At 38.7% G+C, this 72,089-nt stretch overlaps 5 protein-coding genes and 1 non-coding gene across 8 annotated transcripts; 2 read left to right on the forward strand and 4 right to left on the reverse strand.

Moving 5' to 3' along the window:
* The first annotated feature begins 3,308 nt into the window (after window positions 1–3,308).
* Window positions 3,309–15,055, forward strand: LOC104241641 (uncharacterized). The gene is made up of 12 exons (XM_070160365.1): window positions 3,309–3,729; window positions 3,825–3,999; window positions 9,985–10,068; window positions 10,643–10,884; window positions 11,372–11,591; window positions 11,741–11,905; window positions 12,340–12,471; window positions 12,730–12,843; window positions 13,289–13,336; window positions 13,582–13,660; window positions 14,050–14,106; window positions 14,789–15,055. The coding sequence occupies exons 1-12, from the start codon at window positions 3,566–3,568 to the stop codon at window positions 14,842–14,844; spliced, it is 1,536 nt and encodes a 511-aa protein (XP_070016466.1). The 5' UTR covers window positions 3,309–3,565; the 3' UTR covers window positions 14,845–15,055.
* Window positions 15,056–15,429: 374 nt separating this feature from the next.
* Window positions 15,430–20,775, reverse strand: LOC104241642 (protein WEAK CHLOROPLAST MOVEMENT UNDER BLUE LIGHT 1-like). Of its 3 annotated transcripts, XM_009796588.2 has the most exons (5): window positions 20,590–20,775; window positions 20,406–20,487; window positions 18,628–19,457; window positions 16,001–17,848; window positions 15,430–15,837 (listed from the first exon to the last, which is right to left on the reverse strand). In XM_009796588.2, exons 3-5 carry the CDS (start codon window positions 19,420–19,422, stop codon window positions 15,742–15,744), a joined length of 2,739 nt encoding a protein of 912 aa, XP_009794890.1. In that variant the 5' UTR covers window positions 19,423–19,457; window positions 20,406–20,487; window positions 20,590–20,775; the 3' UTR covers window positions 15,430–15,741. The 3 variants fall into 3 exon arrangements, 2 of the variants coding, with proteins under 2 accessions (XP_009794890.1, XP_009794889.1); XR_714774.2 differs by lacking the exons at window positions 20,406–20,487; window positions 20,590–20,775 and adding an exon at window positions 19,573–20,197 and having other exon boundaries at window positions 15,921–17,848; XM_009796587.2 differs by lacking the exons at window positions 20,406–20,487; window positions 20,590–20,775 and adding an exon at window positions 19,573–20,200.
* A 10,300-nt stretch (window positions 20,776–31,075) lies between these two features.
* LOC104211330 (uncharacterized) lies at window positions 31,076–31,855 on the reverse strand. The gene is made up of 2 exons (XM_009760374.1): window positions 31,463–31,855; window positions 31,076–31,342 (listed from the first exon to the last, which is right to left on the reverse strand). Exons 1-2 carry the CDS (start codon window positions 31,853–31,855, stop codon window positions 31,076–31,078), a joined length of 660 nt encoding a protein of 219 aa, XP_009758676.1.
* A 456-nt stretch (window positions 31,856–32,311) lies between these two features.
* Window positions 32,312–33,331, reverse strand: LOC138879503 (uncharacterized). The gene has a single exon (XM_070159116.1). The coding sequence runs from the start codon at window positions 33,329–33,331 to the stop codon at window positions 32,312–32,314; it is 1,020 nt and encodes a 339-aa protein (XP_070015217.1).
* A 242-nt stretch (window positions 33,332–33,573) lies between these two features.
* Window positions 33,574–46,473, reverse strand: LOC104211331 (UDP-glucuronate:xylan alpha-glucuronosyltransferase 2-like). The gene is made up of 10 exons (XM_070159117.1): window positions 45,966–46,473; window positions 44,704–44,873; window positions 43,604–43,686; window positions 43,211–43,283; window positions 43,139–43,156; window positions 41,672–41,680; window positions 36,810–36,962; window positions 35,421–36,060; window positions 34,425–34,832; window positions 33,574–34,347 (listed from the first exon to the last, which is right to left on the reverse strand). The coding sequence occupies exons 1-10, from the start codon at window positions 46,471–46,473 to the stop codon at window positions 33,824–33,826; spliced, it is 2,586 nt and encodes an 861-aa protein (XP_070015218.1). The 3' UTR covers window positions 33,574–33,823.
* Window positions 35,168–35,240, forward strand: TRNAR-CCU (transfer RNA arginine (anticodon CCU)). The gene has a single exon. It is a non-coding gene; the product is annotated as a tRNA-Arg (tRNA).
* Window positions 46,474–72,089: the final 25,616 nt, after the last annotated feature.

Here is a 72,089-nt window from a genome sequence, read left to right on the forward strand (position 1 = left end):
CCAAAAAGATTTTTTTATTTCTTAGGTAGTGTAGTAACTTCCCCTTGTTTTTTCTTTGGGCCACGGTTCTTTTTCAAGGGTTTAGCTTGAACTGGGTATAGGTAGATTTTTTTGTTTTAGGTTAGGATTAATGGGCGAAGAGTTTAAAATTGAAGAAGAAAAACCCTTAGCGTTCTTACTCCTAAACACGATAGATGCTAGAGTGTAGCGCTTAGCTTCAAGGGTTGAATCTTGTTTAAGTGCCTTAAAAATTGTATGTTTGTACCTAACTTGAACACTCAAAAAAGAATGTTTTGATAAACTAATCCGGAGTGAGTCATGTGCCATGTGGGTGTGAGTATCATTGTATTCCATGTTGTACATTTGATGCCTAGAACTTGCCCTGTGTGTTTGCAAAGCGAAATAGTAGCTTCATTCGGTTTTAGAAGTGATATAGGCATTTCTTTGTTGAGCCAGACATATAAAGTGAACCCACCTGAATGCATTACATCTTAGTTAACCCCGTTGAGTCTATAAACCTATTTCTTCGGCAACCACAATGTGAACCTTAACCACTTGCTTGAATAGCCTGCTGTTTGAACCAATTTTCCTCCCTCTCATTAAGCACTAGATTGGTATTGAGATTATGTAAAAACAAAAGTGTGGGGTGGTGGTTTGGTTTTTGAAGTGGAACCATGGAAATAGAGAAAATGTGCAGAATTTGAAGCGTAAAAAGAAAAGCACCACGAAAAAAAGTTCATATATTTTGTAGTGATTAATAAGTGGTAGCTTGTACAAATTGCACCTAATGTATGAGGATGTTTAAATAAATGTGGTGGAGTGTTGGCTTACAAAATGATGATTTTTAAGTTCAACGTAATTGTATTAAAAGTGCTTAGGGAGGTTAGTCACTATATCTAAATGTATCTTACCCGTCCCTTAGCCTACATTACAACCAAATAAAGTCCTATTGATCTTAGACTGAGTGGGGCTCGATTAGTCGAGTACTACACTAGGGGCAAGCTTATGGTGCATCTTTGTGACATGCGAATGTTCTTTTTGGAGAGTGAGTGAATTCTGTCTATTTGAGTTCCTAATTGTTATCACTATCATTATATATATGGAACTACTCTCTTGTGTGATGTGAGGGCATGTGATTCACAAAGGAAAGGTGCATCTTGACTATTGTGTAGAGTGGTTTGAGTAAGTGCAAATGTTACAGGGTACGAAAAACTTGATTCTTGAGGTAAAAGCTGCTCACTACTAGGTGTAACTCTTGTGAAATGTTCATGGCGTGAGTCGTTGAGGGAAAAGCATAGGGAATGAATTTTTATGGAGTGTGGTGAATTGCTCGAGGACTAGCAATAATTTAAGTGTGGGGTGTTGATAATAGGCTATATAGTTGTTATTTACACCATAATTGCCCATGCTTTGTTGTTATTTTATAATGTAAGTTGCCAATAAAATGCTTTAATTAATGCTATTTGGTTTCGCAGGGAATATAAGATGTGAGGAAGCAACATGAAGTGTTTAGAGGCAATAACGTGAAGAAAAACACCCACTCAAGAAATACCCAAACACAAAAGAGCAAAAAGAGAAGGAACGCGGAGATAAAAAGGCCCAACATACTCACCGCGGTTGCCACCGCGGTCCACGCCGGGGTTGGAGTCAGTGTTCTCCACGGTCAGCGCCGCGGACGACGCCGCGGCCGCGACGACATGTTCACAGTCCAGAAATTTAAGGGGCCAAAGTGTCAATTCGGGAAAGCTTTTGTAAAACCCTTATAAGATGTAGGAAACTCGCCCAAGAAAAAGGGGGGCTTATTTTGGAGATTACTTTTGCAAGAAGAACAAGTGTGAGAGATCACCCAAAACATCATAGTTCTTATTCTCTTCTATTTTTCTTGCAATTTTCCATTATGAATATTTTCGTAGTTTATTCTTACGTTGTCATGAGTAGTTAAATACTTTAATCTAAGGTTTTGGTGAAACCCGTTGGGGATGACTTGGTTGTGATAGTAATATAGTTTGAATTGGTTGTTAATCTCTATTTGTTCATCTACGTTTTAATTGTGGTTAGTTGAAAGGGGCCTCAATTATCCGTTCCTATTTATTATGTATCTTCTTGAGAGAGAGTGCATATTTAGGTAGTTGCTTGAATAACATCACTCCCGGAGTATAGACGAGAGTCATAACCGAGGGTTTAGAGGTTGGATTAGAGATAACGATACCTCGGGTGCAATCTAAAAGAACGGTAATGTGAATCTAGCTAGCGTAGCTTGAGAGAGTGCGTCTAGTAAATTATCATAATTGTTTGAGAGAGATTTATGATAACTGGAGAGTTCTTGATTGATAGAGACAACTAAGGCATTGCTATAAGAAACATACAACCAAGGAAATCACCAATGGGGGAAACCATTGCCTTAGACCTTATTCCAACTGTTTACACATCAAGCATAGTTAATTTTCAGCTGTTAATTATTTTTAGTTTTTTAGTTGTTAGAAATATCACCAATTGTGAATTACAAAGTTTGGGGAAATTGATTCTGTGAATTTAGTAAATCCGACAAAAGTAATTGATAGGTTAATTCTCTGTGGTTCGAATCTGGGCAGAATTACTCAGATTATATTTACTACGTCCGTGTGTGTCCTTGTATAAGGCATAATTTGGCGTTATCAGATAGGTTTTCAATAATAAATGAATTAAGATAATACATAACAATAGAATAAAAGATGAGCACAAATACTCAGGGGCATATCTATGTATTAAAGCATGGGGCACGTGAACTCAAGCTCAAAGTGTTCTACACTGATTATTATCTTGCTGTTATTTTTTTTGTGGCTTCTATACTATTGTTTTTCTTTTTCAGCATAAGTGTGATAACCTTTTTATTTTTATAAGGTAGCGGTAAGGTCTGTATATACATTACCTTGCGGATCTCACTTGTGAAATTAGACCGAGTTTGTAGTTGTTGATGAACCCATTATTAGATCAAAATAAATGATATTGTGATAGGTGAAAGAGGTCCTCAAAATGCTTCCGAGGTTTGTTGTTCCTTGTCACATTCTTTTCACTTATAAAGTACAAGTTGATATTATTTCCGTCAATATCACTCCATTCCCAGCAAATTCCCATCACACACAGCTTACAGCTAATTCATATGCATATTGTCAGTTGACAGCCCACCAAAAACTGTAAAAATTTCCATCTCATCTCTCTAACACAGAACTACTTCTCCCGACAGTGTCTTAACTTTTATGCAGCAGAGTGCTGACACTGACAACAAACACCCACTTCTTTATTACTCTCTTCAATTTGCCTCGTACTTCCCCCCTTCACTTACTCTCAAGATTCTTTCTTCTTCTTTCCTTTTGCTTCTCTACCAATGTTACAGAAAGAGACAAATATAGTCTTTTCTTAACTTGAATTTACTCTCACTATAAACCACCTACTCTATATCTTGAATCCTTCTTTTGTTGTTGTAGAGCCTCCAAGAATTGATACAAAACACACCCTTTACATTTTTTTTTGCTTTCTTTCTAATATTTTCTTTCAATTTGAGATCTGGGAACTTTATTTTGGATCAATGGAGGGTGCTGACATGAATAAGCCTGATCAGGTGTTCAATTCTTTGGAGCCAGAATTCTCTGTTTCATCACCAGTGACTCGTCAAAAATCAGCTGCTGCTAAACAGATCATTGAGAATCATTACAAGAACTATCTTCAAGGCTTACAAGATCGCTTAGAAAGGTTCTTGTTTTTTTCTTTACTTACCTGCATTTACACAATATTGTAGTGTAGTGTATTTGTGTTGACATGGGGTTTGTTGTGTTTTTTTTTTTCAGGCGAAGAACGTTGCAGAGGAAGGCGCAAGAAGCACAGATACCGGATGATGAGCAAGAGAAGATGCTGAGGAATTTGGAGAGGAGGGAAACTGAGTACATGAGATTGCAGAGGCATAAAGTTGGTATTGATGACTTTGAACTGTTGACTGTCATTGGTAAAGGCGCATTTGGTGAGGTACATTGTCTTTCTTACAACTCTATTTCACAAAATTATTTTCTTATAATTCATGTTTTCATGATGTAAATTTACTTAAAAAGATGGCTGGATGGTAATTGTAGTAGATGCATAATAGAGCAGAATAGATATAGAGGATTCATACAGCCACCCTGGAAATTGGGGCGTATACAGCCGACCTTAATTAGTTGGAAATTGGGGCATAGCTCATTGGTTCATTGATTTAGTAATTTACTGCTGATTAGATGCATGGATCAAAAAATCAAATGAACCTGTTCGATCGGAGTAACTTAAAGTATGTCTTTGTTTTTCCTATTAAGTGATTATTCAGGCTAAAGTTTGTGCTGTTGCAAGTAATTAAACATCAAAAACAAAAATCATCTAGGCTGAGCAACTTATGATAGCCGAAACATGTTACTTTGCCGTAGTCGCGAGCAAAGAGGTGCATAAATTAGTCATATAGACAAATATAGAAGATCTTAATTTGCATATCGTCCCAAGCTTATCATCTCTACTAAGAAAGTTTAATTGATTAAACAAGATGAAAGATTAAGAAAGATCAGTTTACTGGTAAGCTGAGCATCTCTGGAGAAATATCTGCATATCATATTTCTCGTTATGCTATTTTAAGACTTTTGCTGATTCGCTCTGACATGGCAGTGGAGAAGCACACACGCATCTCCTGCTCGTACTGGTTGTTTCCACTGTTGCGGAAGTCAAATGTATATAGTGTGAATGAGTCACAACTACTATACCAAAAATTATGACAGCCACCAAATAATAAATAAGACAATAAAGCAACAATAAAAGGAACACCAGAATTTACGAGGTTCGGCCAATTTAGCCTACTTCCTCGGACACAACCAATATTTTATTCCACTCCAAAATACAAGTGAAATAATACTAAAGAAAGAAAATACAAATGCCTTAAGAAGATAAGAAGGCAAATGAGATGTGTATTTAAATCCTAAACATTAGGTTTTCTTTTATGGGGAAAATAATCCATTCAAAATTGTCACCCAACAATGTGGGACAAACATTTTGCCAATTTCAACAAATCTCCACCTTGGCAAAATTCCACATCTTCAATTTTCTCTCAATAACAAATTTTGGTTGTGTCTTCATCTTCAATCTTCAGTGTTCAACAATGTTGATCAAATCCAAACAATGTTGAAACTTGACCGCAGTCACCACCTTTGTCAGCATATCAGCAGGATTCTCCGTAGTATGAATTTTCTTCACCGTGACTCCACCTTCTTCTATGATTTCTCGTACGAAATGATACCGAACATCAATGTGCTTCGTCCTTGCATGATAAACTTGGTTCTTCGCTAATTGAATAGCACTTTGACTATCACAAAAAATTGTGATACCTTTTTGTTCAACACCAAGCTCCTTTAGCAATCCTTGAAGCCAAATTGCCTCTTTCACAGCCTCTGTAATAGCCATGTACTCTGCCTCTGTTGTAGACAAAGCAACTGTTGACTGCAAAGTAGACTTCCAACTAACTGGTGCCTTTGCAAAAGTAAACACATAACCAGTAGTTGATCTTCGTTTGTCCAGATCACCCGCAAAATCTGAGTCACAATATCCAACTACAGATTGATTGCCTTCCTGCTCAAAAACTAACCCAACATCTACAATATTATGAATATACCGTAAAATCCACTTCACAGCATGTCAATGCTCCTTTCCTGGATTATGCATATATCTGCTAATAACTCCAACAACTTGTGAAATGTCAGGTCTCTTACAGACCATTGCATACATCAAGCTACCAACAACATTTGCGTATGGTACCTTTGACATACACTCTCGTTCAACTTCATCTTTTGGCGACATAGTAGTACTTAGCTTAAAATGGGGAGCAAGTGGAGTACTAACTGGCTTAGTCTTTTCATCTATGCCAAAACGTTGTAGTACTCTTTTCAAATATTCTTTCTGAGATAAACAGAGTTTCTTTGAACGTCTATCTCTTATTATCTCCATGCCAAGAATTTTCTTTGCCTCACCCAGATCCTTCATCTCGAACTCCTTCTTCAGTTGAATCTTCAACTTATCAATTTCTTCCGAATTCTTGGAAGCTATCAACATATCATCAACATATATGAGAAAATATATAAAGGAACCATCTTTAAGCTTGCGCAAATACACACAATGATCGTACTTGCTTCTCTTGTACCCGTGCCGCAACATAAACTTGTTAAATCGTTTGTACCATTGTCTAGAAGATTGTTTCAATCCGTACAATGATTTTTCAAGTTTGCACACCATATTTTCCTTTCCAGCAACTTTGAATCCTTTTGGCTGAGTCATGTAGATTTCCTCCTCCAAGTTTCCATGTAAAAACGCAGTTTTTACATCCATCTGAACTAGTTCCAAATCCAACTGTGCTACCAAAGCCAACATAATTCTAATGAAGGAATGTTTTACAACTGGAGAAAACACTTCATTGTAATCAATTCCCTCCTTTTGAGCATATTCTTTGGCCACCAATCTTGCTTTGTAGGGAACATCTTTTTGGTTAGGAAATCCTTCTTTCTTTGCAAATACCCATTTGCACCCAATTGCTTTCTTTCCCTTCGAGAGATTGACCAATCTCCATGTATGATTCTGATGAAGGGATTGTATTTCATCATTCATGGCAATCCTCCACTTATCTTCTTTTGAACTTTGGACTGCGTCTTTATAAGTGGTAGGAACATCATCAACTACAATTGAGGCGGCACAAGCAACCGTCTCTATGAGACGAACAGGTTTCGTTATTGTTCTTTTTGGCCTGCTGGTTGCTATTGATTCAAGTTGTTGTTGAGGTTCCTGAGTTGGAATCTCCTCTACTGGCTCTCCTTCCAGAGGGTAATCTTCATTTGTTTCCTCCTCTGCTTCTTGTGTAGGAAAAATAAATTTTCCCTCAAACTCCACCTGCTTAGAAGCACCTTCATTTTGTTTGGTATCTTCTGTTACCTTATTTACCATAGCAAATTCATCAAAGGTAACATCTCTGCTGAATATTACTTTCTTTGTCATAGGACACCATAAGCGATATCCTTTGACTCCAGAAGTAATTCCCATAAAAATAGCCTTCTTTGCCCTTGGATCCAATTTTGACTCCGTCACATGATAATATGCAGTTGAGCCAAACACGTGCAAAGAGTTATAATCTACAGCAGGTTTTCCATACCATTTTTCAAATGGTGTCTTGCCATCAATAGCAGCAGATGGTAGACGATTAATGAGGTGGCATGCATATGTAATTGCCTCAGCCCAAAATTCTTTGCCCAAGCCAGCATTGGACAACATACACCGTACCTTCTCCAGCAAGGTCCGGTTCATACGTTCTGCCACTCCATTCTGTTGTGGTGTATGTCTAACAGTGAAGTGTCGGACGATGCCATCATTTTCACAGACCTTATTGAAATGATCATTTTTGTATTCACCTCCATTGTCTGTGCGAATACACTTGATCCTCCTGCCTGTTTGATTCTCCACCATCGTCTTCCATTTGAGAAAAATTCCCAACACTTCATCTTTGCTCTTCATTGTATACACCCACACTCTTCGGGAAAAATCATCAACAAAGGTTACAAAATAGTGCTTCCCACCCAATGAAGGTGTTTTGGAAGGACCCCAAACATCAGAGTGTACATAATCCAAAATGCCTTTAGTATTATGGATCATTGTACCAAATTTAACCCTTGTCTGTTTCCTTTTGATACAATGCTCGCAAAACTCCAAGTTGCAAGCCTTTACTCCTTTTAACAATCCTTGATCTGATAGAGTTTTCAAGGATTTTCCTCCAGCATGTCCCAAGCGCATATGCCATAGCCTGGTTGCTTCTGCCTCTTTGTCGTTACTGATGTCACGATCACTGTCCCAATAAATGTACTGCCACGATAGCGGTACATATTATTGTTCTTCATATTAGCCTTCATTACCACTAGTGCACCGGAGCATACTCTGCAATGATTTTGAACCCTTTTGATTCTAGGGCTCCCACAGAGATGAGATTCTTCTTCAAATCCGGTACATATCGAACATCTGTTAATGTTGTGATCATTCCATCATGGTTCCTTAATCGTATTGAACCAATGCTATATGAGGTAAGATGACTGTTATCCGTTGTGTGGATGACTCCATATTCTTGTTCTTGAAAATTCACGGTTGGGACACATATGATAGCTACAAGTCGAGTCCATCAGCCATATGTCTGATGATGTTGATGACTTTGTTGTAACTAATGAGAAGTCTGAATCATCACAATCAGCTACATTTGAATCCATAATGGTCTTTCCATTGTTATGTTTGGCCTTATTCTTCAACTTCGGATAGTCTTTCTTCCAGTGCCCCTTTTCTCGACAAAAGGCACATTCATCTTTGCTGGGTCTAGATTTTGACTTGGATCTTCCCTTCGTTGTCCTTGTTTGATTTTGAGGACGACCCCTCACAACCAGTTCTTCTCCTTCTCCGCCCTTCTGTTTTTCTCCCTTTTTTTGTTCATAGCTGTACAAAGCCGATCAAACTTATCTGAGAGAAATTTCGTCATTTTCATGGAGTAGCGTAGTTTCAAGGTGCTTGTACTCATCAGGAAGTGACCCCAACAACATCAAGGCCAAGTCACCATCATCAAAAGTTGCATCCATATTTTGCAAATCTGTGACCAACTTATTGAAACTGGTGATATGTTCGTTCATCGTGGTACCAGGAACATAGGTGAGCGAAACAGCTTCTTAATGTACAATTTATTTTGACTGTTTTTCTTCAAAAATTTATCTTCGAGTGCTTTCCATAATTTACTTGCAGAAGTTTCCTTTGTGTATGGATATTTCTACTCTCTAGCAAGGTAGGATCGAATGGTACCGCAAGCAACACGATTGATAATTCTCCAATCTTCTTCTCCAATAACATCTGGTCTCTTTTCTTCAATAACAAAATCTAACCCTTGTTGAAAAAGGACATCTAGAACCTCGCCTTGCCATATCCTAAAATGTCCTGACCCGTCAAACATTTCTACCGCAAATTTCGCATTTGACACAATTCTTGTCATAAGCGAAGATGCCAATGATGACGTATTGTTGGCACTTGATGTAGATTCTTCTTGTTTATTGTCTCTCATCTTTGACACAAATATTATTTAATAGCTGACAATACAAATCAAGATTATTTTCTTTATGGTATGGAAGATAAGACTAAGCTGCAACCACAGAGCAACTCAGACAGAACCTTGACTCAGTTACCAAGATAAATCTTTTCTGATGTGGAAGATCAGACTATGCTGCAACCACAGAACATACTTAGACAGTACCTTGATTCTGATACCAATTGTTGCGGAAGCCAAATATATATAGTGTGAATGAGTCACAACTACTATACCAAAAATTATGACAGCCACCAAATAATAAATAAGACAATAAAGCAACAATAAAAGGAACACCAAAATTTACGAGGTTCGGCCAATTTAGCCTGCTTCCTCGGACACAACCAATATTTTATTCCACTCCAAAATACAAGTGAAATAATACTAAAGAGAGAAGATACAAATGTCTTAAGAAGATAAGAAGGCAAATGAGAGGTGTGTTCAAATCCTAAACATTAGACCTTCTTTTATAGGGAAAATAATCCATTCAAAATTGTCACTCACCGATGTGGGACTTTTGATAATTTCAACATCCACAATGTTTTCTGATGATATCAAATCGGATATCTGCTCGGAGACCTGATAGCTTTTCTATCTGATCTTTCAAACTGCATCAACTCCCTTGTAATGTTTGTCAAGGTGGAGGAACCATTAACTTGGCATAAGCTATATGCCATACATACGAGATCCGTGCTTATCCTGAAAGAAACGTCTTCAAACTCTACTTTCAGTTAGAACTCTATTGCCTTAGCATATTAAGACATAAAATTACGCAATGCTGACATGTGGACACAGATAAAACACATTTCACATGAAATGATTTTCTTACATGATTTGATTACTTAATGCAGGTTAGACTGTGTCGATCCAAAAGTACTGGTGAAGTATTTGCCATGAAGAAATTGAAGAAATCAGAGATGCTTAGCCGTGGGCAGGTGAGACATTGATGATATAACGAAATACTGCTTTTTACGGAAAATTTATATAAGACTGTTTGCAGAATCTGGTTGAAGAATTTTCTAATCAGCATGTTTCTTGTATGGCAGTATTGAACATATTAGTTAGTTAGAAGAGCACAGTTAGGGTACATAAGGATATAATCTTCTAATATATCCGTTTGAAAGCATCACTAAATATCATAATGTAGAATCTGTTCTTATAAATTGCTCACATGAGTAGGTTTTCTAACTTATTGCAAAAGAATTTTTAATACTGGACTAATCAATAGCAGAAACGAAATTAAATTAACAACATTTAACCACATATTGAGGAACATAGAGAGTGAGGTGCCCAAATGGCATAAGTCTTCTCCTTCTCATACCATTTTAGTGTAAGTGAACTAAAGAGTACAATATTAAGCTGCAGATTTAGGTTTATGAATATTGTGTGCGCAATTGCAATTACCGATATTCTACACTAATCTGTTTACAAATTCTATGGTTAATTCCATGTCTACAATTATAATATTCAAGTATGCTGATATAAATAAACTTCATGTGGTTATTTTAGGTTGAGCATGTCAGATCTGAGAGGAATTTGCTAGTAGAGGTTGATAGTCGGTGCATAGTGAAACTATTCTATTCTTTCCAAGATTCAGATTTCTTGTACCTTATCATGGAATACTTACCTGGTGGTGACATTATGACCTTACTGATGAGAGAAGATATTCTTTCTGAAGATGTCGCACGGTTCTATATGGCAGAAAGTATTTTAGCAATTCATTCTATTCATCAGCACAATTATGTGCACAGGTATCTGAACAATGCATCAATTGGCTTTTTCTGCAGTCTTGCATGTTACATTTCGATTCACCATATTATATAAAAGTATCCGCAAATACATGCATCTATATTAGCTTTAGTAAGTGAGAGAACGAACTTGTCTGTTTCCATGCTTTCTTTTGGTAAAGAATTTTCTTTCCATATGGAGTACCGAGTATCATTGAAGTGAAAACTTCTCTTAAAGAAGTTGCTATCCATTCAGAAAACATTTATCTGTTTAGCAAAAGTTCCTCTCGAGGCCTTTGCCCTCCCCACTCTCTCTCTCTCTCTCTCTCTCTCTCATCAGGCTCAGAGATCTTTGAGCATAAGTTCATTATGCGAGGTTCAATTTAACATTTTGATGTGGATATTGGTGATACAATTTATGCAATTATCTGTTCTAGTAAATATGCAAACATTAGCAGGCTTACTTTATGATACCAGTGTGCAGCTGATTCAGGATTTATTTTGCTTTCAGGGATATTAAGCCTGATAACCTTATACTGGACAAAAATGGACATCTTAAGCTTTCTGATTTCGGTTTATGTAAACCACTGGAAAACAAATACTCATCACTGCTGGAAGATGAAGATCTGACAAATCAGGAGTCCATAAGTGTGACTGCTGTTAGTGATAGTGCTCCCTGGTTAATGCAAAAAGACCAATTACAACAATGGAAACGCAACCGCCGTGCCTTGGTATCCTCATTTTAGTACTACATTTTTCCATTATTGTATCTGCATATGAATTACCTGTACTTCAAATGCTTCTATTTGGTTTCTTCGTCGATTGGTTTAGCCATGGTAATCATTGAATATAATCAACAATAAGTGAAACTCTTTTGTAGGCATATTCTACTGTGGGAACTCTGGATTATATGGCACCTGAGGTTTTGTTGAAAAAAGGATATGGAATGGAATGCGATTGGTGGTCATTGGGGGCAATCTTGTATGAGATGCTTGTAGGTTATCCTCCCTTCTGTTCAGAAGATCCAAGAATGACATGTCGCAAGGTACTTCAATATTCTTTTATATTTTATGGCGAAAATAAGATGATTCCTTTGACACACAGGGACTCTAGAATGATCTACAACTTTGGTCTAGACAAACTTTTGTAAACAAAAATTCCGAAAAAGGTCATGATTCGGAAATGATGATTTCTCAATTCTTTGGACATTTTTAAATAAAGAATTCTATGGACCTATGTTGCTCGGCCTCTCCGAAAATATTGCCGAGTGTGTTTCGGATCCTCCAAAAGTAGTGCATTTTTGGAGGATCCGACACGGGTGCAGCAGTATTTTGGAGAGTCCGCAACAACATAACTTTGAACATTTTTTTGGACAAGAGGAATGAGTTTCAAACTTGTGTCAGACATCCTATTAGCTTAAACAAGGCTAATAGGTTGAAATATGAAATATGATGTGTCATATTTCTTTTTATGTATCAGATTATCAATTGGAGAGCATGCTTGAAATTCCCGGATGAACCAAAAGTACCAGATGAGGCTAAGGATCTGATCTGTCGTTTGCTGTGTGATGTTGAATCAAGATTGGGGAGCAGAGGAGTGGAAGAAATAAAGGTAAATGCCACTAAAGGAATGCATTAGGTCCAATTGACTGTGCAGACACTCTCTTCAAACAAATAAAAATGAGATATGTTCCTTGCTCTCTTTGAATCATATTTGCTTTTTCACTAATTGGAATACATTTTTCCTCCTCTATCATTGACGAGATTAGATCTGTCTTTTCAAAGATTTAGTACAAATTAGCATGCTCAGTGGTCATGCTGCCTCCATGCATATGGTTTTCATCTTCTTACCTTGCGCATACGTTTTCAGGCTCATCCTTGGTTCACAGGAACTAAGTGGGATGCGCTTTACGAAATGGAAGCTGCCTACAAGCCCATTGTTACTGGAGAACTAGACACTCAGAATTTTGAGAAGTTTCCCGAAGTGAGTATTTTTGCTTATAGAATGCTTATTGCATTAATTTGACTTTCTAGGTAGGATTTAGTAGTTGTAGATTAACGCTCATGACAATGATGAGGTCAGTTAGAAGTCATCCTTTTACCTCATGATCCATGATCCATATATGCAATTCAACTAATTCAGCCATCACTTATGCACTTACTTGCATGGTTGAATCTCAGGTATTTCCAATTACTATCAACAGACATCTCCCTTTCAGCTTCTTATGAAGTCATTCTTTTGCATTTTCACTTCCATTAGTCGTTTGTTCTCAACATTGACCCATGTAAATTCTCAAATTCCGGAGATCTCAGAATTTCAATGTCTTTATTAAAGTGATACGCTCCTTTTATTTCAAAGCAGGTTTATATGAGATTTTCCTTAAACAACATTCTTTTTCCCTATACATATGCTCACTTTTCACTTATAGGTAGAAGATGCACAATCAACAGCACCAAGAGTGGGACCCTGGCGAAAGGTAATGATTACTTTCACAATGCATTACTTCACTCCCTCCCCTCAAACAAAAGAAAACACTATAGAAAAGAAAACTGAAAGCTAGAATGTAAGCATGAGCATAATACTGATTATCCAAATATTTTGGAAACTTTATGCTTGTCCAAGTGAGATCATATCAGTTACCTGTTGCAGTGATTCTTGAGAAGGGGTTAGTCATTAGTCATACCAAGAAATGATTCCTAACTTGTCATTTCCAACGTGCAGATGCTGACATCAAAAGACGCCAATTTTATTGGATATACTTTCAAGAAATCAGACATTCTTAAATCAGCTGGAACATCAGGTGCCAACTTTCAGAATACCGTTGCCTTGAATTAAATTCCTCAATTTTTAGCTGTGACATATTAGTTAGAAACATGTGAGGTTCCTTATGAAACTACTTTATGTGTGAAAGGCAATAAGGTAACTACTTGAATAAGCAAACCATCACCAATCCTCTTCACCCCCATGCCCGAATAATAGACATGAAATATATTGTGCTATCAGCATCAGATTTGTCTCACTTGTCACAAAAGATCTCAAAGTAGTCAGACTGTTCCCATGCTTAGCCATCTACATCAGTGACGTTATTTTAACTAAACTGCCTTTTGTCGCCAATGTAAGGCTTTTCATGAGTAATACTGTCTCTATACAATTGATCTACCTCTAATTTCAAACATCTTCATCTTGTAGGGATAGACGCGAGCTCAAATGGATTGAAGCCTCCTCCATCTTTAGTTTCATTATTTGGTACGGTGACTTTACATGATTTAACATACACTTGTTGCAGTTTGAACTATGATATGATAGCTGCTGAACCTAATTTTCTACCCGATCAGATGATCTTGAATTAGATAGTTTGGATTTAAAAACAAACAAGAGGTTAAAGACTGTGATTGTGTGGTATATCTCTAAGGAACAGGTAGAAGAGCATTGTAAGTTCCTCTAGTTTGCTGCTCAATGGGTTCTATAAGTGGGGATCACCATGGCTAGTTAATGTCTTCTGCATAGAATTCCTCAGTAACTTTTGCTAATATCTCATATAGACTACATTTTCATGACAAAATGGTACAAGCAATGGTATGGTAGTTTGATGTAATCTCTTGAGGCACCCCTTTGAACTACTATTACAGTCTTGATTTCTACAAATGCTACATGAAGCTTTTTGACTTGGTTAAGTGATGTTTATATCACCACTGCACACTTCATAAGGGTGGCGTTATGTTGGCGGATGGAAGATGATGCTATAGATTTATCCCAAAACTCCTCTGAGTTATAACCCCCCCTTTTGTTCTAAATATTCTCTTTTACTCCTATTTCTATAAAAGTTGCTTAGCCTCCTATGACATCCATAAAGAGATTACATGTTATCTTGGAGTTCTATACAACCAGCTAAAAGTTGATGATCTTTCCTGTTCTGTATACGTGACAGGTCGTGTAGACTTGCAAGATGCAACAAAGGAGGAAGACCAAAAGAGGAACAACTGACTTTGGTGTCCCGTTTGTAAAGGACAACAGCACGAATTTCTTTTGTACAAAAAGGAGAGAATAAACAGTCAGCATTAATTTCTCACAGTTTTTGAGTTTCACTTTTGCTCCATCTGGCCTTCACCATGTAATGGTAAATGTATAGGCAAACTTATACATGGCTCAATTTAATCAAAAAAACATTTATGGGAAATATCAATTTTACTTCAAATATTTTGGTTAATGTGATGTTGGATTCTTGAATTTACTTCTGGAGTTATAACTTTTTGGAAGATAGCTGCAAATCCGGAGATGGTTCTAGGTACATGGAAACTTAAAACTGTATTGTAGAGTGGTTTGGGGTATCAACATCTTCCAGTTAATAAATAGTGAGATTTTCTGCAAATTCAGATGTGGTAAAATTTGTCTGTCAGCCATCATAGATCAATGTCTAAATTAATTAAAATAACCAATCGATTTTTGTGTGGTAATATTAGTTACTGAAGGTCCCAAAGTCGATCAAACTCACTATTGAGATATTGTTCCTATTATTGACATGCCGCAATGTCATCATGTAAAGGCCATTCAGTGAAGCAGAGCAACCTATATAATAACTCAAATATATATTCATTTCTGGATGTATAATAATTGGAGGACCTGTAATAGAGATTATGGTCAATTGGGGAAAATAGTAAGCATAGCATATGGGGGACAGAATGGTATCATATGGTTTCAACACAAAGATTAAAGGCCAGGGGATCTTGGGATGATTTTTCAAACCACAGAAGTTAGGTACAGTGTAAATACATCAAATTACAAAGGTATTACTATCCCTGAGAAATGGACAACATAACTGCACATTTGAACCAATATCTTCAGGAGGCCAAACTTTTGAGTTGCTGCTAGCTTTTTGCAGAACTAGCTGGAGTACACATTTGAAGCCGCCAACAACTTTAATAGGCAAAGGCTCATTGAGATAGCCAAACCTATGACAAACTTATTGCCCTCTATAATCTGCGATTCAGAAAGTGAGAATTAATTCAGTACTGTACATAAAACACCTCAGCATATGCAATAAATATTCTACAAATATTTACCCTTCTCAAACCAAGAAAAATGGAGCAGCGATAGTAAACAATGACAAGATGTTGTGAAACAGCAGAGATCATCATCTTGCCTTGGCCTGTGCTTTCTTTCTGCCCAGAAACATAAAGATGCGTGGGAAGAAGGACTTCTTCTTTTTCTTTGGGATCCTCACTTCTGGAGATGAATCAGTTTCAGTGTTGGTTGTTTTAACGTATTCTTTTGGACTTGAGCTTTGATGAAGTACAGCATCCTCTTGTGCACGTTCAGAAGCTTTTGATTCTTTACTCTCCCCAACACTCATTCTTGGGCTCCTTGTTTTGTTTACTGGTAGAACAGATACACCAGCTTTCCGTCTTTGCTCATGCTCCGCTCTCCATTTCCTCAGCTCTTGCTCTGCTGCCAATTTTCCTTCCTTGGCTTTCTCGGCCTTCTGCTGCGCGATTTCCAGTGCTTCCTTTCTTTCAGTCATCTCACGATTAACCTCCTCGAGCCTGTTTAGACTACTCAACTCTGATTCCTTGGCTACTTCTATTTGGGAGATAGCAGCAGTCACCCTCATGTTCGCTTGCTCCTCTGCCTCGTGGGCCTGCTTGCTGAGTTCATAATACTCTTGCAGAGAAACTGTTACTTCATCTTTGGTGCTTCGGGTTGAGTCATTCTCTTGTAGAGCAGTGATAGCTGCTAGTGCCAACTTCTCTGAAGCTTTTGCAGCCTCTATCTCTTTTTTAGCTGCAAGCAATCTACTTTCCATAGTACTAGCTGCTGCCTTTGCTTGCTCTGCCTCTTCCTTCGCCTTCCTCAGCTCTTCACGAGCCATTTGAGCAAGTGACTTTGCGCGATCGGTCTCTTCTGCTGCCTCTTGCAGTTGATTGGGCAGCTCCACCATCTTTTCTCTTGCTTCTTTTTCCTTCGTCCGCAAAAGGGTAATCTCTGACTTTGTCCTGTTCAACTCAGCTTCAAGAGATGCAACAACAACTGCTGCCATTCCTTCTCTCTGTTGTACAGCAGCTAGTTCTGATTTTTCCTTTTCCAGTTCAGCCTTCAATGAAGCAGCTGCTACTTTCAGGCATTCTATTTCAGCTGTTGCTTTTTCAATGTTAAGCTTCACTTCTTCAAGTTCCCTCTTAGCCGATGCCACTGCTGCTTGTATCTCAGAATGTGTTCTTTTCTCGGGCTCTAATAGCTCTACTTTCAAGTTCCCTTCTTCATCAGCCTCCTCTTTCAACTTTGATTCCATGTAAGCTGCCAACTCAGCGTTGAGATCTTGTAGCAAACCTGAAGCAGTATCTAATTTTGCTTTAAGATCCTTTGCAGACAGAATTTGTTGGTTTAACCTCTCAAGCTCCTCTTCTGCCTGCTTCAGTTCTTTCTCCCAGTTTAATGTATCTTGCTCTCTTGCCATAGCTGCACCAATTCTGTGTTCCTCTGCCTCCAGATGTCCAGCGTGTGCAGCCTCCAAAGATTCCTTCGCGTTGATGAGCTCAATAGTCAAATCCTCCACTGTCTTGTCAACTTCTTTTGATTCTGAAACGGCTTCTTCTGCTTTTTTGATGGCAACATCTTTTTCAGACACCAATAAAGCATAATCTTTACGGAGAACTTCTAATTCAGAATTCACATTTTTGAGCTCAGAAACTGCAGCTTCATGCCTGGCTCTGGCAACTTCAAGCTGTGCTTTGGCAGCAATACTAGCGCCATCAACTATCCCTCGCTCCAACTCTTCTACCCTGAGCTTGGCAAGTTCTGAGTCCTGTTTTGCTTGTTGCTCTTCTGTTTGTGCTCTCTCTAGATTGAGCTTTAACTCTTCTATGAGTCTCTTAGTGCTATCTAGTTCTTTCAGAACAAGCAGTTTTGCATCTTCTGCATCCTGCGCCTGTTTCTTATACAACGGGATCTCCTCCTGCACTTTTGCTAGCTCTTGCTCAACAAGATTCCGTCTCTGCACAAACAAAGAACAAAAAAGCGAACTTTAAAAGTCAAGAGTAAAATAACACAAAACTGGGAGAATCCTACAGAAATTACAACCACTTAACACCTGAGGAAGTAGTGTAAATATGGCCACCAAGTTGCATGTAAACATAAAGTAGATACAAGTGCATATACAGGAGGGGAGGCACAAGTCAACCTATGGGTTCGACCGAACCCAATAGCTTTTGTTCAAACAATGTATTTGGTGATTTGAATTCATGAAATATGTATAAATATGTTGGAAAACTAATCCAAAGTTGCAGTAGGAAACCTTAGTTATTTAGGATTTGATTTATTTAATTCATGTCTAAATAGGATTTGCAGTTAGAATAAATATAGGAATAGGCTTTCCTGTTTCTAGTTGAAATAGGTTTCATACTATTATAAATAGGGGTACTGATAGCTTATTTTATGTGTGGAGGAAATAAAGAATTGTAGAGAGCTTTCAGAGATTCATAATAAAAATATTTTTCCTTCAAAATATTAAATCTAGAACCCAATCATGAACACTTGAAGTCGTGGTCCCAAAATCTAAAACCCATAAGGTTGAAATCCTTGTTCCGCCTCTGTGCATATATAAGCTAAGGAGACACTACTTGTGTCGCACAATCACGAGGACTTACCAGAAAGAATGATACATCAAACAGAATCATAATATAAAGTTGTCTAGAAGACACCCATCTAATGCAAGCAATTTGGCTATCTAAATCAAGAATCAAATAGTATAATCTGAAGGATTGGAGAGATTACCTCCATTGTCTGTTGTCGATGAGCCTTCCAGTCGACAATCCCTCCAAACTTTGAAACTGCCTGTTTCACAGATTCGATTGGTGCTGCTGTGTCGATTTGAACCTTGTTTATGTCAAAGTTTTCAGGATGCTTAGAATGGGCAGTGGGTCCCGGGATCTTAATTTTGAGAGTGGAAGCCTTGGCTAGGGGCTGACCGATGTTATCGGATGGCTGTACATGATTGTTATTTTCAGGTTTTGTCACTTGGAGAGGAGAACTAGAAGGTGAGTCATCAGCAGTTTGGGTACTACTAGGAGAATTATCTTGAAAATGAAGCAGTGAAGTGTTACTTGCTTCTGCTCCTGAATGATTGGATTGAATATGTTCAGAAGATTCTTTTATTTTTTCCTCATTTATGGCCAATGTATCTGAATTCCTAGTTAACAATGATGAAGCATCTCTCTCATCTTTTGGTTCATCACAAGTATTGTTTAGTTGATCGTGAACACTACCATTAGAACCAGTTGGTTTTGCATTTGATAATGATGGACTGGGTTCATCAGATTTAATAGGAGAGGCTGAAATAAAAGTTTCTGTTGGATGATTCTCACTCTTTTCTGAAGACAAGCTGTGAGAAGCCTCTCCTACATGCTCCGAACCATCCGCAACTTGCTCCTGAGTCTCGGATTTTGCATTTTCATTCGCATGTTGGCTGGTTTGAGTTGCACTATAAGATTGATCGTCGTTTGGAGAGGAAACTTCAGGTTTAAGAGAGGATTCTGGAGCATTTTGCTTGACATCTTTCGCGTCTTCCATTTCCGAATAAGAGCTAAGGATAAACAAGTGGAGACCTTGAAATTGACAAATTAATCATAGAAAAAGTTAGGAGATATACAACCCTTCTAACTGATAAATGACCTTGGGCCTAACTCAACCCTAAAAGTTAAATCTTGAGGTGATGATTACCTAAGGTCATATAAGGAGACGGATGACCTCTCCACCCACCAATGTGGGACTCAAAACCCTCCCTTACGCTCAGGCTTGCAAACTGGAGCATGGACAATATAAATGGGGGTCCATCATCAGTAACTATAAATTGGGGGTGGGTTTGGCTCTAGTACCTTGATAAATGGACTTTAGGCCTTACGCAACCCCAAATGTCAGCTCGTGTGGAGAGGATTGCCCAATATCATATAAGGAGACAAATGGGCTCCTCCACCCAGCGACGTGGGACCCAACACTAACAAACACCAGGTGAACTATAGAACTTGAAAATAGAAAAGACACAATCAATCAAGCTGATCAAGCTCCCTACAACAACTATATATATGCCAGAAGTAACCAATGATCATCAGATTGAACCAAAAACGAGCAAGCTTATAGAGTTAAACCATGCTTAAAACAAGATTAGTCAATTCTCAAAAAGCTCACCGTTTATTAGCCTTAATAAAACTTGCACTTTTATGGGATTAATCGCAAACTTTCACAGGTTAAGTTACAAGTTTCATATAAAACGGGGACCTCAGATACATCAATTAGTTTATGCCCACAAAATGAATTTACCAAATTCTGGATTTTAACCCCCCCCCCCCTTAACCTCACCCAAAAAGAAGAAAAAAGAGAACCAACTTCGAACTCTTGTAATCCAGATGTTGATAATATGCGAGTTGGAATCAAACCTCCAAAGCTTAAACATAATCATGTTTTGATTACGGATTAATAATTTTTTTTTACATATTGCAATATAATTAACATGAAAAAATGTTGGAAAAAACGAACAGAAAGAAGAAAATTCATACCAGAATCTTTCTTTGTGTGTGGATATATTCTCCAAAAAGGGAAATAAAAAGTACTACTATTAAATATATGGTCCAAAATCCACTGCAAACAAAAAGAAAAGACAATTTTGATCAAAAGATGTCCATAAATGGAAAAAGAAGCAATGATGATGAGAGGATGGGGCAACACAGGGGTGGAGCCTACCTATATAAAATACAAAATTTGAGATAAATTTGTATGAATGAATCAAAAAGATTTTGTGTGTGGGTTGAATAAAGGAATATGAAAAAGAAGAAGAAAAAGCGAGTTTATCAGCTCGCCTTTGTCTTCCTCCTCTCTCTTTTGGCTGTTTTTTCAGTTTTCACCCTCTCTTTTTATCTCTATATGTTGTTCAATATAAATAAACAATAACTAAAACAACCGTAGTTTGATTATAGTCCCTCTTTCAAAGTTGTTTGGTAAGAACGACTTCCACTGGTCCGACCGTGGTAAACCGTTGATGACAGTTATAAGTACAAGGCTGAATTTTTTAATTGAAAACATATGGCATTTTCTATGACCAAAATGAACCCCAATTTTGACTATCGAGGGTATGGTAGAAGAAAAATGAGTGGTCAAGAGGTCATAATTCGAACCGGTATACGACTATTTTGAATGACAATAATTTTATGGTTATTGCTAAAGTATCTTAATTATTTGACATTTCGTACCGGTAAAATTTTCGGTCCCATTTACTTACATTTTTATTAGGGAAAATGCATAAGTACCCCTAACCTATACTCGGATTCTCAACTACACACTTTTTCTTTGCGGGAATCCTATTACCCCCTAAACTTATTTTAAATGGAATTATTTGCACCTAAAACTAGACAACCAAACTCTTGCCAAGTGGTGAGCTACACGCGTCCCCACAAGTATTTTTAGTACTTTTTTTATTCTTCTTCTTATGAATAAAACTTTTTGAGAGTTTAATTTGTGTGTGAAAAGAAAAAATGGAAGAAAAAAGGTTAGACAAAGTCGCCGGTAAATGAATATCTGCCGGAATTAGAGAAAAAACTAAAAAAAAAAAGTAAAAGAAAAAAGACAAAGAAAAAGGAAAAGGAAAAGGAAAAAAATAAGAAAAAATGGTAAAAAGAATAAAAATAATCTGAAAATCATTTTTTTGCAAAGGAGAGTGAAATACACACACTCTGCCACGTCAACGTCAAGGGTGCAAATAATTCCATTTAAAATAAGTTTAGGGGAGTAATAGGATTCCCCCAAAGAAAAAGTGTATAGTTGGAATCCGGGTATAGTTTAGGGGTTACTTATGCATTTTCCCACTTTTATTATTTCCTCCGTTTTACTACATATATATGTGTATAATGTATCAAAATACCATGTAATTTGAATATAGTAATTTAAACATTTCATATGAGATTAGCGGAATTAATGAGTTGCGTACTCAATATAAAAAGTGGCATTCTTTTTAAACAGATTAAAAGACAAATAAAACACATAAATTGAGATAGAGAGGATATCAGTTTTTTTTATAATTAAAATCCACTAGGCTGAGCGCCTAGGGCTATTTTTTTTATATATCTAAACAAGGAAAGAAAACAAAGTCACATGTTGTCTTACTAGAAGTAAGACGATATAATTTGTCAACTACATAGCTCATATTATCAATATTTGGGATTGTAGGCCCAATACTGATATTAACAATTAAGTTAAGACTGAAACTTAAGACATGTATCATAACTAGCCAATTACAAATATAGACACTTTCTGCGTTGTTGCATATTTGGTTGCCATTCTGGCCCGTCACCTTGTGTTTCTCCCCAGTTGTATAGCATAGCTCCCTAGCTTTTTCGTAATCATATAAGTTGCATTCATCAGTTTTGACATCTTGCACCCTCCAGCTGTGTATGATTGCTAGTAACACTACCCAGTTCCACACTTCTGTACTGCGTATGCATTTTGACATTTCAGCTGTGCTTCTTGAATGAGTATGTGAACTTCTTCTTCTCCTGTGTGTCTTGTATATTCTTATAGCTATAGGTATTGATTTCCTTCGTTTACACTTGGAAATAATTCCCACCGCTTCAGTTGAAAACTGTTGCCTTTTCCTTGAGATACATATTTCCTGCTCTTTGTTTACATTTTCCAAATGGTCTTGTGTCTTCTTTCAGTATCTGATGGTTCTTCTGTTGTTCTTCATTTGCCTGGCTCCCTGTATGTGGGGATATCCTCAACGATTGTTTCAAGCTGTTCCTCTTAGAGATCTGTCCTTCAACTCTATACCTGATGTATACCTGAGTGTTTGTGAAATTTTTGGTATCACCAAAATTTGTTTCCTGCTGCTCTTCTTTGTCTGAAAAAGGTTGGATCACTGATGGTGTTAATGAGGTGTTAAGCTTCACTTTTTTATTCTTTCCAACTAATTCAGCTTTCAATAGTGTTGCTTGCCAAAGTTGCTTGTCCATCACTGAAAAACTGGACAGCCTACTATCATATCCTGCTCTTATGCTTGTGCCTATCCTTGGTTTCTTTCCAGTGGAATGAGTGCTTAGCACTAATACCACCAACTGGAATTCCACCAAAAAAATAGGGCATAAGCACAGTAACATTTCCTGCAAAAAAGAAAACAATGTTAGAAATAAAGGACCTCACCATACTCTCCTCCAAAAGGATTCGAATATGGTAAACAGATGGCTCAACTCCTGCCCTCACCCTCTCCTCCTCTTCCATATCTACCTCCTTACTACCTTCACCCTTATGTATGGACATTGTAGTTTATCACTGTTCACTAATCTCCTGGCATGTGAATCCAGATCCTGAAATCCAAAGCATTCTAATGGACCATGATCTAGTGCATAATTTGCAATGTAGTCTGCTAGGCTGTTCCCTTCTTTAAGTATGTGAGCTACTGTTGTATTACACCTTGTCATCATCTGCTTGATCTCCTCAACAATCTCACTGATATTCCATGGTATTTTCCATACTCCTATTATATTTTTCAGCATCATTGAATCAGTGTTCAACTCAATTAACACATAGCCATTCCCAACACAGTACTTCAGTGCTTCAAGGATTGCTCTTGCTTCTGCAACAGAATTAGATCCCTCCTGAATCTCCTTACCACAAGCATACACTACATTCCCTTCCTCATTTCTCAAAACAAAGCCTACTGAACTCCTACCAGGGTTACCCCTCGAAGCCCCATCAATGTTCACCTTAATCCAACCTTGACTGGGTAACTCCCACAACACCTTTGTATAGTTCAACTTGGGTGTATATTGTTCTAACACCTAATCAGATCTGGCCATCTGTAAGGAAGATTTTGGATCCCTGGTTTCCTGAGCTTGATAAGATAATGCATAGTAGTAGATATTTGATAGATAACCCTGTTAACTGTGACAACATCACCATATTTGTAGATATTCCTCCTCTTCCACAACTCCCATATTATGACTGAAGGTAGTGCTTGCATAATAGGCTTCATTCTCTGAACAACATCAACAATCCAACATTTTGTAATGCCTTGATGCAAAGTGATACCCTCGACTACGATTCCTGCATGTCCAAGGAAGTATTTGTTGCGGAAGCCAAATGTATAGAGTGTGAATAAGTCACAACTACTATACCAAAAATTATGACAACCACCAAATAATAAATAAGACAATAAAGCAACAATAAAGGAAACACCAGAATTTACGAGGTTCGGCTAATTTTGCCTACTCCTCGGACACAACCAATATTTTATTCCACTCCAAAAATACAAGTGAAATAATACTAAAGAGAGAAGATACAAATGCCTTAAACAGATGAGAAGGCAAATGAGAGGTGTGTTTCAATCCTAAACATTAGGCCTTCTTTTATAGGGGAAAAATCCCCCCCAAACTTAACTCCCAACCAATGTGGGACTTTGGCATTTTGCCAAACTTCAACAAATCTCCACCTTGGCAAAATTCCACATTTTCAATTCTCTCTCAATAACAAATTTTGGTTGTGTCTTCATCTTCAATCTTCAGTGTTCAACAATGTTGATCAAATCCAAACAATGTTGAAACTTGACCGCAGTCACCACCTTTGTCAGCATATCAGCAGGATTCTCTGTAGTATGAATTTTCTTCACCGTGACTCCACCTTCTTCTATGATTTCTCGTACGAAATGATACCGAACATCAATGTGCTTCGTCCTTGCATGATAAACTTGGTTCTTCGCTAATTGAATAGCACTTTGACTATCACAAAAAATTGTGATACCTTTTTGTTCAACACCAAGCTCCTTTAGCAATCCTTGAAGCCAAATTGCCTCTTTCACAGCATCTGTAATAGCCATGTACTCTGCCTCTGTTGTAGACAAAGCAACTGTTGACTGCAAAGTAGACTTCCAACTAACTGGTGCCTTTGCAAAAGTAAACACATAACCAGTAGTTGATCTTCGTTTGTCCATATCACCCGCAAAATCTGAGTCACAATATCCAACTACAAACTGATTGTCTTCCTGCTCAAAAACTAACCCGACATCTACAGTATTATGAATATACCGTAGAATCCACTTCACAGCTTGCCAATGCTCCTTCCCTGGATTGTGCATATATCTGCTAATAACTCCAACAGCTTGTGAAATGTCAGGCCTTGTGCAAACCATTGCATACATCAAGCTACCAACAACATTTGCGTATGGTACCTTTGACATATACTCTCGTTCAGCTTCATCCATTGGCGACATAGTAGTACTTAGCTTAAAATGGGAAGCAAGTGGAGTACTAACTGGCTTAGTCTTGTCATCTATGCCAAAACGTTGAAGTACTCTCTTCAAATATTCCTTTTGAGATAAACAGAGTTTCTTTGAACGTCTATCTCTAATTATCTCCATGCCAAGAATTTTCTTTGCCTCACCCAAATCCTTCATCTCGAACTCCTTCTTCAGTTGAATCTTCAACTTATCAATTTCTTCCGAATTCTTGGAAGCTATCAACATATCATCAACATATAGGAGAAGATATACAAAGGAACCATCTTTAAGCTTGTGCAAATACACACAATGATCGTATTTGCTTCTCTTGTACCCTTGCCGCAACATAAACTCGTCAAATCGCTTGTACCATTGTCTAGAAGATTGTTTCAATCCGTACAACGATTTTTCAAGTTTGCACACCATATTTTCTTTTCCAACAACTTTGAATCCTTCTGGCTGAGTCATGTAGATTTCCTCCTCCAAGTTTCCATGTAAAAACGCAGTTTTTACATCCATCTGAACTAGTTCCAAATCCAATTGTGCTACCAAAGCCAACATAATTCTAATGGAGGAATGTTTTACAACTGGAGAAAACACTTCATTGTAATCAATTCCCTCCTTTTGAGCATATCCTTTGGCCACCAATCTTGCTTTGTAGCGAACATCTACTTGGTTAGGAAATCCTTCCTTCTTTGCAAATACCCATTTGCACCCAATTGCTTTCTTTCCCTTCGGGAGATTGGCCAATCTCCATGTATGATTCTGATGAAGGGACTGTATTTCATCATTCATGGCAATCCTCCACTTATCTTCTTCTGAACTTTGGACAGCGTCTTTATAAGTAGTAGGAACATCATCAGCTACAATTGAGGTTGCACAAGCAACCGTCTCTATGAGACGAACATGTTTCGTTATTGTTCTTTTTGGCCTGCTGGTTGCTATTGATTCAAGTTGTTGTTGAGATTCCTGAGTTGGAATCTCCTCTACTGGCTCTCCTTCCAGAGGGTAATCTTCATTTGTTTCCTCCTCTGCTTCTTGTGTAGGAAAAATAAATTTTCCCTCAAACTCCACCTGCTTAGAAGCACCTTCATTTTGTTTGGTATCTTCTGTTACCTTATTTACCATAGCAAATTCATCAAAGGTAACATCTCTGCTGAATATTACTTTCTTTGTCATAGGACACCATAAGCGATATCCTTTGACTCCAGAAGTAATTCCCATAAAAATAGCCTTCTTTGCCCTTGGATCCAATTTTGACTCCGTCACATGATAATATGCAGTTGAGCCAAACACGTGCAAAGAGTTATAATCTACAGCAGGTTTTCCGTACCATTTTTCAAATGGTGTTTTGCCATCAATAGCAGCAGATGGTAGACGATTAATGAGGTGGCATGCATATGTAATTGCCTCAGCCCAAAATTCTTTGCCCAAGCCAGCATTGGACAACATACACCGTACCTTCTCCAGCAAGGTCCGGTTCATACGTTCTGCCACTCCATTCTGTTGTGGTGTATGTCTAACAGTGAAGTGTCGGATGATGCCATCATTTTCACAGACCTTATTGAAATGATCATTTTTGTATTCACCTCCATTGTCTGTGCGAATACACTTGATTCTCCTGCCTGTCTGATTCTCCACCATCGTCTTCCATTTGAGAAAAATTCCCAACACTTCATCTTTGCTCTTCATTGTATACACCCATACTCTTCGGGAAAAATCATCAACAAAGGTTACAAAATAGTGCTTCCCACCCAATGAAGGTGTTTTGGAAGGACCCCAAACATCAGAGTGTACATAATCCAAAATGCCTTTAGTATTATGGATCGCTGTACCAAATTTAACCCTTGTCTGTTTCCCTTTAACACAATGCTCACAAAACTCCAAGTTGCAAGCCTTTACTCCTTTTAACAATCCTTGATCTGATAGAGTTTTCAAGGATTTTCCTCCAGCATGTCCCAAGCGCATGTGCCATAGCTTGGTTGCTTCTGCCTCTTTGTCGTCACTGGATGTTACTGTCGCTGTCCCAATAACTGTACTGCCACGATAGCGGTACATATTATTATTCTTCCGATTAGCCTTCATTACCACTAGTGCACCGGAGCATACTCTCATCACTCCATTTTCTGCAATGATTTTGAACCCTTTTGATTCTAGGGCTCCCACAGAGATGAGATTCTTCTTCAAATCCGGTACATATCGAACATCTATCAATGTTCTGATCATTCCATCATGGTTCCTTAATCGTATTGAACCAATGCCATATGAGGTAAGAGGGCTGTTATCCGCTGTGTGGATGACTCCATATTCTCCTTCTTGAAATTCCACGAACCAGTCCCTGTTGGGACACATATGATAGCTACAAGCCGAGTCCATCAACCATATGTCTGATGATGTTGATGACTCTGTTGTAACTAATGAGAAGTCTGAATCATCACAATCAGCTACATTTGAATCCATAATAGCCTTTCCATTGTTATGTTTGGCCTTATTCTTCAACTTCGGACAGTCTTTCTTCCAGTGCCCTTTTTCTCGACAAAAGGCACATTCATCTTTGCTGGGTCTGGATCTTGACTTGGATCTTCCCTTCTTTGTCCTCGTTTGATTTTGAGGACGACCCCTCACAAACAGTGCTTCTCCTTCTCCGCCCTTCTGTTTTTCTCGCTTTCTTTGTTCATAGCTGTACAAAGCTGAACAAACTTCTCTGAGAGAAATTTCGTCATTTCCATGGAGTAGAGTAGTTTCAAGGTGCTCGTACTCATCAGGAAGTGACGCCAACAACATTAAGGCCAAGTCACCATCATCATAAGTTGTATCCATATTTTGCAAATCTGTGACCAACTTATTGAAACTGGTGATATGTTCATTCATCGTGGTACCAGGAACATAGGTGAAGTGAAACAGTCTCTTCTTCATGTACAATTTATTTTGACTGTTTTTCTTCAAAAATTTATCCTCCAGTGCTTTCCATAATTTACTTGCAGAAGTTTCCTTTGTGTATGGATATTTCTGCTCTCTAGCAAGGTAGGATCGAATGGTACCGCAAGCAACACGGTTGATAATTCTCCAATCTTCTTCTCCAATAACATCTGGTTTCTTTTCTTCAATGGCCAGATCTAGCCCTTGTTGAAAAAGGACATCTAGAACCTCGCCTTGCCACATCCCAAAATGTCCGGACCCGTCAAAAATTTCTACCGCAAATTTCGCATTTGACACAATTCTTGTCATAAGCGAAGATGCCAATGATGACGTATTGTTGACACTTGATGTAGATTCTTCTTGTTTATTGTCCCCCATATTTGACACAAATATTATTTAATAGCTGACGACACAAATCAAGATTATTTCCTTTCTGATGTAGAAGATCAGACTAAGCTGCAACTACAGAGCATACTCAGACAGAACCTTGACTCAGTTACCAAGATAAATCTTTTCTGATGTGGAAGATCAGACTATGCTGCAACCACAGAGCATACTTAGACAGTACCTTGGCTCTGATACCAATTGTTGCGGAAGCCAAATGTATAGAGTGTGAATAAGTCACAACTACTATACCAAAAATTATGACAACCACCAAATAATAAATAAGACAATAAAGCAACAATAAAGGAAACACCAGAATTTACGAGGTTCGGCTAATTTTGCCTACTCCTCGGACACAACCAATATTTTATTCCACTCCAAAAATACAAGTGAAATAATACTAAAGAGAGAAGATACAAATGCCTTAAACAGATGAGAAGGCAAATGAGAGGTGTGTTTCAATCCTAAACATTAGGCCTTCTTTTATAGGGGAAAAATCCCCCCCAAACTTAACTCCCAACCAATGTGGGACTTTGGCATTTTGCCAAACTTCAACAAATCTCCACCTTGGCAAAATTCCACATTTTCAATTCTCTCTCAATAACAAATTTTGGTTGTGTCTTCATCTTCAATCTTCAGTGTTCAACAATGTTGATCAAATCCAAACAATGTTGAAACTTGACCGCAGTCACCACCTTTGTCAGCATATCAGCAGGATTCTCTGTAGTATGAATTTTCTTCACCGTGACTCCACCTTCTTCTATGATTTCTCGTACGAAATGATACCGAACATCAATGTGTTTCGTCCTTGCATGATAAACGTCTTCTGGAAGAATCCCTCTTATTCTTGCTTCATTCCACTGTCCCTCAATGACCACATCATATATGTTCTGCACTTCTTTATCTCCCACAAAATCTAGAAGTGTAACAAAATATAGTGCACCCAGCCCCGTCCAGTTTTCATACCAAAATAGGGATGATCCCATCTTGAGTTGCCATAAAATCTGATGCTCTATGATATCCCTACACTCTAGTATTTTTCTCCACACATGGGATCCACCCCTCCAATTAACTATGATAGGATTGAGTTTCTTGCAGTATTTCTGGCATATGAAGGAGCTCCACAGGGTTGGTTTTATTCTGAAATTCCACCAAAGCTTACAGAACAAAGCAGTAGCCATATCATGTAGTGATCTGAAGCCCACACCTCCCTCTTCACATGGCAAGCATAAGTTGTTCCAAGATGCCCAGTGTCTATTTGATGTGCCCACTGAATCACTCCAAAAGAACTGAGCAAAGATCTTGTGAAGTCTGTTGATCACATAAGCTGGAGGATTGACTGCTGAAAGTAAATAAATTGGCATGCTCTATAGAACATGAGAAATAAGCACTGCCCTTCCTCCAATGGATAGTAACTTCCCCTTCCAACTCTGCAACTTGTCCATTACCTTTGTTATAAGACCCTTATAGTAATCCATTTTCCTTCTAAGATAGAATATTGGACATCCAAGGTAAGTAAATGGAAACTCCTGCTTTGGAATACCTGTAATCCTCTGAACCTTATCAATCACTTGTGTACTGGTAGATGATGCATATAGACTGTGGATTTCCCAGACACAGCTTCATATGGTGACAAGATTTGCATTATGAGTTGTAAAGATGTGACATCTGATGATGAGAAGATAATTGTATCATCAGCATATGCTAGATGATTTATCTTGGGACTTCATTTGGGCAGCCCAATCCATAGAAATACAGGTTATTGTGTAAAGAGTTCAGCCCTCGAGATAATGCTTCTACAGCCAGAATAAAAAGTGCAGGTGACAGTGGGTCACCTTGCTTCACACCTTTAGTTGATCTAAAGAAACCATGAGGCTGTCCATTTAACAGGATAGAGTACCAGTTATTGGAAACAATCCCAAACGCCAGCCCTATAAATCTTTCTCCAAATACCATCTTCCTCAATACCTTTGACAAGAACAACCAGGACAATCGATCGTATGCTTTTGCCATATCCAATTTGATCACTACATTTGGACCTGCCTTGGTTCTTAGTCTAATATATGTAACTATTTCATGCTTTAATAACACATTCTCCGCTATGCTCCTCCTTTTCACAAAGCCTTCCTGTTCATCAGATATTAGACTACGCAGCAAGCTTACCAACCTTTCATAAACAACTCTTGAAAAAATTTTGTTTACGAAATTACTAAGACTAATAGGTCGCATATCTGAAAAGGTCACAACTTCTTTCTTTTTTGGAAGAAGAACCAGATTTGTATGAGTTACAAATCTTGGAAATTCATGTCCATTGAAAAAATCTTGCACCATATCTACTATATCATCACCTATTATGTCCCAGCATGAGTGAAAAAATGTACTATTAAAACCATCCAGACCTCCAGCACTTTCTCCATTGAGCCCATAAACTGCACTTTTGATCTCTTCCTTGGTTGGCTGCTGCACTAATTCAATGTTTTTACCACTGTCTACCATTGTAGGGATATGTTGCAAAATGTCAAATGAGCTAGGGACTGATTCTTCATGGAATTGTGCTTGATAGAACCTTACTGCTTCCTCTACCATGTCTGCCTCCTCTTCCAACCAGATTCCTGCTTCATTCTATATTCTTTTCAATTGGAGTCTCTTCCTTCTACCATTTACTTATGCGTGAAAAAACCTTGTGTTCCGGTTTCCATCTTGGAACCAAACTATACCAAATTTTTGCTTCCAAAACTCCTCCTCAAGAGCCAAATATCTAATAAGTTCAGCTTGGACTTTCAACAAATTTTCCCTATTTTGAGTTGTTGGATGCCTCTCGAACTCAGCTTCATGCACCATTACCACTTCCTCTAAACTTGCTATTTTCTGAAATATATCCCCATAGGTTGCCCTACTCCATGTTGATAACGCTTTCTTTAGTTTCTTCAACTTGTGAATAAACAGAATAAAAGGATCACCAGCAAAATCAACCCTTTAGTTGTCCTTTACAACAACCTTGAAGGTGGGATGCTTTGTCCAAAAATTGAGAAATCTGAATGCCTTTTTTACTGGTGCTGCATCTTCTCTACACTTCAATAACATAGGGTTATGATCAGACCCTATTTTAGATAAGTGAGTGATTTCAAGAGCAGGAAATATCTGTTGAAATTCTGTATTAGCCAAGCACCTATCCAATCTTTTGAAAATACAATCATCTCCAGCCTGTCCATTCCACCAAGTATATATGCTGCCTTTGAAGCCTAGATCAGTGAGATTACATGTGTTAACACAATGCCTAAGATCATTAACCTCATTCAGTGATACATGCAATCCACCAAACCTCTCTTCCTCATCCCAAATAACATTGAAATCACCCCACAAGCCAAGGAAGTGACATATCTCTGGCCAAATAGTACATGATATCCCATAATTCTCTACGCTCAATGAGATTACATTTAGCATATTACTATGACTGATAGTTGGGTGTTCATATTGGTGATCTTCATTGTTATCTGCTGTTCCATGTTAATCAGAACCTCTACTCCATGATCTTCATCTACAAACACCATATTTTGTTTGATATGTTACCAAAAGCTTGTAATATTCCAATTTTTCTTCTGTACCATTCCAACTTTCTTGCCTTCTGTTTTGGTTCCATAATCCCTATGAAATGAAAGTGATGTTGTCTATTCATATTGATCAGTCTTTCACATTCTTTCTTTGTCTTGACTGATCTCACATTTCATATGATCGAATTCATGATTGATTTTGAGATTTAGATAGGGCCCTTCTTGTTTGGACCCCAGGAACTACACCTTGAAACTCTTTTGGGTTCTTCTTCTTTCCTCTCCCTGCTGATTTTCCTCTTTCCAGATGCCTAGGAGATAGATCACCCATCCTTGCCACATTCTTAAAATTTTATGTTGTTGATTCTTCATCAAAGTCTCTCCCTGCCTCTTCCATGTTGTCCTCCTCTCTAAGATCGTCACCTTGTGCTGCAAGTTGTTGTTGTATATTCATAGGGATCAATGGAGTAGCTGCTTTCTCTTTAATTAGCTGCTTTTTATTTGCATCATCCTGTTTGTCTTTGACTCCCTCTGCACTTCTTCTCTGTTTAGGATCTGTAGGCCTCTCAATTATTTCTTCATTGCTAGCCTTTGGTAGTTGAGGATCACTGGATTTTACTCCCTTCTCTGTACCACCAGTAGGTTTTGTAGGGCCTAGGTTTGGATCAGCTGGAGGCAAATCCTTGCTAGGATTAGAACTCAATAGCTGCTTATTTCCATCTTCTTTTGAGACCCTCTGCACTTCTGTAATTTGTACACTTTCTTTCACAGTGTTACTGCTTTCTACCCTTGTTTCCTGCCCTTTGTTTTTGTTATTTACACTTTGCTCTTCTTGATCATTCTCTTCATCTGCTGATTCCTCCTCCCCATTAGCACCATCTGGTACTTCTCCTTCTTCTGAGTCCACTTCAGTTTGTTGATGCCACAGTTTCTTCCCATCTAGTTGTAGTCCTTCATCTCCCTCAACTATCCCATCTATTCCAGTAAATTTCATTGACTGTGAGTGAACATCCTGATATGACTGATTTGTTGCAGTATTATTAACAAATGTTCTACCAACCCATTGAGCAGTAGTCTCTTTAGGAACACCTTGATCAATTGTAACTCTATCTCCTTTCCCAGCCTCTTTCGAATTTGGAGTGTTACCAACTTTAGAAGATGCAATCCCAAAATCAGTAGGTCTAAAAGCTGGAGCAGCTGGATTTAATCTCCCAGCTTCATTAGAGTTTTGAACAGGACTATTTTGACTTGCATTCACCTCTACTATTGCCAACTGATTGTTCTCATTATTCCCATCATCAATTACCTCCAATAATGGAAATTTGTTGGCTGTTTGAACCCTTTGATCTGTAGATTTTTCAACAGTAACCATCTCTCTTCCAACTGGTACTAATTCTTTTCCAGTAATTTCAGCTCCGGTAACTTGTATTTCCAGTAATGTTATTTTTTCGGACAGATCTTAATTCACCATTGAAAGAAAAAAATGTAAATTGAAAAGAGATTGGTTTTTGAACTTAAGATTCAATCTCTGCGTTGTTAAGCGAGTAATCATTTACATATACCAATACATAATAGTAACATTTACATACTTTGCGTGAGTAATTCTTCAAAATAAAGAAAGAAATGACAAGAATGATGGCATTATGCAGGTGTCTTTACAAGATGTGTTTCTCATGCTCCAAAACAAGAGAATAGTCATTCCTCTATGCACATATAAATAAAATTGTGTGAATATATAAGGCAGGTTCATAGATTTCTCTAAGCAAAACACTTGAAGTAGTATAAAAGTATGAAGGTTAAGGAAGAATTAAGAGAACAAAAACAACAAAAGGAAAAGAATTGTTTGAAGAAGGCAATTAATTAATCAAACAAGCCGTCTTGGATCAGTAACATTTATCTTCCAATGTTCATTTTTGAACCCCAATTTTTCAGCCTTGTTCCTCATCCATTCCAAGCGTATTATGTCCAACCTTGACAACCCACAATATTTCTGTAATTTCTCATCCATGGTATCATGAAATTTCCACCATCTCCAATGTGCGTCATCGTTCGCGTACTCATGATATTCAAGAACATTCCAATTACAATCATAGTCCCTATAACACATCCATGGCTTTAATCCTAGATAATGTATAGTATAAAGAATTGGAGGATCTGCTCCATACCAATGGTCCTTACGACTAATCCCATTTTTTTTTGTCCAAAAATCTTTCAAGAAATTTATCCTTCTTGGTAACCTATGCCACCATACAAACACTTCATTAAGGAAGCCTTGATCACCTCCATTATATGAGATAACATCTTTAGTACGTTGCATGAACATATCGAACGTGCAATTTGATGGCTCGATCACCATTAGTCCGGAATTGAAAATGGACCTGCTGTTACCTGCAGTCGCAAATTCAAGATTTAGAGTCAATAAGTTCTACATCAACTGTGTCTAGTCCAAATCTGTCAGTGGCTACCTGTAGCTGACAACTGGGGCAAATAGAAAAGAAAATCGATGTTACGAAGGACGATTATATCAGAGTCGACAAAAATGATCTTGTCATAGTCTGTGAGTTGCCATAGCCTGAACTTGCTATAGTTGTATTCATTATATGTCTTGTTCTTAGCTCTAGGGTTTCGGATTCTATCGATGAATCGGAGTTTCCAACCGGCTTTGACGAGGGCCTCACGTTTAGGCTCGGAGATACTGAGGTCCAAAAGGAGAAGAAGATCATGTTTGGTTCCTGTTCTGAGAAGACTTTGAGCTAGAGCAAGTGCACCACAAACATAATCTTCAGAGGAATGAAGAACTGTGGCGTAGGCTTCTCGTTTTGCTGTCTTTGTGATGCTTTTAATGTGAGAAACATCGTAGACTTCGTTCATTTCTGAAACCACATTATGTCAATATTTTAGTACGTACATAGATGATTAACATCTAGATTTTCAGAACGAGATTAAATTCTATGTACATTGTAAAAAATAATATATACATAATTGGATAATTGATAAAGTAATTAAAGTTAAGTTTTTATAATAAGTATTACTTGTTGACAATGTTAGCTTCCCCCTACCCCAGTGACCATGCCAAAGGAAATATTCAATTACCTCACTTAAAGACTTTTTTTTATAAATTATCTATCTTCTAAGATTTCAAATTATGTTAGCTCTACTGGACTGTGTAATCGTACTTTATAATTTACTTAGATAAACTTTTCAACTAGCGCCTGTAGCTCAGTGGATAGAGCGTCTGTTTCCTAAGCAGAAGGTCGTAGGTTCGACCCCTACCTGGCGCGTCTAGATTCTAATTTTGCCTTACTGGTTTCTCTTTTTATTATTATATATCTGAAAAGCCTATGTCATCCTATTTGTTGTTTTTAATTTTTTTTTCTTTCCTTTTGTTTTAAATCCTAAATCATTACAAAAGCAAGGAAAAAAAAGTGGACAAAAGCAGAATTAGCAGCAACAAATGTTACCTTTTCCCCAGAAAGGCAAAGCTAAATTGCAAGAACCAATTGGCAAAGAAACCTTTTGTTCCAACTTAACAACATCCAGTTGATAATACCACCAATCTCCTTCTTGTTTCATTAAATCATCACATCTAAACAACTCCACCATAGGCCTACATTTGCTCAAAAACACCACTTTTATCTTCCCATTCAAACCCTTTTTTCCTCTCTTCACTACCAAATTTGCCACCACAAGGTGCACTTGCACCCTAAACACATCTCTTCCCCACCCTTCTTCTGGATACTTGCATGGCAATTTTGCAACAATCATGTCCATCCTACCGTAGTTATCGAAAACTGGCATTGGTATTTTAGGACATTTGGGTACAATTATCTCTTCTTCTTCATCTATCCATGGTGGAAACAAATCTTTCCATTCAAACAAGTCTGAAACCTTCTCGAATTCTACTGGTATTATAATATCTCCGTGTTTGCTCCAGTCGCTAATATTCTCGTCCTCCATATTCACCATCCCAATTTTCGAATTCGTACCTTTTCCCATCGTGTCCAAGAAACTAGACAATTGATCATGCTTTATCATTTTTCTTATTGTATCGTTAACCACTGGTTGTTTCAACTCTTCTTTCATCTTTATCTCACCTCCGGCCTTTTTCAAAAACAAGAAAATGTTGATTATTATAAACCAAGTGGATGAAACTATTATATATAAATCATTACTCATTTTACCTTTTTATTTTGGTCCACAATAAATGTCTATTTACATAATCAAAAAGGAATTAATTTTATTTTTTAAAAATTTATTCTTATTTACATATTTCAATGTGTCAATTAGGTAACAATTAATTAAGGTTAATATAGTGAATATATATATTTTTTCTTTCTAGGAATTCATATTTTCTTATTGGGTGTGCCAAAGGTAAAATAATCATTTATTGTGAACCTGAAAAAACGAAAAAGTTAAATACAACTTGATATTATGAGATGTATAATTATTGAAAAATATTTTTCACATTACTAGTGTACGTAACTTAACTAAACACAATACTAAATAATTTTTCAGGCTTGGTTAAAACGTAATCCAACTAAATGGACAAATCCGGACCTCTCTCCCTTTGTTGAATATGGAAAGCTCCCCTTGCTTTTAGTGACGGAGACACTTTCTACAAGGAATGTCATTCAACACCATTTTTTTCAAATAATTCAAAAGTAAAAATGTATATAACTTTTTTAAATAAAAATTTATCGACAATATAAAGTAAATATTAATTAGAGACAAAAAGTAAGCCTTAGAACCTCTACGTACAACACTAAATTCAAATTCGCAAACACAAGCTAATTAAGTTGCGATAATAGACTGACACTACTTGCAAAAAATTTGAGTATGCTACTGCTTACCTTACATTCACGCGACGAGCATACAACAATGGATTCTGCATTTTCGTGATAAACAGAAGTTGATGGACGGAGAAGAAGGCCGGCGTAAGCAATCAAGAAGCAAGCCAAGAAAACCAAGTTGATTTTGATGATCAACGCCTTTGATAGAGGAGCCTTCATGTTCACCATTTTAATTTTCAATAAATAATTAAATCCAAGTGTGGAAAGCAACCACCAAATTAACCAGACTGTTAATGAAGTTTTATAATATTAAAAAAATTAGGTTGTTAATTCAGGTGATTAATTAAGAAAAAAGACAAGGGAAGAAGTAAAAAAGAAAATCTCCAAAAATGTGTATTTCTTTGTTATAAAACTTTCATTTCTTCCACACAGAAGGGTGTGACAAATGATTGATCTTTAATTGTTTGCAATGCATTTTTAGAAGGCCATTTTCTTATTAGTTATTTATAGAAATAAGGATAGTTTCTAGAAAGAATGTGCACCAATCCCTTAAAATCCAAGATTTGAAGGTGAAAATAATCCCCGTGCCTTAGTTTGTATTTATTGCCGGATCAAGCATAGCTTTATTTTGAGATCTTACCATAAAGTTTTAGTTGCTGGAACAAAATTTAATTATATAAAAAGTAAATATAATGGGACAGATTGTTTAAAGAAAATGTGCAATCCCCCATTTTGCAATCAATGAAAGAGAGAAGTTATTGTTTAATTATTGGCCTGTCAATGTCCATAGTCCATACTGTATACAAATTAAAAGAAATGAGGTTTTCAACCGTTAATAAATCGCATAACTGCAGCAATACTTGAACTTTGAACATTTTCTGTATCTTTTTTGATGAAAAAAGCATCTTTTTTGTTCTTTTTAATGTCATATATAAAACAATTGATTTTGGTTAATTAATAAAAAACTTTTATAGACTTTAGGTTGGATAATCACTACATATATAGTCTCCATTGTCAAACAAAATTGCCATCTCTCATTCTTCGCACGACCAAACTGGAGATGGTACGGTACGTATCAGTGGACACTGGTGCGCTCTATGCTCATCCTTCAATAATATAGGGTGTAAATATGTTGTGAACAGGCCCAATTCTAATGATAAATTTGGGCTGGATGCTTTGAATGATGAAGCCGATGTAGAAGTGGGCCAGGGGATAAAGTTAGAAGAAGCAGTCGCATTCCGGAGAAATTCAGAATTACAAGTGGTCATTCAAAAATAGCCACAGTTTCAAAAGTACTTATGGTGGAACTCCAGTATAATATACTGGAGTTCTAGTATAATATACCGGTCCAGCATAATATATTGGAACTTTCTGCGTGTTGGAGTTCCAGCATAATATGCTGGAAGTTCATACACAGGTGCACCGATCTCCAGTATATTATGCTGGAACTTTTCGTATTGCAGCGACTTTGCAAACGCTCGCTATTTTTGAATGACCAATCCGAAAACTGGCTAGCCCGTGCTATTTTTACAGCAGGGGAATTTTCACATATATCCATTTTTGGGGTGGACACTGAAGTTATACTCGTATTGCACAAAAAATGAAAAAATTTACCCACTGGGATATGAAATTCTCCTATCTCTTCGATGCAACTTCAGAATCAGATCTGAAGTTCATCTATCTTTCCAATACAACTCCAGAAAATCAGATCTTAAGTAGTTCTATCAGTTGAATTTTAAATTACAGAATAGTTTACAAAAGACATACTTGAATTTAAAAGGCAAAAGTTATCTCATTTATATAAGATACATATATGAAACTGTCAACGAAACTAACTACAACATATGCGTACAACACTATTTACAATAATATCCTTGTCACCCTCCCTCAATCTGAAGTGGAGGAACGAACATGAAGATTGGCAATAAACTTCTTGAATTTTGTAGCAGAGAAACCTTTAGTAAAGACATCTGCAAGCTGTTGCGAGGTGGATACATGAGAAACAATAAGATCACCTTGACTAATCTTCTCACGAATAAAATGATAGTCCAAAGCGACATGTTTCGATCTGGAGTGATATACTGGATTATTCGCCAGATGTATGACACTAATATCACATTTTGCAAGAATAGGAGTACCCAGATAAATGACCAAGTCACGTAAGATAAATTGTATCCATATAGCTTCAGCAGTTGCAACAACTAGTGCACGATATTCAGCTTCTGTGTTGGAACGGGAAATAGTCGGTTGTTTCTTTGTAGGCTAAGAGATCAAGTTATCCCAAAAAAGATGCAAAATCCAGATGTTGATCGACGAGTTGCTGCACAACCTGCCTAGTCCAAATCTGAAAATATTATTAGAGAGACAGAGGGCTGTTGGCAGAGCTATAGGCCATGAGGAAGGGTTCCTTTAAGATAACGAAAAATTCGGTTAACAGCTTGAAGATGAACTAGCCGAGGTTGATGGAGAAATTGTGAACCCATGTTCATAGCAAATTGTATATCCGACCGCATAAATGATAAATATTAAAGGCTTCCTACCATTTGGAGATATAGAGAATGATCATCAAGAAGTGGTGTAGTATCAGAATGCCATTCAAGTTTGTTGTAAAGATGAGTTTGAACAGGTTTGACTTCTGCCAAACCAAACTTATGCAAAAGGTCCTGTATATACTTCCTTTGCGACAAAAGAACTCCATTACTATTGTGAACTATCTCTACGTCGAGAAAATAACAAAGGGAACCAAGATCTTTCATTGTATATTCAGATTTCATGGATATTATAAATTCAGAACCAAACATCTTTGATGATCCACAAATAGCAATGTCATCAACATAAATGAGCAGAATCAAAATAGCACTCTCTCTGCGAAAGATGAACATGCTATGATCTGAGATTGACTGTGCAAAACCAAGGTCCAAAAGATAAGTGCAAGTCGAGCAAAACCACGCCCTAGGTGATTGTTTCAACCCATAAAGTGCACGTCTTAGCTTGCAAACATGGTGTGGATAATCTGGATGTTCAAAACCTCTGGGTTGCTGCATATAAAGATCCTCATTTAACTCACCAAGAAAAAAGGCGTTAGAGACATCCAGTTGAGGCATACGTCACTACTAGAAATCCGGGGAAAAACGACCGCAAAAAGCGACCAGAGTTGGTCGCTATTGGGCTAAAAAGCGACCAAAAGGCGACCACAGGGGCCTGGTAGCTATATTGATGGTCTCTTTTATTTAGGGACCAAAGTTGGTCGCTAATTAGCGACCAACTTTGGTCTCTAAACTAAATGGACCAATTTTTCCGGATATTGACTATAGAGACCAACTTTGGTCGCTTTATTAATTTAATAATATAAATTTGGCGACCAAAGTTGGTCTCTAAATATAAAATACGTTATTTATTTATTTATTATTAATCATTAAAAAGCGACCAACTTTGGTCTCTAATCCAAATATTATATTTTAAAATCTGGAAACTAGAGACCAATGTTGGTCGCTTTTTTATTCAATTATTTATTTATTTTATTAAACTAGCGACCAACTTTGGTCCCTAAATACATGAATTTAATTTATTTTTTAAATATTAGCGGCCAACTTTGGTCGCTATATCACCAGAAATTTTATTTTTTTAATGAAATAGCGACCAAGTTTGGTCGATTTTTGTAGAAATCTGGGTATATAGCGACCAACGTTGGTCGCTATTCTCCAGAAAATTATTTTTTTTAACATGAAAAGCGACCAAATAGAGACCAACTTTGGTCGCTTTTCTGTGTATTATTTTGGCAGAAACTGCCTGTTTTGGCAGCTACACCACCTGCCAGTCATACCAAAACCCTAACAAGCAACAACAACAACAACAATTCAAACAACAATACCAAACAACAACCCAACAACAACAATAACAACACAAAAACAACATTAAAAGCTACATTAAAACCAAGAAAGTGTAAATTTCAATAGAACTACCAAACTAAGTTAACTCTTATTACAACCCAATGGAAAACAAATTGTATTTGTCTAGTTCAAATTGTCTAAAATTCATTCATTGTTTGGTACATCATTATCATCACCGTCTGATGAAGTTTCATCATCATCACGGTATTGAGAAGGGTCTACTTGTTGATGACGGGAAGAATGATCACCGGGAGGACGGGAGGAACGACCACTTGGAGGACGGGACGAACGAGCACGGGGACGGGCAGCCTCTAGAGATGATGGCCGAGATCGCGGAATCGAAAAAGATCCAGCTAGGAGATTTTTGATCTGCTCTTGCATGCTCTGGCACTGGGCGACCACGCCAATATACTGAGCATCTCTAAGCTTTTCTCTTTCCTTAGACGCTTCTAGCTCGGATGTGAGCTTTGTCACAGTCTCCCGCATAGCGGAGAGGCTCTCCCCATCAAGTTGCTCGGCTTGCGAGGAAGTCCCTATTCCTTGCATTCCACACCTATAGCGATGGAATGTCTTAGTAGGAAGGCCGTATACCTTCCCCCATTTTGGACCGCCTGCAGCCCGCGTCCATAGTCTTTCAACATCCTCGGCCGAAAGTTGGAATGACGTGACCGACTCATTAGGTGGATGGCTGCGTATGAATTCCTCAGCTTCAACTCTGAAGCGATCCTATAAGAAAAAGTAAATTGAATTAGTATTTCGAAATTTACATACAAGTAAATGAAAATACTTAATGAAAAGTGAAAACTTACATGTACAGTCGAGGCACGTCCCTCGACCCACCTTTCTTGATCCGTCTCTTTCTTCTTCTTCACAATATGAGTCTCCCTGAATAGCTCATCTTGGTTCATCGGACGGCCCAACTTCTTTTCCTGAAAACTCATAAATTTTAATTAATAAATAGAATAGATATACTTTGAAAATTAAAATAAATTAAGCAATTACGTACCATTCTTCTTTTTATTGTCCCCTGACTGACCGCACCTCCAGTGTGCAATGATCCTCCCTTCTCAGATGCACGAGCTTTCTTTCCCTTTTCGCTCTTCTGTAAGAACTCTGCAGTAAGCCATTGCCTTTGCAAATCATCCCAAAACTCCTGAAGCAACTAGCCAGGCTTCTGGTTCAGCTGTCTAGCTATGGAGAAAGAATGCGACAACCGCTTGCGAGCTTTGAGATTAAAATTTGCAGCCACGTCCGCGCTATACTGGTGTTCCCATACACACTTGCTCTGTATTTCAAAAGTTAAATATTATATGGAAATATCATAAATATAAATAATTATACTGCTTAAAAGAACATTTATACCTTAAATTCATTGAAAATTGCCTCCTTCAGTGAGAATGGGAATTCACGCCAAGACGCATAAGGGGCATCATAAAGCTTTCTGGTTGCTTTGGAGATTATCCTCGTAGTAATATTACTCGGAAGGAACCTGCAATTTAATAAATAAAACAAATTAATATCTTAGTAAAAACTGTACAAAAAAATAAACATAAAAATAACAAATAACTCTTACCCATCACCCTCAGGGACTATGATGATCCTGCCATACTGATCATAATGCACCTCCTCGTCAGTAGCAGTAGCAGCATCATCGTCCGAAACATATGTATTAGAGGCATGTGTGGAATGAGTAGGGGGTCAAAGCTACTATCCCGCAAGCGAAGGCCTCCAATAGGTGGAGTCGCTGATGACGATAGATGTGATCCCTGTGACTACGACATAGCTGCACGGATCGCAAGTGGCTGTGATACTGACTGTTGTGACCCGAGTGGCTGTGACCCGACTGGCTGTGACACTGATGACTGTGATCCATGTGGCTGTTACATGGATCGATGCGATCCATGTGGCTGTTACATGGATCGATGCGATCCATGTGATGCTGCAGGGCGGGATCCACTGGTAGTGAGGCAGGTGGACTATATGTCGGACGCACAGTCCGATGGCCCTGTGAAGAAACACCCGGGGTCTGCATGAAGGTGTAGGGCTGGTGATGCTGTGGCAACTCAGTATAGCCATGGGGTAGAGGCTGTGGCATAGTGATAGGCAAATCAGAAAATGGTGGAGAAGATTGATGAGTAGTATCTTCTACCCTCCTCTTTTGCTTCCTAGCCTTTTCTCGACCCCGAGAACCACTACCTTTATTGTTACCTCGACCCTTGCATGTCATCTGCATAATATAATACATATTTAGATTGAAACATATAAGGAAGCTATCTATAAACGAGAGTTATCGAAGAAACCAACTTTTTAAAGCTCATCAACGTATTCTTCCTCGGCAGAGAATTCTTCTTCCTCGTTAGAGAATTCTTTTTCCTCACTAGTTTGAGCTTCATCAGTTGATTCTTCTTCCTCGTTTTCTATAATTCTTACTTCATTTATATCAATTTCTTCCAATATGTGTTCAGGATGTTCCAAATCATTTTCTAAAAGTTCGTCCACTATTTGGTGAACACTGGAGATATCGTTTTGATATGCAACATCCAACACATTCTCGACTTCGACCCTACCTACAGGCTTAGTTTTGATTACAACCCACCAATCAGACTTATTCCGCCGAAATGGATAAGGAGCATAATACACTTGCCTAACATTATGTGCAATTATGAAAGGATCATAGCGATCATACTCCCTCGTATGATTAACCTCAATTATGTTATATTGATTGTGTACTCTCGTACCTCTTGTTGGATTTGGGTCAAACCACTTGCATCTAAAGAGAATAATTTTCTTAAATGGCCTACCTGAATATTCTAGTTCTATTATTTCTTTGAGCACACCATAATAATCAATATCTCCAACTTGGTTGCCATCACCACCTTGAACCCACACCCCACTGTTGTTGCTTTGCTTTTTTTATTTTTAGAGCAACCCTCTATATGAAACTTATAACCATTCACAACGTACTTGGAATATGTTGTGACCTCAACCCCAGGTCCCCAAGATATATCTTTCAAAAATTGATTTACACCATTATTTGGATCATTTACCTACATATTGTTAACAAAATTCATAAGTTAGCATAACTTCCAAACATTGTTTACCTACATAGTGTTAGAATATTTTAAGGATATACTTACAAATTATTTGAACCACCTATGAAATGCCGTATATACAACATCTTGGCCAAATTGACCCACGAAGTGACTGTGACACATCAAATATTTTTAGTAGTTGCATTGAGATGTAATCACAGTAAATTTTATATTTTGATAACTATTAAATCAATACTTACTTGAGAAATGGTACTACTTCGGGACAATTTAGCAACACATGAAGTGTAGCTGACTTGAACTCCATATCACTCAAATTTCTCTTTCTACCATCCTTAGAACATCGGCCTGGTTGATTGAATATGGACATAGGCGGATATAATGGATCATTCGTAAGATCGACCGTGTGCCTGTTGGGCCTATTCCTAGCATATGGCACGTTGCTCTCAAAATAATAAGAACAAAAATGAGCAGTTTCCTTTGCAAGATAATCTTCGCATATAGATCCTTCAATTCTATTCCTCTGCTTATAACAAATTGTTTGCATTTGCCAATTGTCCTACATAATTTTAGGTTAGCCAAGAACATTCAAATAAAACAAAAAATTATATATGGACTATAATATTACCTCTCAAAGAGATACATCCATCTGCATTGAACAGGCCCTCCAAGTCGTGCCTCGTGTACAAGGTGGATTGGAAGGTGTTCCATAACATCAAAAAACCCACATGGAAATATCTTTTCCATCTTACCCAAAGTTACACGAATGTTCTGATCCATCCGGCGTAGGTTTTCTTCCCTTAATGTGGAAGAACACAAGTCTTTGAAAAACAAACTAATCTCAGTGATGGGTTTCCAGATTCTTTCAGGCAAACCAAAAAACGCAATAAGCACTAAGGTCTCCATGAAAACATGACAGTCATGACTTTTCAAATGGCTCAACTTCCCTACCTCCATATCAACTTTTTTCTCAAAATTTGACGCATAACCCTCAGGCATCTTCAATTTCGTTACCCAATCACAAATCTGCCGTCTTTCCTCCAAAGTGAATGTGTAACTTTCTTTGGGCTTGAATAACTTACCATTGTTTGATGTCTGCAAGTGTAATTCAGGCTGCCTGCAATATTCTTGTAAGTCCATTCTAGCCTTCGGGTTATCCTTTGTCTTACCTTTAACATCCATCACTGTGTTGAACAAATTGTCAAAATAATTCTTCTCAATATGCATGACATCAAGGTTGTGACGGAGAAGATTATCCTTCCAATAAGGCAACTCCCAAAATATACTCTGTTTGGTCCAATTATGAGTAACACCGTATCCGGGGAATCTATGCGGTGGAACTTCAGTAACTTTACTGAAGTTCTGGACCCTCTCCCAAATTTCATCACCTGAAAGTATCGGAGGTGGATAATCATATTCCAGTTTATTCTTTTTGAAAGCATTTTTCATCCTTCTAAACTCATGACCCTCAGGCAAGAATTGACGATGACAATCAAACCATGATTGCTTTCGGCCATGTTTCAAAGTGAATGCTTTACTATTTTCCATCCAGTAAGGACAAGCTAGCTTCCCAGCAGTCATCCACCCAGACAACATTCCATACGCAGGAAAATCATTAATTGTCCACATTAAATTAGCACGCAAATTGAAATTCTGCTTGGTTGATATGTCATATGTTTCAACACCATCGTACCACAATTGTTTTAGCTCATCAATCAAAGGTTGCAAATATACATCTATCAAACTTTTCGGATTACATGGACCAGGGATAATACAATTTAAGAATATATATGGACTAGTCATGCACAACTCGGGTGATATATTATAAGGTGTAAGAAAGACAGGACAACATGAATACGGCGCAGATACAGAAAAAGGCGTGAATCCATCCGCACACAGACCTAACCGAATGTTCCTTGGTTCACTAGCAAAACATGGATATGTCCTATCAAAGTACTTCCAAGCTTCTCCATCTGAAGGATGACACATAACACCAGGTGGTCTTCTATTTTCAAAGTGCCATCTCATATGAGGAGCAGAACTCATCGACGCATATAACCTCTTTAGCCTAGGTATAAGAGGTAAATAATGCATCGCCTTGATAGCGACCATCTTCCCGCTGGAAAGCCTCTTGAAACGAGACTTTCCGCAAAATTTACAACTGCTTAAATTTGCATCATCTTTATAATATAACATGCAACCATCTTCACAACAATCAATTCTCATTGACGAAAGTCCTAACTTAGAAACTAATCTCTTTGCCTTATAGAAATCACCAGGTAATTCGATTTCCTCGTCAACTAGTTCACGCATAAGGTCAATGAAAGAATCCATGGCTGCTTGAGAAATATTCCAATCAGATTTGATACTTAGTAATCTAACTGCAACAGACAACTCAGAGTGCGGACGTCCTTCACGTAGTGGATGACTAGCTTCCTCTAACTGTTCATAAAAATGTCTTGCTTCATCATTAGGAGTTTGTTCAATATTTTCGTTGGGCTCACCCCCAAAGTGCATTCCAAAAGCATTCGCAACCATATCATGAATTCTGGAATCACTATTTCTATTCTCCCTCGACCTTCTACTTTCACCAACAACCATGTTATGAAATATCCCATGACTACCATCCATCTCTCCATGATTAGTCCACACAAAGTAATTCGCTATAAACCCTACCATATAAAGATGAACCTTAACTTCCTCTAGTTTTCCAAACTTCATACAGTCGCACTTAACACAAGGGCACCTAATTACTCCTTCTTTTATGTATGGCGGAAGTGACATTGCATGTCTAATAAAGTCCTCAACCCCTTCTACAAAATCCTCCCGCAATCCCCGCCGATTAGGATAATTCCTATTGTACATCCAAGAACGATGTTCCATCTATTTAAATAAAGCAAGAACAAATTAAATTAGTTAATTCATAGCCTAATCTTTTTTTAGTTAACTAAAAGTCCAATTCATATCCTATTATTGTTGCTTCATAAAATAAAATTTAACCACATATATAAATTAGTCTACCTAAATAGTTAATTTATTTGAACCCTAAAAGTATTAATAAGAACCCTAAAAATTGCAAATAATATATAACATGGAGAAATTGAACCCTAACAAGGAGAAATTGAACCCTAACATGGAGAAATGAAACCCTAACATGGAATTAACTTTGAACTAAACATAGTTGAAAAAATACTATATAACTTTGAACCCTAATATATTGTAATTGAACCCCTAAAATCACTGTTTTTCGGAAAAATAAAAGAAAGGAGAGAGAAACTAACCTTGGGAGTGGAGGTCGCTGGAATTTGCTGCTGCCGTCAGGGGTCGCCGGTGGCGGGGGCGTCGCTGCTGCTGGAAGTCGGAGGGAGGAAGGGGTTTTGAGTATTAGAGGAGAAAGATTTTAATTTGGGGAATAATTTTGAAAGAATGGACCTGAAACCCGTTTTGGCTCCTGTTAAAAAAAATAGCGACCAAACTTGGTCGCTATTTTGGTAGCCAAATTATTTTTGACCGTTTGACCAAAATAGCGACCAACGTTGGTTGCTATATTTGAAAATAAATAAATAAAATAATTATTTTCCTCTTTTATATATATATATATATATATATATATTTATATCCTATATATATTTATATCCTACAAAAGCGACCAACTTTGGTCGTCTTTTGGTCAAACGGTCAAAAATGGCGACCAACGTTGGTCGCTATTTTGGTCAAACAGTCTATACTTAGTGCATAGTATAGCGTAAGTATGTATATTATATATATAAGCTATATTCGATACGGTATTACCTAATACACTTATACTTAGTGCATAGTATAGCGTAAGTACATATATTATATATATATAAGCTGTATTCGATACAATATTACCTAATACACTTATACTTAGTGCATAGTATAGCGTAAGTACATATATTATATATATAAGCTGTATATATATATATATATAAGCTGTATTCGATACAGTATTACCTATTACACTTATACTTAGTGCATAGTATAGCGTAAGTACATATATTATATATATATAAGCTGTATTCGATACAATATTACCTAATACACTTATACTTAGTGCATAGTATAAGCGTAAGTACAGTACATATATTATATATATATATAAGTTGTATTCGATACAGTATTACCTAATACACTTATACTTAGTGCATAGTATAGCGTAAGTACATATATTATATATATAAGCTGTATTCGATACAATATTACCTAATACACTTATACTTAGTGCATAGTATAGCGTAAATACATATATATTATATATATATAAGCTGTATTCGATATAGTATTACCTAATACACTTATACTTAGTGCATAGTATAGCGTAAGTACATATATTATATATATAAGCTGTATTCGATACAGTATTACCTAATACACTTATACTTAGTGCATAGTATAGCGTAAATACATATATTATATATATATAAGCTGTATTCGATATAGTATTACCTAATACACTTATACTTAGTGCATAGTATAACGTAAGTACATATATTATATATATATAAGCTGTATCGATACAATATTACTTAATACGCTTATACTTAATGCATAGTATAGCGTAAGTACATATATTATATATATAAGCTGTATTCGATACAATATTACCTAATACACTTATACTTAGTGCATAGTATAGCGTAAATACATATATTATATATATATAAGCTGTATTCGATATAGTATTACCTAATACACTTATACTTAGTGCATAGTATAGCGTAAGTACATATATTATATATATAAGCTGTATTCGATACAGTATTACCTAATACACTTATACTTAGTGCATAGTATAGCGTAAGTACATATATTATATATATAAGCTGTATTCGATACAGTATTACCTAATACACTTATACTTAGTGCATAGTATATAGCGTAAGTACATATATTATATAGATATATAAGCTGTATTCAATACAGTATTACCTAATACACTTATACTTAGTGCATAGTATAGCGTAAGTACATATATTATATATATAAGCTGTATTCGATACAGTATTACCTAATACACTTATACTTAGTGCATAGTATAGCGTAAGTACATATATTATATATATAAGCTGTATTCGATACAGTATTACCTAATACACTTATACTTAGTGCATAGTATATAGCGTAAGTACATATATTATATATATATATATAAGCTATATTCGATACAGTATTATCTAATACACTTATACTTAGTGCATAGTATATAGCGTATATTATATATATATAGACACACACGCTCGCTTCGTAGTACTATTCATCCCTTGTATTACAAAAGTGTTAACGACTTACATTTATATTATTTACATAGTAAATACAAAAGTGATTTCTAATTTTGACCATATAGAGACCAACTTTGGTCGCTAACTGTAAATGAATTTAATTTAGCGACCAAAGTTGGTCACTAACAGTACATGAATTTAATTTAGCGACCAAATTTGGTCACTAAATTTTAATCAGATTTATTTATATTTTATATAATATTTAAATTAATAATAAAAATTATTAAACGTTAGAACTGGGTCCCACATTGGCGACCAACGTTGGTCTCTATTTCATTAAGCGACCAACGTTGGTCGCTAGCGTTTGAATTATATTTATTATATTTTAATTTTTTTAAAATAAATATATATTTATTAAAATATTATAACTGGGTCTCATGTTAGCGACCAATGTTGGTCGCTACCAGCTTATCCTTCAATTAGCGACCAACGTTGGTTGCAAGTTTTAAATTATATATATTTATATTTTATAAGTTTTATAAAATAATAATAAAATTATTAACAAATTTAATGTGGGTACCACTTTAGCGATCAATATTGGTCGCTAATCTCAGTATATATATGACCAAGCAAGTCTGACCAGTCCAATCAACAATTTGACTAAATTTGTGGCCAAATAGAGACCAACTTTGGTCGCTAATATATTTCAAATATTTTTTTTATTATTTTCGGCAGTTTGGCGACCAACTTTGGTCGCTTTTCTTGACAGACCAAATTTGGTCGCTAATTTTTGGTCGCTTTTTCCCTATACACCAATTATTAAGAAGAGCCAAAGATAGCACTAGACGGACAATGCTCATTTTGATCACAGGGGCAATGGTATCTGTATAATCTAAGCCTGGTTGTTGAGAAAATCCTTGCGCAACCAAACAAGCTTTGAATCGGTCGATAGAACCAAGAACCACACTTAATCCAATATACCTATTTATTCCGTACAATGTTCACATCGCGAGGTGGGGGAACTAATATCCATGTATGGTTTTGTAGGAGAGCATTAAACTCCACTCATTGCATTAAGCCACCTAGGGTCCTCTGTAGCTTGTGTGAATGAAGTTGCTTCAGAAGGTGTACTAGAAAGTGAGACACTAAGTGAGGGAAGAACACGTGGTTTTATAGACCCTGTCAGTAATTATGACATGGGAATGAGTACCTGATTGTTCGGAAGCTAATGGTTGAGAGTAAGTTGAATTATTATGAGATAAGGATTGTACAGTTTGATTGGAAATCGATACAGGTACATCTAAACAAGAGAAATCCTTAGAGGAAGGTTGATTTGAAGTTGGTTACAAAGAGCTAGGAGTAGACGGAATTATTGTAGAAAGAGGTTGCATGTTTTGTGGAGATAAGGAAGGAGATTAGAGAGGAGTCTTGAATTATGATTAGAATTTCATGGAGATAATGCAAGTGGATTTAAACACGAAACAGTTGAAGAGCACACAACATGTGTATGAAGTTGAGCAAATTGATCATTATCTGAATGTGATAAAGAGAGAGTCCTAGGAGAAGTTATAGACATGTTTTGAGGAGTTAAAGAGATAGAGGAGGAAGAAGTTATATCTGATATGGAGATGAAATCAAAATTGGATATAGGTGTTGGCGAAGCACCCATTTTATGCAAACTAATTGGAGAAAAAGTAGGAGAAGGTGGCGTGGCTTTTGGTGACGAAGAAAAATAAAGATTTAAAATTGTAGTAGACTTTTCTGGAAACACAGAAATATAGGGAAACAAGGATTCTTTAAAATTTACATGATGTGAAATGATTATCCGATTAGTGGATGGATCCAAACATTTGAACCCCTTGTGTTGAGGAGATAGTCCAAGAAATAAGTAAGTTGTATATAACGACCCGGTCGGTCATTTTAAAAGTTATAGCTCCGTTCATCCATATACTGCTCATTTTATGCTTTACATTTATTATGTGACTTTCCAGAGTAGTTGGTTAGGGTCCAGAGAGGTTTCGAAATGAATTGAGACATTTAGTCTCAAGGTTGAAAGCTTAAGTTGAAAAGGTTGACTGGATGTTGACTTGTGTGTAAACGATTCTAGAATAGAGTTTTGATGGTTCCGTTGGCTCTGTTGGGTGATTTTGGACTTAAGAGTGTGTTCGGATGGTGATTTGGAGGTCCGTAGTTGAATTAGGCTTGAAATGACAAAAGTTGGAAATTTGGAAGTTTGACCGAGAGTGGAATTTATGGTTTTGGGGCTCAGACTGGGGTTCCGGGAGTTGGAGTAGGTCCGTGGTATCATTTGTGACTTTGTGCAAAATTTGAGGTCAATCGGACATGATTTGATAGGTTTCTACATCGAATGTAGAAGTTAGAAGTTCAAAATTTTATTAGGCTTGAATCGATGCACGATTCGTGGTTTTAGCATTGTTTGATGTGATTTGAGGACTGGACTAAGTTCGTATGATGTTATGAGACTTGATGGTATATTTGGTTGAGGTCCCGAAGGGTTCGGGTGAGTTTCGGATGGTTAACAGATCAATTTTGGACTTGTTGTTATGGCTGAAGTTTTCTAATGTCTCTGATCTTGTTTCCTTATACGCGATCGCATGGGAAGGTCCACTATCGCGTAGGCTTGTTTGGGGGGGGGAGGCAGTAGTCTAGTTTTGGTTAATTTCCATGTTTATGTCTTTTATTTCATCATTTAATTAGTGATTTGGGGTGGGAAATTGGGGAAAAATGGAGGAAGGTCCCAAGGCCAAATTTCGAGGTTTTTGATTGAGATTTTGATATCAGATTTGTGTAATTTTGGTATGGGTGAACTCGTGGTCGAATGAGTGTTCGGATTTTATGACTTTTACCCAATTTCAAAACATGGGCACGAGGGCCAACTTTTGAGTTGATTTTCTGACTTTTGATTAAGAGCTTAGTATTTTCTTATGGAATTGATTTCTTTAGCCAGTGTTGATTGTATCAAATTGTTTGTGACTAGATTCGAGGCATTTGGATGCCGCTTCATGAGGCAAGAGCTTGTTGAAGTAGGGATTTGCACAATTTGAGGTAAGTAACACTTCTAAACTTGGTTCTAAGGGTATGGAACCCCGAATTATGTGTTATGTAATAGATGTTGAGGTGATGCGCAGGCTAAGTGATGGGCGTGTGGGTGTGCAACATAGAAAATGTTATTTAGTCATTTCCCTTGAGTTGCGTGGCCATTTTATCTGAACATTTTTGTTGTACTCTATGTGTTAGAGTACTTGAGTTATGATTCATGCTAGGAATCAATTTAGGCTATATACTGGTACTATTGGAACCCATAGTGGTCGTTCTTTGCTGTTGACTTATTTGTTAAATTGCAGTTATGTACTCAGTCTTATTCATCATTTCATATCATATCTCAGTCTCTGTTATTGTGTATTGTCATATTTCGTATAATTGATTAGGGCTTCTTAGTATGAGCGTTGTGAACCCGAGGGACTGGAGTGATTGATGACTGAGTGAGGCCGAGGGCTTGATTGTGAGTGATATTTAAGGGTCGGGATGCACGCCACATAATGTTTTATTTACTTATGGCTTATTATAGCTCTTGAGCTGAAGGAACCCCTCCGGAGTCTGCACACCCACAATGAGCGCATATGATTTATATTGAGGGATGGATCTTGCCCGAATCATTTATATTTGGGGATGGATTTTCTCTAGGCTGGATTGACCTTATACAATACTAAGTGACTGACTATCAGTTGATATATATATATATATATATATATATACACCTTTAAGTATTTGGGATGGTTTTTCCCTGGGCTAGATTGGCCATATACTGAGTGATTGAGCACTCTGAGTGTCATGACCCAAAATTCATTAAAGGTCATGATGGCACCGGACACCGCTGTTAGACAAGCCAACACTAAATACTTAATTTAGGTCTCATTTCAATATTTTTGAAATCATAATTTTCCTTCAAATAAATAGTAGAAGATGAAAATTATAGAGTAAATAATAATGTTCTTAGCAATTTCAATACTGAACAACCCGTAAACACCTCAAAATACGGTGTCACAAGTGCATGAGCATCAACTAGGAAATAAAAAAAAACAACATCTGTCCGGAATACAAATTTGGATAGGAAATAAAATATAAATACTCTGAAGGAGACTTTGCTGGCTGCGGGTCGTAATATGGAATGCAACTCACCTAAGTCCCTGCATTAACCACGCATCTGCGCCCACAAGGCCACTAAATATATATATGTGTTTGCACAACAAAATGTGTAGCAGGTGTAGTATGAGTACGTAAATCAACGCGTACCCAGTATGTATCTAGTCTAACCTCGAAGAAGTAGTGACGAGGGGTCGAATCTGACACTAACTATGGGCTATAAATAAAATACCAATGATATAATTAAACATGGATTATATAGAACGACCGTAAGCTCAATATCATGAAGCAAGTAAACAGTTCTTTTATAAATGAGAAATTTGCAAATTTATTTTTCATCATTTAACAATTTATATCTCAGAACAATGAGGCAATATAAATTATTTTAAATTTTAAAGCAACCAATTCAATCATGCGCGAGTCATGCCGAGGTCATACGACCCGATCCAACATATAAATATAAACTATGCACTATCGAGGGTTGAACAGTACAGATCAACATATAAATATAATTGTGCACTGCCGAGGGTCGAACGACACGAACCATAGATGCATCTATTTAACTATAACGACCCAACCGGTCTTTTTGAGCTCTAGCACGTCGTTCAACGGTTTGAGACCCTGAGTAGCTTCACTTCGTGTAAACATAGAACTACCCTGACATAGGCATAATTAGTAGCTACGTACGGACTCTCGTCACCTGGTGCATACGTAGCCCCCGCATATAGAAGCACATATTAATTTAGTTCACCTATGGGGTTAATTCCCTCTTACAAGGTTAGAAAGGAGACTTACCTTACTCTGAAGTTCCATAACCGACTCTAACACCTTTCCGACAACACAAACTGATGCCCATCGCTCCAAAACAAGTCAATAAATGTGCAAATCCATAAATATATATTCTAATACTCATTATAATCCAATGTATAGTAACTTTCAAATCCGCTTGAAAAGTCGATGAAAATCACCCTCGGGCCCACGTGCCCGGATTCCAAATATTTTCGAAGATAAACATTACCCATAACCCCACAAACTCAAATATATAATTTATTTTCAAAATTCGTGGTCAAAATCCAAAAATATCAATTTTTAGGTTTTTCTTCAAAATCACAGATTTCTACAAATTTTCATGTCTAAATCGATATATAAACCTTGTATTTAACTCACAACTAGTAAAAATCACTTACCTCTTGATGATGATGGAACCCCTCTCCAAAAGCTCTCAATAAAAAGCCATTGGCTCCGATCGCATATGTCGCATTTGCAACAGGGGGTTCGCAAATGCGACCCCTGACAGACCAGGCCTTCATCGCAAATGCGATACAAAGTTCACAAATGCGAACTCTTCAAGCTTCGCAAATGCGATCCTTTCCCTCAGCAGCCAGGTTCGCAAATCCGAACACTGCCTCGCAAATGCGATGGTCGCATTTGCGACCAAAACATCGAAATTGCAATCATACCAAAATCTTAACAAAATACTCTGAAGCTACTCTGAAACTCACCCAAGCCCCCGGGGCTCCAAACCAAATATCCACACAAGTCTAAAAACGTAACACGAACTTGCTCGAGGCCTCAAATCACATCAAACAATGTCAAATTCATGAATCACACCCCATTCCAAGCTTAATGAACTTTAGAACTTCAAACTTCTACATTCGATGCCGAAACCTATCAAATCACGTCCGATTGACATCAAATTTGCACACAAGTCACATTCGACATTACGGACCTACTCCAACTTCTGGAATTGGATTCCGACCCCGATATCAAAAGTCCACTCCCAATCAAACTTCTTAAAATCTTCAAATTTCTAACTTTCACCAAATGACCCCTAAATGACCTACGGACCTCCAATTCCACATCCGGACGCGCTCCCAATACCAGAATCAACATACGAAGCTATTCCTAGACTCGGAATCCCAAACGGACGTCAATAACATTAAAATACACTTCCACCCCAAATTTATGAAATCCTTCCAAATGCCAACTTTCCACAATAGGTGTCGAAACGCTCTCGGGTCATCCAAACCCTGATCTGGACATACGCCCAAATCCAAAATCATCCTACGAACCTGTTGGAACCTTCAAATCCCGATTCCAAGGTCGTTTACTAAAAAATTCAAGCTTAGTTAATTCTTCCAACTTAAAGCTTTCGAAATGAGAATTTCTTTTCAAATCAACTCTGAACTTCCCGAATTTCAATTTCCGACCATACGTACAAGTCATAATACTTGAAGCAAAGCTATCATGGCCTCAAACCGCTGAACGCCGTACTAGAGCTCAAAATGACCGGTCGAGTCGTTACATTCTCTCCCACTTAAACATACGTTCACCCTCGAACGTGATAAGAACTGCTCTGGAGTTGTCTGTAATCACTCTTTAACACCTCATGCACGTAACCCTGCTACCACAACTCCGTTGAGCACAATATCTCGAGCCAGTTTGAAGATTCTCCCTTTTACTTTGTGAAATAAGCCTTAGAGCCCAATTCCAGCATCCGAAATTCTCTGCCAGACCCGTTTCCAACATACGAACACTGTATAGTCACTACGCGATATACCAATACTTGATTGCATACCCTTGCTGAATCCACACTATGTACTACATAACTCACATGACCATAACGACATCCTATAATAACCATAGCCGAAATTCCACGGATCCGATGCTCACAACACACCTCATTACACATATAAGTTCTGTTCCGATTCTTGTAATGCTGCCATGACGGAAGAGATTTGTAGAAATTCATAACCAACTGCCGAGTCAACAAATCATTGAGTTCCTCCTCTTGACCAGAACTATTACCTCATTATGAACCAAATAACGGTATTTGATCTTGAATACGCTTCATATAAATCTGATTGCACTAATCCCAAGTCCAATAGTCTCATCTTACTCAGTATAAGCTGCTCAGGCAATAAGCCACCTCAGACACTGCCAAAAGTCTTATATGATGCCACAAGGTGCCAACAAGATACAAACTCGAATGTGATATAAGGAAAATGAACTCCGGAAAGAACTACTCAACCCACGTAACTAATTTAAATAACCGAAAAGATGTTATGACCCTTCCTCAGAAAATGAAAAGCAAACACACAATAATAGATATGGGAAACGGTACTCAACATCACACTGTTGCGGCGTGCAACTCGATCCACATATGATACCGTTGCGGTGTGCAACCCGATCCAACCATGATACCCGTGTCGGCATGCCACCCGATCCACATAAGACAATAAATAGGGAAGTACCCATCAAGCCAAAATGCTTATACCTACGAAATACTCGAATTTCAACCACAAGCACAGAAAGTGCATAATACAAATCTTGGGGAGACGGATAGCGTCATACGGTTAAAAACTCAAGCAAAACTAAGGTGCAATAAATGACCTGCATCTCGAGAGCCATCCTGCTCTCACAACACCACAACTACATGGGGTCTCAATACGAGTGCAAATAATCATACCATCTCACAACCCACATGGCACAATAGATATTGTACGAAATAGTTGATGACAAAAATAACATCCAAGGCCCGAAACTCCTCCGTAAACAACGCTATGCTGAAATGAACACATCCGACCTAATATAGAGCCCACATTCACATTTAGGTCCACCCACGAACCTCAAGCCGATTCTGATTATACCGCACTGGGCTAATAACCTTTCAAGGATCCACACAACCCCTTTTCCCATGACACACAAGAACAACCGTCAATTCAGAACAAGCATCCACCGTTCGCAACCAAATGAATAGAGCTCCTTCCAGGACTAAACTCTCACATTAGCGATAGTACCATAATCTCCATACTTGGTCTTAAATCTTCAATCAGTCAAGTGACTGTATGTCACACTTATACCATCTTCCCGTGGGATACGCTCCCATGACCTTCTGCACCAGGTAACAAGTCTGCACATCCATACAATCGGCCACACTAATGTTGTAAAGAAAATCAAGAATCCGCAATCAGTACGCAAAGCCTCTTACATAGGACACCGATCTCAGGTGACGCTGAAGACATTACCAACTTACCCTAAACACCTAAATCCTTTCTTGCTCATCTGAGCTCGTGACATTCTTGTCAACACCGAACCGCAACCGTGATTTTTAGCTTCAAACTGCTCACTGCACGTAACATGCTAATACGCGAGAGTATAAGAATTTCATCATAAATCCTAAAGCACTAATAGAATATACACTTCATCATATATGAACCTTTCACTTAACTCATTTCCAGAGAACCATTGCAACACGTGACTGAATTCCCATAACCGCAAAAAAAATACAAACCTCGAGTAGTGGTCTAAACCACCATAATTCTTCTGGGATCCATCTATACATAACATGCCATAATACTCGAATTCCTCCAAATAAAAATCAATTACGGCAGCTTTTAAGCCTCATATGTATCGCTACAAATCACATGTATAACTTAACACATTGAAGGAACTGGTCATTGCCACCATTATGCCAATTCAACCATTGCTAATCGATCCGACTTCTTCTAATTTACTCTAGACTTGCCTTAGGAATCTATTCAAAACATAATGAACCCAAATCCGTACTCATCTTGAGTGACCTCATTTCACGAGACCATGTCGTCCAAAATCCACGAACTATCTCTTACTCTCCTTGTGCGCATACTTGCATTTTTAGCTGGTACACCTATTTTGATAATTTCCCTATGATTCCAAAGTTATTTCCTCCTATTTTTCCATTGCTACACTGCAGACCGAAGATAATATAGAACACTTCAAGCCCCTTTCATAATCTGCTGCAAAAGCTCGATACTCCACTGTACTACAGACTCGAATCCTTTGCTCAATTATCACTGATGTCCTCTTTCCTATGTCGTAATAACCCATCAATATGCCGATAACCAGAAACCTCACATGTAGATAACCATACATTCTAATCATAGGCGGTGGGGCTCTCCCACTTAGATTGAAGCTACTATTGCATAACTCTGGTCCCACCAAGATTCTTTATCCCCCATTGACATGATCTTGCACAATCAACCCGCCAAATTCCTCGAAATCCTTCTGTAAAGCATTTCATGAACACTCTGAATCACTAGCCACATTTACATATTCAACCTCTTACCAGATAGCTAGAAGAATTGTTTATAGAAGCTTCGTCAACCACGCGACCACTAAAATGCTCATAGGAGATAACCCACATGTGGAAATTGCATGCTGACATCTTCCAATGTCACTGCACTGGGTGAGATTACTACAAAATCGGTAACCCATCCTGAGCCCGTGCTCATTCACTAGCTGTACAAGTCCGTTCACCCCTCACGGACCTCAACTAAAGGTGAGACAATACATTCTAATCCAAAGTCATGTTGTATCTTTCTTCATATCAAGCAACTCCTTTCTGTCGTTGTATCCAAACTCCCACTGTATAATAGCCAATATTCCAAATTAAGTCCGTATACCCAGTCACTATCTACCATGAATCCCACACCACTCTAAAATTTTCTCAAGGCGTGTTGTCATCCTGCCACAAAACCCATATGCTACTCTGCCACTCTTCTGCTTTGGTCAAACTCACTTCTTTAAGCAACTAACCGACTCTTGTTTCTTACAGCTGGCCTTCTAGAAATTTAACCACCGTAAGACACCTCCCACATGTCCTTCCGCATCCTTCATTGCCAAGTTGTTGCCTTAAATAAAAAATCCATCCCTGTAGCACCTGGATCAATATATCGCTACCAACTTTAAACCCCTTCGATGATCATCTTTCTCGAGCCATCAACACCAGGAACATCAATTTAATCCTGAATGTCACGACCCCAACCCCGGTCCTGATGGCGCCCAACACACTGCTAGGCAAGCCTGACCAATTAACAACCTCAACCCATTTCTTATATAGTTCATTATTAGCTAACTCAGTTAAATTACCAAAACACCATATTAAAAGTCTGAAACCAGAGTTAAATAGCGGAGTTTCAAATGATAAAACTACTACTACATAGCCCATATAGATCCGGTGTCACAAGTCTGAGCCTCTAATACCAGTTTATCACCCTAATACATATCAATCTAGGGAATGCGGATAAAACAAAAGGATAGAAAGGAGAGATCAGGGTTGCGGACTCCATGCAGCTACCTCGATGCTCCCAGTTATGCGTTGCTCAACTGAAAATCCTCACTCATCCTCAGATGCACCTGGATCTGCACGCAAGGTGCAGGGAGTAATGTGAGTACTCCGACCCAGTGAGTAATAAGTATAAATAATGACTGAGAATAATAAATCACGGAGAAACACAGAGTAATCTATAATGCGACATTTTAAACAAGTAATATGAAAGCAATAAACCAATGGAAACGAAATATGGAAATGCTACAACAAATAAGCAGTTAAGTGACAGACATATAAAGGAAATCAACACATAGAACGGTACCCTATAGTACCCGTTACGGCGTGCAGCCCGATCCATACATTTATCGTCGACGGCGCTCACTAGGGGTGTGCAGACTCCGGGAGGGGCCCCTTACGGCCTAAGCACAACAAATCTAGGCCCTCGGCCTCATATCAATATCAGCATAACACTGCTGCGGCGCGTAGCCCAATCCCATAGTATCTTTATATTTGGCCCTTGGCCGTACTCAGTCCAAAAATCATATAAGCCCCTCGGGCATTAGTAAAACAATAGTTCTCAGCCGAAAACATCATTTAATATATCATTTTAGTTTCAAAACCGAGTAAAAAGTGGCTGAGTTATAAAACAGTGGAAAACGGTACGACTGAGTTCAAGCAATAAGTCAAAACATTGAGGAAATAGTGATAAAACTCCCTGGAGGTTTCAAATAATTGGCACAAAGCCCAAATATGGCAGTCAGTTCAAACATTGATGAGAACAAATAAGTTTCAACCAAAATACGCGGTAAAAGCATCACTCGGGACGGACCAAGTCACAATCCCCAATAATAAACGACCCCACGCTCATCATCAAGTGCGTGTATCACCTAAATATAGCATACCAATGTGCAAATCCGGGGTTTCAAACCCTCAGGACATCATTTACATTCATTACTCACCTCGAACCGGCTAAATCTCTATCTCGCGACGCCTTTGCCCCTCGAATCGGCCTCCATGTGTGTCGAATCTATCCAAAATTAGAACGAATACATCACAATAGGATAAAGGAACAAAGCCCAAGCGAAAACAATCGAATTACCACAAAATTCTAAAATTTGGTCAAACCTGACCCCCGAGCCCGCATCTCAGAATTTGACAAAATTCACAAAACTTGAATCCTTATACTCTCACGAGTCTAACCATATGAAAATTATCCAATTCTGATTCCATTTGGTCCTTCAAATCATCATTTTACATTTTTGAAAGATTTCACAATTTTCTTCCCAAATTCCATCCCATATCATGAATTAAATGATAGATTCATGTACTCTAGCCAAATCTGAGTTAGAATCACTTACCCTGATGAATTTCTTGAAAAACCTTCGAAAAATCGCCAAAATTCGAGCTCTGTAGGTCAAAATATCAAATAAAACCCAAAACCTCGTATTTATAGAGTACCCCTCAGATCTCAGCCTCCGCGGTCCGCACAGAACCACCGCGGTCCGCGCAAAAGCACCGCGGTCCGCACAAAACCACCGCGGCCCGCACAAAACCACCGCGGCCTACATAAAACCACAGCGGCCGCACTTCATTTTGTGCAGTCCGCATAGCACATACAGTGGCTGCACTTCCTTTTGTGCGGTCCGCGTGGGTGGGTTCCGAGGCCTGCAACCTTTCTGGACCTGCTACAGCTATGATTTTGGCCTAAAACATCCCGGAACCTACCCGGAACTCCTAGAATTCCAAACAAATTGCACCAACACATCCCATGACATCGTTCAAACTTGTTCAAAACCTCGGGACGCTCACAACAACATCAAATCACTAATTTAACAGGGGATTCAAGCCTAAGAACTCCAAGAACTCTTAAATTATGCTTTCGATCAAAAAGTCTATCAAATCTTGTCCGAATGACCTAAAATTTGCACACACATCCCAAATGACACAACAAAACTACTATCACTCTCGGAATTCCATTCCGACCTCTATATCAAAATCTCGCCTATCAACCGGAACCGCCAAAATATCAACTTCTTTAAGCCTAAATCTTCTCTACAACTCCAAAACCCATTACGATCGCGCTCCTAAGTCACAAATCACCTCCCAAAGCTAACCGAACCATCGAAAGTCACTTCCGAACCTTCTAACACATAAGTCAACATCCGGTTGAGTTTTCCAACTTAAGCCTTCTTAAAAGAGACTAAGTGTATCATTTCTTACCAAATCCTCTCCGAACTCGAACTAATCAACCCGATCACATAAAACATGGATAACGAAGCGTAATAAAGCTAAAATAGGGGAAAACGGAGCGGTAACTCATGAGACGACTGGCCGTGTCGTCACATCCTCCCTAACTTAAACAAACGTTCGTCCTCAAACGAGTCAAGAAACATACCTGAAGACTCAAACAGGTGAGGATATCTGCTCCGCATCTCCCGCTCGGTCTCCCAGGTAGCCTCCTCCACGGGATGACCTCTCCACTGCACTTTCACTGAAGCTATATCCTTTGACCTCAACTTTCGAACCTGACGACCCAAAATTTCTACTAGATCCACATCATAGGTCAAATCATCATCCAACTAAACCATGATAAAGTCCAAAACATGAGACAGATCCCCAATATACTTCCGGAGCATAGAAACATGAAATACCGGATGCACGCTCAACAAGCTGGGTGGCAAAGCAAGCTCATAAGCCACCTCCCCAATCCTCCGAAGCACCTCAAAATGCCCAATGAACCGCAGAATCAACTTCCTTTCTTCCCAAACCTCATAACACCCTTCATGGGCGAAACCTTCAGCAAGACCTTCTCACTGACCATGTAGGACACATCTCGAACCTTCCGGTCTGCATAACTCTTCTAACGCGACTGCGCTGTATGAAGCCTCTCTTGAATCGCCTTCACCTTCTCTAAGGCACCCTGAACCAAATCTGTCCCCAATAGTCTAGCCTCGCCGGGCTCGAACAAACCAACTGGAGATCTACACCGCCTCCCGTACAAAGCCTCATACGAAGCCATCTGAATACTCGACTGGTAGCTGTTGTTGTAAGAAAACTCTGCAAGCGATAGAAACTCATCCCATGAACCTCCAAAGTCAATAACATAAGCACGCAACATGTCCTCCAATATCTGAATCGTACGCTCGGACTGTCCGTCCATCTGAGGATGAAAAGCTGTGCTGAACTCCACCTGAGTACCCAACTCTCGCTGAACAGATTTCCAAAACTGGGAAGTAAACTGAGTACCTCTATCTGAGATGATGGAAACCAGAACACCATGCAACCGAACAATCTCCCGGATATAAATCCCTTCCAACCGCTTTGAAGAATAGGTAGTACACACAGGGATGAAGTGCGCGGACTTGGTCAGCCGATGCACAATCACCCAAATAGCATCAAACTTTTTCAAAGTCCGAGGAAGTCCAACCATAAAGTCCACAATGATCCTCTCCCACTTCCACTCGGGAATAACCATCTGCTAAAGCAAGCCACCTGGTCTTTGATGCTCATATTTTACTTGCTGACAGTAGAAACACCGAGCTACAAATCCCACAATATCTTTCTTCATTCTTCTCCACCAATAGTGCTGCCTCAAATCCTGGTACATCTTCGCGGCACCCAGATGAATAGAATACCGCGAGCTATGGGCCTCCTCCAGAATCAACTCTCTAAGCCCATCCACATTGGGCACACAAATCCAGCCCTACATCATCAACACACTATCATCACCGATGGTCACATCTCTGGCATCATCATGCTGAACCCTGTCCTTAAGGACAAGCAAATGCGGATCATCATACTGGCGCTCTCTGATGCGATCATATAAGGAAGACCGAGAAACCACACATGCCAACACCCGACTAGACTCCGAAATATCCAACCTCACGAACCGATTCGCCAAGGCCTGAACATCAACTACAAAAGGTCTCTCCCCAACTGGAACATATGCCAAACTCCCCATACTCACTGCCTTTCGGCTCAACGCATCGGCCACAACATTGGCCTTTCCCAGATGATACAATATGGTGATATCATAATCCTTAAGCAACTCCAACCATCTCCGCTGCCTCAAATTAAGATCCTTTTGCTTGAACAAATGCTAAAGACTGCGATGATCGGTGAATATCTCACAAGATACACCATACAAATAATGCCTCCAATCTTCAATGCATGTTTATGGCAGCCAACTCCAAATCATGAACGGGGTAGTTCTTCTCATGGGGATTTAATTGACGAGAAGCATAAGCAATAACTCTACCCTCCTGCATCAATACACAACCAATCCCAACTCTCGAAGCATCACAATACACGGTATATGAACCTGAAGCTGATGGCAAAACCAACACTGGAGTTGTGGTCAAAGATGTCTTGAGCTTCTGAAAGCTTTCTTAACACTCATCCGACCATACAAATGAAACACCCTTCTAAGTCAACTTGGTCAAGGGCGATGCGATAGATGAGAATCCCTGAACAAACCGGCGATAATAACCTACCAACCCAAGAAAGCTACGAATCTCTGTGGCTGAGGACGGTCTAGGCCAACTCTGAACCACCTCTATCTTCTTTGGATAAACCTGAATACCCTCGCTGGACACCACGTGTCCCAAGAAAGCCACTGAACTGAGCCAAAACTTACACTTGGAGAATTTTGCATAAAGCTTCTCCTCCCTCAATCCCTGCAACACAACTCTCAAATGTTCCGCGTGCTCCTCCTAACTATGCGAGTACACCAAAATATCATCAATGAATACAATGATGAACAAATCTAGATAAGGCCGGAACACTATGTTCATCAAATGTATGAATGCTGCTGGGGCATTGGTTAGCCCGAAAGACATCACAAGGAACTCATAATAACCATATCTAGTCCTGAAGGCAGTCTTAAGAATATCTGAATCCCTAATCTTCAACTAGTGATAACCGAAACGAAGATCAATCTTGGAGAACACTCTCGCTCCCTGAAGCTAATCAAATAAATCATCAATGCGAGGTAAAGCATACTTGTTCTTAATTGTTACTTTGTTCAGTTGCCTATAATCAATGCACATTCTCATCGTGCCATCCTTCTTCTTCTCAAACAAAACCGGTGCACCCTAAGGTGACACACTAGGCCGAATGAACCCCTTATCTAGGAGTTCCTGAAGCTATTCTTTCAATTCCTTCAACTCTACTGGTTCCATACGATATGGCGGAATAGAAATGGGCTGAGTGCCCGGCACCAGGTCAATACCAAAATAAATATCCCTGTCTGGTGGCATGTTCGGCAGGTCTGCAGGAAACACATCGGGAAAATCCCTCACAACTGGAACATAATCAATGCTAGGAGTCTCAGCTCCTACATCCCTCACAAACGCTAAATATGAAAGGCAACCCTTCCCAACCATACGCTGGGCCTTCAAGAAAGATATCACTCTACTAGGAACATAATCAGTCACACCACACCACTCGATTCGCGGTACACCCAGCATAGCAAAGTGACTGTCTTAGCATGATAGTCTAGAATAGCACGATACTGAGATAGCCAATCCATGCCCAAAATGACATTAAAATCCACCATGCTCAATAGCAATAGATCTACTCGGGTCTCCAGACCCCCAATAGTCACCACACATGACCGGTACACACAGTCTACAATAACAGTATCGCCCACAGGGGTAGATACATGAACATGTAAAGCAAGAAACTCACGGGACGTACCCAAATAACGAGCAAAGTATGATGACACATAAGAAAAGGTGGAACCGGGATCAAATAATACTGAGGCATCTCTGTGGCATACTGAAACAATACCTGTAATGACAGCATCTGAAGCAATAGCATCCGGCCTGCCTGGAATAGCATAGAAATGAGCCTGGCCATTGCCTGATCGACCTCCCCCTCTGGGGAGACCCCTGACTGCCTGACCTCCACCCCTAGCTGAGTGGGTGGGTGGTGAAGTAACTAGAGCAAAAGTTGAGGGCTGACCCCTTTGCTGAAACTGACCATCACGAAGTCGAGGGCACTGCCTCCTCATATGTCCAAACTCTCCGCACTCATAACAACTACCCGGTGCTGGAGATGGGGACTGAAGGGAATCCCTCGTACCAGAGTGACTAGCAGTTGCACTCGGCGCAGAATAACCCTGAGTTGATGGGGCATGAGATGAACTCTGAGCTGGGAGGGCGTTGAATAAAGGTTGGCCCTACTGGGACCCCTGATGACCACGACCTGAAGATGCCCCATGATACTCTGGATGGGCCGACTAAGCAGGCCTGAAAGAATGACCTCTACCATGCTGGGACTGGTTCCTCGACGGAGCTCCACTGTAATTGCCCGATCCTCGAGGCCTCTTGGCCTCCCTCTCCTCTCGCTCCCTACGGCAAACCATCTCAATCTCACGAGCGCTATCAACTAACTCCTCGAACATAGCACCCAATACTCTCTCTAGTCATCAGAATACGGAGATGGTAGTTAAGGCCATCCACAAATCTCCTGATCCTCTCATGATCTGTTGGAATCATCCAAATGGTATGATGAGCCAACTCTGAAAACCTCATCTCACACTAAGTCATGGTTATACCCCCCTGCGTCAACCACTCAAACTGCCTACGTAGTTCCTCTCTACGGGACTGCGGTACATACTTCTCGAAGAAGAGAGTGGAGAACTGCTACCAAGAAAGGGGTGCTGCACTGACAGGCCTACGCCTCTCAAAATCCTCCCACCAAGTAAAGGCAACCCCCGAGAACTGAAAGGTGGTAAATGCTACACCACTAGACTCAAGGATCCCTGTTGTACGGAGCATCCGCTGACACTTGTCAAGAAAACCCTGGGCATCCTCGCCCTCAGCACCACTAAATGACAGAGGCTGGAGTCTACCAAACCTCTCAAGACGACGTTGCTTATCATCCGACATAACCGGTACCATGAACTCCTGAACTGGTGCAACCGGCTGAGCTTGAGGTGCCCCCGGCATCTGTAGTCCCTACATTACCTGCTCAGGTGTGCGAGTAGCGGCGATCTGATTGCCTCCCCCGGCCTGTGAAGTAGCTGCTGCGGTAGTGGCTGAAACTACCTGAGCCAGGCCAGTGCAAACTGATAAGATCTGTGCCAAGGCCTCCTGAAAAACCTGGAATCACGATGTGCACAACTGGTGCCTGAACTGGTGTTGCTGGAGCCTGATCTGGAGCCGGGGCAACTGGGGGATCAACAGGTGCTGCCCTCACTGCTCTGCCTCTGCCACGTCCACGACCGCATCCCCGGCCTCTGGTAACCTCAGTGGGTGGCACTGGTGGTCGTCCACCTCGTCCGGTAGCTCGCGTCCTCACCATCTATGAGAGAATGGAATAACAGAAGTTTAGTTCTCGGATCAACAAAGTCGCACGACCAGAATTTCAAGAATATGATGTTTTTCCTAAAGGTTCTGCAGCCTCACGAGGATAAATATAGACGTCTCCGTACCGATCCGCGAAACTCTACTAAACCGGCTCATGACTTGAGAGACCTATATAAACCTAGGCTCTAATACCAACTTGTCACGACCCCAACCCTGGTCGTGATGGCGCCCAACACACTGTTAGGCAAGCCTGACCAATTAACAACCTCAACTCATTTCTTATATAGTTCATTATTAGCTAACACAGTTAAATTACCAAAATACTATATTAAAAATCTGAAACCAGAGTTAAATAGGCGGAGTTTCAAATGATAAAATTACTACTAGATAGCCCATATAGATCTGGTATCACAAGTCTGATCCTCTAATACCAGTTTATCACCCTAATACATATCAATCTAGGGAATGCAGATAAAATAAAAGGATAGAAAGGAGAGATCAGGGCTGCGAATGCCATGCAGCTACCTCAATGCTCCCGGATATGCGTTGCTCAATTGAAAATCCTCACTCAGCCTCAGATGCACCTGGATCTGCATGCAAGGTGCAGGGAGTAATGTGAGTACTCCGACCCAGTGAGTAATAAGCATAAATAATGACTGAGAATAAGAAATCACGTAGAAACACAGAGTAATCTATAATGCGGCATTTTAAACAAGTAATATGAAAGCAATAAACCAATGGAAATGAAATATGGAAATGCTACAACAAATAAGCAGTTAAGTGACAGACATATAAAGAAAATCAACACATAGAACGGTACCCTATAGTAACCGCTGCGGCGTGCAGCCTGATCCATACATTTATCGTCGACGACGCTCACTGGCGGTGTACAGACTCCGGGATGAGTCCCTTACGGCCCTAGCGCAATATCAAGACATCTCGTGGCATCAAATTTAGGCCCTCGGCCTCATATTAATATCAGTATAACACTGCTGCGGTGCGCAGCCCGATCTCATAGTATCCTCACATCTGGCCCTTGGCAGTACTCTGTCCAAAAATCATATAAGCCCCTCGAGCATTAGTAAAACAGTAGTTCTCAGCCCAAATCATCATTTAATATATCATTTTAGTTTCAAAATCGAGTAAAAAGTGTCTGAGTTGTAAAACAATGGAAAATGATACGACTGAGTTCAAGTAGTAAGTCAAAACAGTGAGGAAATAGTGATAAAACTCCCCGGAGGGTTCCAATAATTGGCACGAAGCCCAAATATGGCAATCAGTTCAAACATTGATGAGAACAAATAAGTTTCAACCAAAATACGGGGTAAAAACATCACTTGGGATGGACCAAGTCACAATCTCCAATAATAAACGACCCCACGCTCATCATCAAGCGCGTGTCTCACCTCAATATAGCACTACGATGTGCAAATCCGGGGTTTCAAACCCTTAGGACATCATTTACATTCATTACTCACCTTGAACCGGCTAAATCTCTATCTCGCGACGGCTTTGCCCCTCGAATCGGCCTCCACGCACATCGAATCTATCCAAAATCAGAACGAATACATCACAATAAGCTAAGGGAACAAAGCCCAAACGAAAACAATCGAATTACCACAAATTTCTAGAATTTGGTCAAACCCGACCCCCGGGCCCGCATCTCAAAATTTTACAAAATTTACAAAACTCGAATCCTTATACTCTCACGAGTCTAACCATATGAAAATTATCCAATTCCGATACCATTTGGTCCTTCAAATCATCATTTTATATTTTTGAAAGATTTCACAATTTTCTTCCCAAATTCCATCCCAAATCATGAATTAAATGATGAATTCAATGATAGATTCATGTATTCTAGCCAAATCTGAGTTAGAATCACTTACTCAAATGAATTTCTTGAAAAACTTTCGATAAATCGCCAAAATCCGATCTCTGTAGGTCAAAATATCAAATAAAACCTAAAACCTCGTATTTATAGAGTACCCCTCAGATCGCAGCCTCCGCGGTGCGCACTGAACCACCGCGGTCCGTGCAAAAGCACCGCGGTCCGCGCAAAACCACCGCGGCCCGCACAAAACCACCGCGGCCCGCATAAAACCACAGCGGCCGCACTTCATTTTGTGCAGTCCGCACAGCACATACCGCGGCCGCACTTCCTTTTGTGCGGTCCGCGTGGGTGGGTTCCGAGGCCTGCAACCCTTCTGGACCTGCTACAGCTATGATTTTGGCCTAAAACATCCCGGAACATACCCGGAACTCCTGGAATTCCAAACAAATTGCACCAACACATCCCATGACATCGTTCAAACTTGTTCAAAACCTCGGGAAGCTCACAACACCATCAAATCACTAATTTAATAAGGGATTCAAGCCTAAGAACTCCAAGAACTCTTAAATTATGCTTTCGATCAAAAAGTCTATCAAATCTCGTCCGAATGACCTAAAATTTGCACACATCCCAAATGACACAACGAAGCTACTGTCACTTTCGGTATTCCATTCCGACCCCTATATCAAAATATCGCCTATCATCCGGAACCGCCAAAATATCAACTTCGCCAATTTAAGCCTAAATCTTCTCTACAACTCCAAAACCCATTCCGATCGCGCTCTCACTTCCGAACCTTCTAACATATAAGTCAACATTCGGTTGACATTTGCAACTTAAGACTTCTTAAAAGAGACTAAGTGTCTCATTTCTTACCAAATCCTCTACGAACTCGAACTAATCAACCCGATCACATAATAACGAAGCGTAAAGAAGCTAAAATAGGGGAAAACAGAGTGGTAACTCATGAGACAACTGGCTGGGTCGTCACACTGAACCACCACACACCGTGATCTCTGATAGCCGCTTCTTCGGCACTATTTAACACTACCTTACCTCGAGAGAAATTTGACAAAGACCATAACACCAGCGAACTTAACGAATTCAATCATGGGCGACGACACCACATTACTAATGAAAATTTTACCACACTCAAAAACACCATATCTCATTACTCCATCAACCCTAAATCTGTGCATTCATAGTCCGATTGCCTTTCCTCCACTAGAAATAAAATACTGAATCTCAGAATCATGTACTAAGTAAAACCTCCTTTCAAGTCATTCGCTACTTCAACGCGGAGACAAGTATCCTACCATTATAAAAATAATGTGCGATAGCAATGCACAAATTGTCATAACAATTAATGCCAAATCTCAAAATGTTTGGTAGTACTGATGCTGAGCTGAAATGACAAAACGACCTTTCGTAAGGCGACGACAATAGCCCAATCAAATACGCAGGGAGAAACATCCTTCACCACATCTGTAGTACCATTACAATTCCTCAATTCCCGATTCATAACAAGCGCTTCACGTCGCATAAGATTGAATAGGAAAGAGACAAAGGCATAAGCCTCAAAGGAATCAAATCGCACGATGAGGAATCAAGAAGGGAAATGCTCCTAACGCCATGTAGCCTCTCGAAGATAAATACATACGTCTCCGTACCGATTCGTAAGACTTCACTAGACTCGCTCATGACTCGAGAGACCTAAGTGAACCTAGTGCTCTGATACCTTGTCACGATCCAAAATCCATTAAAGATCGTGATGGCGTCGGACACCGCTGTCAGGTAAGCCAACACTATGTACTTACTTTATGTCTTATTTTAATATTTTTGAAATCATAATTTTCCTTCTATTAAATAGTAGAAGTTGGAAATTACAGAGTAAATAATAATGTTCTTAACAATTCATTACTGAACAACCCATAAGCACCCCAAAACCCGGTGTCACAAATACATGAGCATCAACTAGGAAATAAATTAAAATACAGCATCTGTCCAAAATACAAATTTGGACAGGAAAGAAAATATAAATACTTTGAAGGAGACTCTGCTGGCTGCGGGTCGCAATATAGAATACAACTCACCTAAGTCCCCGCATTAACCACGCATTTGCGCCCACAAGGCCACTAAATATATATGTGCATACACAATAAAATGTGCAGCAAGTGTAGTATGAGTACTTAAATCAACGCGTACCCAGTAAGTATCTAGTATAACCTCGAAGAAGTAGTAACGAGGGGTCGACTCCGACACTTACTATGGGCTATAAATAAAATACCAATGATATAATTAAACCTGGATGATACAGAATGACTGTAAGTTCAATATCATGAAGTAACTAAATGGTTCTTTAATAAATGAGAAATTTTCAAATTTATTTTTCATCATTTAACAATTTATATCTAAGGAAAATGAGGCAATATCAATTATTATAAATTCCAAAGCAACCAAATCAATCATGTACAAGTCATGCCGAGGTCATACGAACATGATCCAACATATAAATATAAACTGTGCACTACTGAGGGTCGAATGACATGAACCAACATATAAATATAACTGTGCACTGCTGAGGGTCGAACGACACAAACCATAGGTGCATCTATTTAACTGTAATGACCCGACCGGTCGTTTTGACCTCTAGTGCATCCTTCAGCGGTTTGAGGCCTTGAGTAGATTTACTTCAGGTATTATGACTTTCATGCGTGGTCTAAATTAATTTTCGGGAAGTTCAGAGTTGATTGAGAAAGAAAATTCTCATTTCGGAAGCTTTAAGTTGGAAGAATTGACTAGTTGATTTTTGAGTAAAACACATCGGAATTGGGATTTGAAGCTTCCAACAAGTTCATATGATGATTTTGAACTTGGGTGTATGTCCGGATCGAATTTTGGATGACTAGGGAGCGTTTCAGCGCCTATTGTGGAAGTTGGTATTTTAGAAGAATTTCATAAATTTGGGTTGAGGTGTATTTCAATGTTATCGATGTCTGTCTGGGATTCTGAGTCTGGGAATAGCTCCGTATGGTGATTCTGGTATTGGGAGCGTGCCCGGAAGTGGATTTGGAGATCTGTAGGTCATTTCAGGGTCATTTGGCGAATGTTATAAATTTGAAGGTTTTTGTGAAGTTTGACCGGGAGTGGACTTTTTGATATCGGGGTTGGATTCTGATTCTGGAAGTAGGAGTAGGTCCGCAATGTCGAATGTGACTTGTGTACAAAATTTGATGTCAATCGAACGTGATTTGATAGGTTTCGACATTGAATGTAGAAATTGGATTTCTTAGTTTCATTAGACTCGAATTGGGGTGTGATTCGTGATTTTAGCATTGTTTGATGTGATTTAAGGCCTTGACTAAGTCCGTGATATGTTTTGAGACTTGTTGGTTTATTCGGACGGGGTCCCGAGGGGCTCGGGTGAGTTTCAGACCATTTCTAAGCCATTTTTAGCTGCTGGTTTTTGGCTACAACAGTGTGCTATGCGATCGCAGGGAATTGGTCGTGATCACGATGAGTAAACTGGGAGAAATTGGCCAGTGATTCGTGATCGCGGAAGGCCTCTCGCGATCACGTAGAGGAAAGTTTCTTCTGCACTGACCCGAATTTGGAAGCTTGTACCTTGCAATATATAAGAAATTTGGAGATGGTCCAAAAATTAAAGTTGTATCCCTTTGTGTCTAATTTTCAGAAAGTCAATCATTTTAGTATTTGGAATTGTGTACGAAAAGTTATGAGTGGTACACTACAGCCTA

Source organism: Nicotiana sylvestris, chromosome 10, assembly GCF_000393655.2.
Source record: "Nicotiana sylvestris chromosome 10, ASM39365v2, whole genome shotgun sequence".
Classification (NCBI taxonomy): domain Eukaryota; kingdom Viridiplantae; phylum Streptophyta; class Magnoliopsida; order Solanales; family Solanaceae; genus Nicotiana; species Nicotiana sylvestris.

What these genes read in the sequence shown, in the direction of transcription:
- LOC104211330 (XM_009760374.1), bottom strand. Translation starts at nt 31,855, where the DNA reads ATGCTAAATGTAATCTCATTGAGCGTAGAGAATTATGGGATATCATGT. An exon ending in GTAGAGAAGATGCAGCACCA is followed by an intron (nt 31,343 to 31,462) that starts GTAAAAAAGGCA and finishes TTTATTCACAAG; the next exon opens with TTGAAGAAACTAAAGAAAGC.
- LOC104241642 (XM_009796587.2), bottom strand. Translation starts at nt 19,663, where the DNA reads ATGCTCCAGTTTGCAAGCCTGAGCGTAAGGGAGGGTTTTGAGTCCCAC. An exon ending in GTCTCCTTATATGACCTTAG is followed by an intron (nt 19,458 to 19,572) that starts GTAATCATCACC and finishes GTCAATTTCAAG; the next exon opens with GTCTCCACTTGTTTATCCTT. An exon ending in ATCGACAACAGACAATGGAG is followed by an intron (nt 17,849 to 18,627) that starts GTAATCTCTCCA and finishes TTGTTTGTGCAG; the next exon opens with AGACGGAATCTTGTTGAGCA.
- LOC104211331 (XM_070159117.1), bottom strand. Translation starts at nt 46,473, where the DNA reads ATGTCACTTCCGCCATACATAAAAGAAGGAGTAATTAGGTGCCCTTGT. An exon ending in TTTGCCTTTCTGGGGAAAAG is followed by an intron (nt 34,833 to 35,420) that starts GTAACATTTGTT and finishes ATGTGGTTTCAG; the next exon opens with AAATGAACGAAGTCTACGAT. An exon ending in GCCCCAGTTGTCAGCTACAG is followed by an intron (nt 34,348 to 34,424) that starts GTAGCCACTGAC and finishes TTGCGACTGCAG; the next exon opens with GTAACAGCAGGTCCATTTTC.
- LOC138879503 (XM_070159116.1), bottom strand. Translation starts at nt 33,331, where the DNA reads ATGGTTACTGTTGAAAAATCTACAGATCAAAGGGTTCAAACAGCCAAC.
- LOC104241641 (XM_070160365.1), top strand. Translation starts at nt 3,566, where the DNA reads ATGGAGGGTGCTGACATGAATAAGCCTGATCAGGTGTTCAATTCTTTG. An exon ending in GTAAAGGCGCATTTGGTGAG is followed by an intron (nt 4,000 to 9,984) that starts GTACATTGTCTT and finishes TACTTAATGCAG; the next exon opens with GTTAGACTGTGTCGATCCAA. An exon ending in ATTTTGAGAAGTTTCCCGAA is followed by an intron (nt 12,844 to 13,288) that starts GTGAGTATTTTT and finishes TTTCACTTATAG; the next exon opens with GTAGAAGATGCACAATCAAC.